The sequence below is a fragment of the Schistocerca cancellata genome, chromosome 2, assembly GCF_023864275.1.
Source record: "Schistocerca cancellata isolate TAMUIC-IGC-003103 chromosome 2, iqSchCanc2.1, whole genome shotgun sequence".
NCBI classification, from domain to species: Eukaryota; Metazoa; Arthropoda; class Insecta; order Orthoptera; family Acrididae; genus Schistocerca; species Schistocerca cancellata.
The window spans coordinates 74,538,878-74,610,966 of record NC_064627.1 but is presented as its reverse complement, the minus strand read 5'-3'; the positions used below and the strand labels follow the sequence as shown (position 1 = coordinate 74,610,966).

General features: G+C 40.1%; 1 protein-coding gene across 1 annotated transcript; it reads right to left on the bottom strand.

Annotated features, from left to right (window-relative positions):
• Window positions 1-27,053: 27,053 nt before the first annotated feature.
• Window positions 27,054-69,553, bottom strand: LOC126161344 (thiamin pyrophosphokinase 1). Its single transcript, XM_049917109.1, has 4 exons — window positions 69,089-69,553; window positions 67,731-67,966; window positions 60,321-60,588; window positions 27,054-27,395 (listed from the first exon to the last, which is right to left on the bottom strand). Exons 1-4 carry the CDS (start codon window positions 69,237-69,239, stop codon window positions 27,268-27,270), a joined length of 783 nt encoding a protein of 260 aa, XP_049773066.1. The 5' UTR covers window positions 69,240-69,553; the 3' UTR covers window positions 27,054-27,267.
• Between the last annotated feature and the right edge of the window lie 2,536 nt (window positions 69,554-72,089).

The window sequence follows — 72,089 nt, the reverse complement described above, 5'->3', positions numbered from 1 at the left end:
CACGAACAACACATCAAATTACTACAAAAGTTGACAAAATTTACCAGTTATGTCCTTGATACTCATGACAAAGCACATCTTGTATCCTCTTCTGTAAATTCATAGCCAACTTACTTTTTTCCATCAAGTAGTTCATTGTTTGGTCTTATTTTCCATTTCTACATTGTATAAACCTTTCTCTTTCCCTGTTGTTAGCTCTACAAAAAATAATGCTTTGGGATGTGGCATTCCCTTGATTCTGTATCGGACAGCATACTTGGGAAAAAAAAGTTTTACTTGTCCCTTTCTTACGATTTGAGCTCGTATGATGGTCATTAATTAGTACTAGATCTCCAATATTAAATTCCAGTATTTGTGCCAGTGTTGTTGTTGTGGTCTTCAGTCCTGTGACTGGTTTGATGCAGCTCTCCATGCTACTCTATCCTGTGCAAGCTTCTTCAGCTCCCAGTACCTACTGCAACCTACATCCTTCTAAATCTGTTTAGTGTATTCATCTCTTGGTCTCCCTCTACGATTTTCACCCGCCACGCTGCCCTCCAATACTAATTTGGTGATCCCTTGATACCTCAGAATATGCCCTACCAACCGATCCTGTCTGTTAGTCAAGTTGTGCCACACATTTCTCTTCTCTCCAATTATATTCAGTACCTCCTCATTAGTTATATGATCTACCCATCTGATCTTCAGAATTCTTCTGTAGCACCACATTTCGAAAGCTTCTATTTTCTTCTTGTCAAAACTATTTATCGTCCATGTTTCACATCCATACATGGCTATACTCCATACAAATACTTTCAGAAACAACTCCAGACAATTAAATCTATACTCGATGTCAGCAAATTTCTCTTCTTCAGAAACGCTTTCCTTGCCATTGACATTCTACATTTTATATCCTCTCTACTTCGACCATCATCTGTTATTTTACTCCCCAAATAGCAAAACTCCTTTACTTCTTTAAGTGTCTCATTTCCTAATTTAATTCCTGCAGCATCACCCGATTTAATTCAACTACATTCCATTATCCTCGTTTTGCTTTTGTTGATGTTTATCTTATATTCTCCTTTCAAGACACTATCCATTCCATTCAACTGCTCTTCCAAGTCCTTTGCTGTCTCTGACAGAATTACAATGTCATCGGCAAACCTCAAAGCTTTTATTTCTGCTCCATGGATTATAACTGCCATCTGGTTTCTGTACAAATTGTAAATAGCCTTTTGCTCCCTGTATTTTACCCCTGCCACCTTCAGAATTTGAAAGAGAGTATTCCAGTCAACATTGTCAAAAGCTTTCTCTAAGTCTACAAATGCTAGAAATGTAGGTTTGCCTTTCCTTAATCTAGCTTCTAAGATAAGTTGTAGGGTCAGTATTGCCTCACGTGTTCCAATATTTCTATGGAATCCAAACTGATCTTCCCCGAGGTTGGCTTCTACCAGTTTTTCCATTTGTCTGTAAAGAATTCGCGTTAGTATTTTGCATCTGTGACTTATTAAACTGATAGTTGGGTAATTTTCACATCTGTCAGCACCTGCTTTCTTTGGGATTGGAATTATTATATTCTTCTCGAAGTCAGAGGGTATTTCGCCTGTCTCACCAGACGGTAGAGTTTTGTCAGGACTGGCTCTCCCAAGGCCGTCAGTAGTTCTCATGGAATGTTGTCTACTCCCGGGGCCTTGTTTCGACTCAGGTCTATCAGTGCTCTGTAAAACTCTTCACGCAGTATCATATCTCCCATTTCATCTTCATCTACATCCTCTTCCATTTCCATAATATTGTCCTCAAGAACATCGCCCTTGTATAGACCCTCTATATATTCCTTCCACCTTTCTGCTTTCCCTTCTTTGCTTAGAACTGGGTTTCCATCTGAGCTCTTGATATTCATACAAGTGGTTCTCTTTTCTCCAAAGGTCTCCTTAATTTTCCTGTAGGCAGTATATGTCTTACCCCTAGTGAGATATTCATCTAAATCCTTACATTTGTCCTCTAGCCATCCTTGCTTAGCCATTTTGCACTTCCTGTCAATCACATTTTTGAGACGTTTGTATTCCTTTTTGCCTGCTTCATTTACTGCATTTTTATATTTTCTCCTTTCATCAATTAAATTCAATATATCTTCTGTTACCCAAGGATTTCTACTAGCCCCCGTGTTTTTACCTACTTGATCCTCTGCTGCCTTCACTACTTCATCTCTCAAAGCTACCCATTCTTCTTCTACTGTATTTGTTTCCTCCATTCCTGTCAATTGTTCCCTTATACTCTCCCTGAAACTCTGTATAACCTCTGGTTTAGTCAGCTTATCCAGGTCCCATCTCCTTAAATTCCCACCTTTTTGCAGTTTCTTCAGTTTTAATCCACAGTTCATAACCAATAGATTGTGGTAACCTCTGGTTTAGTCAGCTTATCCAGGTCCCATCTCCTTAAATTCCCACCTTTTTGCAGTTTCTTCAGTTTTAATCTACAGTTCATAACCAATAGATTGTGGTCAGAGTCCACATCTGCCCCTGGAAATGTCTTACAATTTAAAACCTGGTTCCTAAATATCTGTCTTACCATTATATAATCTATCTGAAACCTCTCAGTATCTCCAGGCTTCCTCCATGTATACAACCTTCTTTTATGATTCTTGAACCAAGTGTTAGCTATGATTAAGTTGTGCTCTGTGCAAAATTCTACCAGGCAGCTTCCTCTTTCATTTCTTAGCCCCAATCCATATTCACCTACTATGTTTCCTTCTCTCCCTTTTCCTGCTACCGAATTCCAGTCACCCATGACTATTAAATTTTCATCTCCCTTCACCATCTGAATAATTTCTTTTATTTTATCATACATTTCTTCAATTTATTCGTCACCTTCAGAGCTAGTTGGCATATAAACTTGTACTACTGTAGTAGGCGTGGGCTTCGTGTCTATCTTGGTCACTATTTAATGCATTCACTATGCTGTTTGTAGTAGGTTACCTGCACTCCTACTTTTTTATTCATTATTAAACCGACTCCTGCATTACCCCTATTTGATTTTGTATTTATAACCCTGTATTCGCCTGACCAAAAGTCTCGTTCCTCCTGCCAGCGAACTTCACTAATTCCTACTATATCTAACTTTAACCTATCCATTTCCCTTTTTAAATTTTCTAACCTACCTACTCGATTAAGGGATCTGACATTCCACGCTCCGATCCGTAGAATGCCAGTTATCTTTCTCCTGATAACAACGTCCTCTTGAGTAGTCCCCGCCCGGAGATCCGAATGGTGACTATTTTACCTCCAGAATATTTTACCCAAGAGAATGCCATCATCATTTAACCATACAGTAAATGGCTGCATGCCCTCGGGGAAAAATTACAGCTGTAGTTTCCCCTTGCTTTCAGCCATTTGCAGTACCAGCACAGCAAGGCCGTTTTGGTTAGTGTTACAAGTCCAGATCAGTCAATCATCCAGACTGTTGCCCCTCTTCAGGAACCACACGTTTGTCTGGCCTCTCAACAGATACCCCTCTGTTGTGATTGCACCTACGGTACGGCTATTTGTATCACTGAGGCACGGTTGCCTCCCCACCAACGGCAAGGTCCATGGTTCTGGGGGGTTTGTGCCAGTATGTTAAATCATTTCACTCATGAATCCATACTGTCTATTATGTTTTTCTGCACTTGTTGATGTACCCCTTCTATCACTGTAATTTCAGCCTGACGCCAACTAAACAATTTTAATAAAGGTTCTACTATAAAAAGTTTATCCATTATTTCCATAGGTGACAATCCTATTGTGAAATGTGGTAATTCATTAATTATCCCTTGGAATTCGGAAGTTAATTGTGGCCAACCTGTATTTCTCGTCCTACACGGCCTAGCAATTTCTTTCAATTATGCATTCTCAAGGGTTACTTTGTGGGTGGTATTTTCAGATTTCCCATGCTAAAAACTGTTTAAAGGCTTTACTCACGAACTGTGTGCCATTGTTTGTCAACAATCTACATGGCTTTCCTATATCCGAGAATTATTCCCGTAGACATCTAATCAGCATCCTGTGTTGGCATGCTTAATTGTATAGAATGTAACATATTTAGACCAACATTCAGCTAGTATAAATATTTAAGTTAGCCCCCTCTACTCATTGGTAACTGGCCAAAGAAATCAGCAGCCATGAAGTCATGCAATCCTTTAGGTAGCATCAGGTATAACTTACACATTATCGCTTGTTTGTAGTCTTTCATCTTTTGGCAAGTTTCACGTGTACGTCGTAAAGACAGTACTTTTTTACTTAAGTTCTTAAAGTGTATGTATGTGTTGTGTATTAAACCGGGGACCTCGAAACGACGGAGAGGCTTTGTCCCGCCGTAGCCCTCAGTGGTTCACAATCCCACAACAGGCCACAGCAGTCCACCCACCTCACCGCCACCCCACACTGAACCCACAGTTATTGTGTGATTTGGCCCCCAGTGGACCCCCCCCCTCCCTCCCCGTCCCTGTCCCCCTGGGAACATATCATACCAGATGAGTGTAACCCCAAATGTTTGTGTGGCAGAGTAATTATGGTGTAAGTGTACGTCGAGACAGTGCTTGCGCAGTAATCGCCAACATAGTGTAACTGAGGTGGAATAAGGGGAACCAGCCCACAGTCACTGAGGTTGATGGAAAACTGCCTTAAAAGCCATCCACAGGCTGGCTGGCACACCAGACCTTGACACTAAGCCACCGGGCGGATTTGTGCCGGGGACCAGCATGCCTTCCCGCACGGGAAGCAGAGATTTAGACCGCGGCTAGGTGGGTGGGCAGTTCTTAAAGTTGTAAAATTTTACCATATGTGAACATATTTTATACCTCAAAGTGTCCATACCCTTCATGAATAAATATAATTAATCTCCAAATCCATTTAATTTTTTGCTTCCATAAATTTAATAACTAGGATTATTCATGGGTTGATCCCTAATATAATTCATAAAGAATCTTGCTAGTCTGACAAATGTTTCAATTATTTCGTACTTTTAGGTTCTGGATATTCTTTTATGGCTCTTATCCTGTCTGAATCTGCTTTTATTCCACTTAGGCATACTAAGTGACCAAGAAACTTGAGTTATTCTCTCCCAGAAAATGATTTTGACAGTCTTTATAGTGATTCCTTTAACATAAAACCTTTCTAATGTTCTAACCAGTAAATTACAATATTCTTCCCATGTCTTCGACACTAGGAGTATGTCATCTCCGTAGATTATTAGTTCTTTCAATAAATCTTTAACCCAGCACAGCACCCGAGGCTCTTATGAATACCAATACTGAGATATTTAATCTAAAGGCTAACACTCTGCATTGGTATGACTTAATAAAAACAGTAAATTTCTTTGAAGTCTCGTCAAGTCTGACTTTCCAGTACCCGGATCTGAGATATATCGAGCTAAAATACTTTGCTTGCTCGAACATCGTTAATATTTTGTCTATACTGACTGGTCGATATTTTCCAGGTTCTACATGCTTATTTAAAGAACATGCATCCAACACTATATGTACTCCCCGCCATCACTTTACGCATTACTAATAATGGGTTACTGCATAAACTAGAACTTCTTTCTATTATTGCTCTTCCTAACATTTTAGTTATCTCCCCTTGTAAGGCTGGTCATGTACTTAATGCTACAGGATAGGGTTTACAGAAAAAAATGGCAATTTATCTTTGATCTTAAAACTAGATACATAGTTACCAAGTACTCCAGATTTATCTGAGAAAACTTAACTATACTTCTTCAATATATGGCATACATCATTTTTTCTGTAACTCAGTTAACAGATCAGATTCATAAGCTTTCATCCTAGTTAGCTATTCCAGCATACTTTGTGTATCCAAAGTGTCTTTAAAATCCATCACAGTGCTCTTTGCTACAAGGCAGATGTTATGTCTTGGTATTACCATTAATCTTCCCACTAAATGGTATTAGAAATACTTGGTGCAGGTACGTACATGTTAATATCTGTGCTGAAAAATCCATTATTACTTTAAATCTTATCAGCCAGTTGATACCTAGTAACAACCCAAGTTTATGTTAGGCACTACTAAGCATGTCCGCATAAACATAAAATTGCTTAATGCTATTGGTAACTGCACTTTGTGCTTAATTTGTCTTTGTTTGCTTCCAGTTATTCTTACTACATACACTCCAGCTACCAACAGTATTGGATACACATTCTGATGTTTTAATACTTCAAACAAAGACTCAGACGCAAAAGAATTCTCACGTCCTGAATCTATGTACGCACGCATTTCCTGATCGCCAATTGCTCCTGAAACTATTGGTTTAGTAAACTCAGTACCTGTTTCTTAATCTTCTTCATCGGGTATCCAATTTCAAAGTGGTGTTACGTCACTGAAGGCAATCAATGTGGTTTTTTTTTCCATGTGGTCCTACACTTAGTTACACCCCTCCTGAATCATGATCCCTTCACCATGATTTTGATTGTTTTCCATCACTATTGTTGTTTGGTTTGTTGAAAAAGGCTGCACTATTCTAGCACCTTCCCTTAGGCCACTATTTGCAAATGTATGTGTATCAACACTTCATACACTCTGTCTTTGTTGTTTAGATTTACTATTCTGTTGTTTACCTGACAGTAATTAACCTCTATTTTTCTGGTATTTAGGGTTAAATTTACCTCCTTCCTGGCACATATCCTTGTGACTTGGATTGTTGCACTCATTCATCGTATCTAGATTTTCAACCTTGATATACTATTTCCTTTCTCACATTTCAATCTTACCGATATCTTTACTAGAAGTACTTCGTCTATTGGGTTATCTAAATACTTGGATCTTGTTAGATAGTATTCTATATACTTTTTGAAACCATTCCATGAACTGTTAAAATCATGTGTAATAATTCTAGTGTCAATTTCTCTTGTATTGTTTTAGACCAATATTTAAGATTGAATTTCTCCAGAAAATTGTCCCATGAGGTAAACTGTTCTGAGTGGGCATTTCTCCACCAGCACAGCTTCCCCTAACAAATGGCTCATAATGAAATTATCTTTCTATAGTCTTCCCACTTTTGTGGTAATGACCTGGAAAATACTCGCAGGAAGTACATTGGATGTGCTTCCCCATCTGGTTTAAACTTTGGAAAGTGCTTATAAAAGTTTGTTCCACTTCCTAATTGTAATTCCTCTAATACGGTGTTGCACCAAAATGTTTACCTTTAACTTGACTTTTTGCTAATTCCCCCCCACTTCATCCCATAGTCTTTTAAACTCATCCGTGTTATTAGTGACTTCCTCCCTGGAGCCTGCCGGGGTGGCCGAGCGGTTCTAGGCGCTACAGTCTGGAACCGCATGACCGCTATGGTCGCAGGTTCGAATCGTGCCTCGGGCATGGATGTGTGTGATGTCCTTTAGGTTAGTTAAGTTTAAGTAGTTCCAAGTTCTAGGGGGACTGATGACCTTAGAAGTTAAGTCCCATAGTGCTCAGAGCCATTTGAACTGTTTTTTTCCTCCCTGGAAAGCTGCCCATTTCATAAAGTGCATGAAGTCTCCTGACATTTTGGATCTAACTATGCTTGCGTTTTTTCCTCCAAACCTGAATGCATCTCATGCGTATATACGAAATCTCCATTGTCGTTTCTCTGCTCTAAAATTTCTATGTGCGTTTGCGCATCTGACATCTGATCTTCCATATTAACCTCTGTCGACATTTTCCTTGTTCTCACTGGGATAAACAAACTCACAAATATTACTGAATCCCCACACTACACCAACAAAACCAATTTTGAAGTGAAAGACTGGTGTAGCTCCCTGTAGTCATACTGTTTGCTGGCAATTATGTAGTCATCGACTGTTGGTTTAGACTGTCTGCTGGCCTCACGGTGGTGTAGACTGTGTTTGGGTGATGGATGAATTGTCAACGGCTGTGTGCTGGCTGCATTCTGGTTCATGGCAAGTCTTCTATGGCTGCAGCTTCGCGCTTCGTCGGTTTGCATGGATGATCTTAGCCCAGGCACGTTGACATTGTTGTATATGGTCCCCGTTGCCCTTGACAAGACGTCTTGTCTTTGTTGATTTATCATGGAATTTTTTCCTTTCAATCTGTTGTTTTTCTATCTGCCACTTTCCACTTATAACCATATGATCGCAATGTTCTGTGTTTATTAATGGTTGGTGACTGCTGTATTTAGCTTGTGTGGCAATGTTTTGATTATAGACCTATTATTCCATACAGCTACACCTAATTCCTTAATACTCCCTTATTAGATTGGTGTAGAGATTCAACCTTTAAGCTCTTGATTTATCTCAGGGTACAGCTACACAGCACCCTGTTCTTCTTCAGCATCACACTTCTTTCTTCCATGCAGATTTCTATAAGTAAATGGCTATAAAACAAAATATTGCTTCTCTACTTAAATAAAGTACACATTGGTTTCAGTTAACTCAGTATATTGTCTCAAACTTTCATAAACAGTTACACATTACATGGGTAGTTACTACTCCCAGAACCAACAATGCTGTCTCAAAAACACCTCATTAACATGTAAGTGAACACCATAAAACAACATTCACTTATATAGATAATATTTGCCTAAATGAGATTTTCACTCTGCAGCGGAGTGTGCATCGATATGAAACTTCCTGGCAGATTAAAACTGTGTGCCCGACCGAGACTCGAACTCGGGACCTTTGCCTTTCGCGGGCAAGTGCTCTACCATCTGAGGTACTGAAGCACGATTCACGCCCGGTCCTCACAGCTTTACTTATGCCAGTACCTCGTCTCCTACCTTCCAGACTTTCCAGAAGCTCTCCAGCGAACCTTGCAGAACTAGCACTCCTGAAAGAAAGGATACTGCGGAGACATGGCTTAGCAACAGCCTGGGGGATGCTTCCAGAATGAGATTTTCACTCTGCAGCAGAGGGAGGCGAAAGGCAAAGGTCCCGAGTTCGAGTCTCGGTCAGGCACACAGTTTTAATCTGCCAGGAAGTTTTAATATTTGCCTTTCTTGGCGCCAGAGGTCTTCTACGGTACGTGAGTTCCACTCCTCCTTGCTCCACAGAGATTACAAATGCTCTCCAGTAGATAGACTCTGCACCTATCGAGTAATACTTTACCACAGTATATAACCTGATGTTTACAAACTAATTGTAATCGTGCACATATTTACTTTGAGCTCTATACTTGACGTATGTGATATGTACCCTTTCGTGAAGGCCTTGGATCTCTACAACGTGCAACACTGATTGACTTTTAATGACTGTGGTGTCATGGTCATGCGGTCACAGAGTTGGACTGCAAAGTGGGAGATCCAGGTTCAAATCTCCCTCAAGCTCCACTTTTTTCCCCACAAAACTGTAAACTGTCCGTCCGGTCACTGACGTGTCTGTTCACTGTATTCAAATTTGTGTCTATTGTTGTGTAATGTCCGTTTGCAATCGCAACATGTAATGAAGCTACCTCCAGTACACCTCTGTACCTTCTATTTGTTTTACACATGCACTACGTGTTATGCCTCGTGTGATTCATTTTGGAAGTTTCGATTCTTGAATTCCTTCATTGTAACATAGTTCACACCCGTTTATTTATTGTTTTCATTTCTGTGAGAGGTCTAAGAAGCACTACGCCTACTTTCACCGTTTATCACTTTTACCTGCGACAGTAGTACATTCTTGCTGTGTGACATATTTTATAACCAATATATAGTATGACAACTGTCAAGACTACAGAAGGAAAACAGTCATATCAATGACCGGATGGACACTTCTTAAATTTGTGAGGGGGAAGGGGGGAGGGGGAAGGGGGAAGGGGGGGGTGTTAGGGAGGTTTGAATATGAAACTTCCACTTTGCAGTCCAACCCAGTGACCACACAACCACAATGCCATGGTACTTTAAAGTTTCTCGATGTTTTACATATTGAGTCTGGACTGTTCACTCTTTCTATTTTGCTTCTTTTTTTCACAGTTCAGTACACCAACTTGTTTTCATGCTTTGTGCTCTGCCAAATCTTATGGTTTTCTCTTTCCTTTTTTGTTCTTTGTGGTTGGCTAGATTTCCCTGTCAGGATGTTGGACAGGTTACAGAATTAATTGAATTGTAAACACAATACATTTGACATGTGATGCAACAGTGTTCAACTTATGCAGTTACTCAAGTGCTATGATGAAAATGGTGAAATGTTCCATGACAACAAAACAGTTAATAGATGTTACAGTAACACACACACACACACACACACACACACACACGGAATATCTTCATATGGCTACCCTTGTTTTAGTATACTGTCAGCAGCCTGTTGTTTGCTCCTGTACTGCACAAGAATATTTGTGTGGTTAGTGCCACTTTATTTGCTGTATGGACAACTTCCATACTATTTAAAAATATATTAACCCTTAGTTGCTAACATGTGTCTCTTAGCAGGGTATAAAATTTCTCACTGTTTAATTGGCACATGTACATTATTAATTTGATCTGAGCTATGCTTCATTTGCGATTTGAACTTGTTACTGTGTGGACATTGCTGGTTCATCTCTGTGATAATACTGTTTTGCTTGTGCACACATCAACCACATTCTCACAGGCCGATATTATTGTAAAGGGAAGATTTTTCCCTCCTCCTGATAGACTGACATTACTTTAAAAGAGTAGGTTTTTATGTCATACTCCTTACTTTTCAAATGTGTCATTATTTATAGGAGGATACTAGTGGAGGGATACCTCATGTCACAGAGAAGCAAAAGAATAGTGCAAGTGGCTTTAGATCAGTTTGATGACAGTGATGACTATTCCTCTGATTCTTATGTTCTTGGAGAACATCACATATCAGATTTAGACCATTACAGTGATCCTGAAATAGTTGTGAATGATATTCTCAACATATCCGAGAATGACTCGGTCCAGAATAGGGGAAATGACGACACCAAAATCAACACAGCTTATCACAGCAAGATGAACTGTTTCACTTGGGAGTCCCGGAGTGCCCAGTTCTGATACTGAGACACCACACAAAAATACTGGGTGGTTGTAATTAAATTTTTGAAACAGAATAAGAGGAATACTATTAACCGTATGGGTGCCCAACTTTATAGGAATGATGTTCAGACTGTGCACTGGAGGATTTGCATTGTTAGTAGTGTTAGTGTCATGACTTGCCATTAGGCACCAGTATTGGAATGGTGACCTAAGGTTAAAATACAAGCATCAGTGTGCATAACAGTTGCAGACAGTCAACATGGGTGTGCCCAAGATGAGCAGTGCCTTACTCCTAAAGATGTTTTACAAGAACAACAGGAACAGTGTTGCTGCTCTTCACGAGTGTTGACACATTGCTTGTGACGTCGCTCAGTTACATTTAGGGAAAACGTAATCACTGGCCAATCATTCCAAACTGCATGGCCACCGAGATCACCAGATTTGATCAGTTGTGGTTTCTGGCTGTGGCATTACCTGAAGGACAGAGTTTATCAACTGGACACTAACACACATTGTAGGTTGAAGAAGAGCATAACGAGGGAGGTAGCCAATATCCCACCAGAGATGTTTCAGGTAGCAGTAGAGAAATTGCTAGTGCAGGGGGGCTGCCATGAATGCAGATGGTCATCACATTAGCAACATTAGTAACCTGGAATGTAAACCTGGTATGCAGTTAACAAATGTTATGCTGTCATGTGGAAATTAAAATGTGTTTCTTTGAATGGTTTAGCCACTATTTCTCTTCAGCATGTCCTTACAAATATTTCCACCAAGTTTCATTGTCCTACGATCACTCATTTTTCATGGGGGCCTTTTCCAGTAGTGAAAGTTTAATTATAACCACTCTGTCTACCAAACCTACTAACCATCAGCAACACCTCCACTTTGACGGCTGCCACCCATTGCATATCAAGAAGTCCCTGCCATACAGCCTAGCCACCTGTGGTGGTTGCATCTGCCTTCACTGACCATAATTATCCTCCCAACCTTGTATAAAAACAAATCTCCCATGCCTTATCTTTCCAGTCTCCCACCACCTCCCACAGTCCAGCCACAGAGAAGCATTCCCTTCGTAACTCGGTACCACCCAGGGTTCATACCCCTGTAATAGACCTAGATGCATGACCTGTCCCATACGTCCTACCACCACCTGCTCCAGTCCGGCCACTAACATCACCTATCCCATCAAAGGCAGAGCTAACTGTGAAACGAGTCATATGGTCTACAAGCTATGCTGCAACCACTGTGCTGCCTTCTATATGGGCATGACAACCAACAAGCTATATATCCACATGAAAGGCCACTGAAACTGTGGACAAGAAACAAGTGGACCTCCCTGTTGCTGAACACACTGTCAAATATGATAGCCTTCATTTTAATGACTGCTTTACGGCCTGTGCCATCTGGATTCTTCCTACCAACACCAGCTTTTCTGAATTGCACAGGTAGGAACTTTTCCTGTAATACATCCTACGTGTCTGTAATCCTCCTGGCCTCAACTTTTGTTAGTCCCTGTCCTCACCCATCCAGCCCCTTCCCTGTTCCCATTCCAGTACTAAACGGCCATCATTCCACCATCACAACCAGTCTTTATTTCTCTTCTTCCGCTACTTCGCCACCCCCCGCCCCCCCAGCAGCACTTTACTGTCTGCCACCCCCACCATACTTTCCCTCCCCCTCCCTGTCTCTCTCCCTGCTCCACCCCTAGCCTCCTCCTTACCCCCACCCAGTCACCACTCCCATCATGCACTAGTGCTGCTGCTTGTAGTGTGGTTTCAGTTTCCTGAGACTGCAGTCTGTGTGTGTGTGTGTGTGTGTGTGTGTGTGTGTGTGTGTGTGTGTGTGTGTGTGTGTGGGGGGGGGGGGGGGGTGCTATCTTTTACATCTGATGAAAAGTTGGTCCGATAGCTAATAATATAACAGCCTTCTTTCATTGTGCCCGTCTGCCACTCTATGCCTTCACTCAGTACCTCTTCCTTGTGGTAAGTAGCAGTCTATCCACTTCAATTGTTGCTGCAGCTTTTTAAAAAAGTATCTGTGGCTGGTTGCAATCTCACTCCACAATATTTAATGGAATAGCAGCCACAGAGTGTAACACGAGATCCTGCATTGTTTACACTAAACTTGGGAACCAAGCACAGCCGTCTTGCGGCATATGCAGGGGGCACAGCCGATAAATGTGCTGTGTGCTTGCTCCCAAGTGTCGTATGCGAGACCCCTGTACATTAAGTAAAGTATGTATAATGGCTGGTTATGTATAAGAGGGCCTGATGGCCCTAATTTTGCCAGGTTAAATCAAGAATTGAAGAATAATGGAATTGGTAAGTCATTTTTGATATATGTTTTACCATTTTATGAATGTTAAAAGGCAATATTCCAAGTTTATGACAACAGAAACTGACAGGAAATTACTGTTTTGCCTTAATAAATAACTTTAACAAAGTACACTATTTCTGGTGAAACTATGAAAATATTTATTTCTATAGCATACAAAACTGCCATTTGTATTCTGCCTGCATCACCATGTACACTTTTACTTTAGAGTATTTTCATCATTCCTGCCTTTATATTGCAGGATTCATTTTCTACTGTTTACAACAACTCAGACTGTTACTGACACTTTAATCACTTGTTAGCAGGTTATTTTACTCAACTGCCCTTCCTTCTGTCAACTGTTCTATTTGTCCAAGTTCTGGTTTACTCCATTTTTTATCCCCACCATCAAGTCTAAAGAAGTTTCATTTTCACTTTTACCATTCATGTAGATCTTTTCTACATACTTTTTGTGAGTGAATATCCCCTTTTTGAAAAGTTATTGTCTGACGACTTATTTATTGCAGCTTGTCATGCTAATCGGTCCTGTGCAAGGCTCTTCATCTTTGTGTAACAACTACAGTCTACAGACACTTAAATCAGCTTACACACTTCTCTCTGTCACCAGATTATTATTATTTTTTTTTTTAATGCCTCGGGATCTCTTATCAACCTACCCTCCCTCTTTTAGGCAATTTGTGATGAAGTTCTTTTCTCTGCAGTTTGTTGCAGTATCTCTTCATAAGCTATTCAATCTACCCATCTAATCTTCAGCATTTTTCTACAACACCACATTTCTAAAGCATCTGCAGTAGTTGGTCAAAAATATGGAAACATTGTGAGAAATTCATGCTTGAACATAAATGCAGATCCTAGCCAAACCTGCAGGTTGCCCTATTGTATTTACCCAGATGACATTCATGGTCAGTGTCCTCATAGTGTTGCAAGATTATTCTGCATAGTTGTGAGCGCATTACATCTGAAATACACAAATTCAAATGTGGGAAAATTGTTGGTGCCCATATGGTGGGTCCTTTTGTAACCACAGGAGCCGAAGTGTTTAGCGTTTCAAGAGGCACCTTATCGAAGATTTATACTGCATACAGGAAAAGTAGAAAAACATTGTCCACTGAGTCTTAATGCAGATGACAGTGTTTGTGAGTGATAGCAATGGGCGGTTATTGAAGAGGATTGTGACAATGAATAAGAGGATAACAAACGCAAAAGCCACTGCAGAACTGTATGTTGCACTCGTGAACTGTCAGCACCAAAACAAAATGAATGGTCTAACATTTTTGACACCAAATTAAAGCGTGAAGTAGACGTACAAACTTCCCACTTCTTTTATATGAGGTGACTTACTTGAGATTCACAGCTGATCATCTTGGCTGGCTGGCTGGAAAACTCGCTTGACTTCTCTGTAGAATGATGCTAGGCAATTACGAAATAATAAGATACACAAACTTTACTTTTCGTCAACCAATGCTATATTTGAACTTCATACAGAATAAAATTCTCACTTTCTTTATACATATACTCTTCCAGTAAGTAACTCTCTCCGTCCATCATAAAAGAATTTAATTACATTTATAAAAGAGTTGGCTTAATTATCATGACTACTTCACATGAATCATAAAATAGGTCTTGTCTCTAACAAGGCTGGATTAAGAGTCCACAAGATTACTTTTTCTACTTTTCTTCTTTCACATAACAATAGGCACAGAGCTGCATAAAAACTCCATGGCCCTTCCTCTAAAACATCTATGGATTGCCCGACAAGTACTTGTTGGTGCCGTGCCTTCTTCCCATAGCAAAAGTTATGGTTCTGTGTTCTACATTATTTGGATCCCATTCTCCTTGGAACAATTCTGCAGGAACACCATGATCAAATGCATATGTTGACAATTTAAATGGTTTGCCCATAACTGGATGACGTAATATGGGTAATTCAACAAGCGCTCTTAATGTTTTCAAACACTATTTGCTCCTTGATCCCATGACCACAGTACTCCCTTTTTTAACAAACATAAAATTCTTGGGTCATTTAGCTCTTGCCCTCGTACATACGGTCTATAGTATCCGGCCATACCTATAAATCCTTTTAATTGTCTTACATCCCTGGGGTGCAGACATTCTTTGGGAGCTTTGATGCGTTCCGGGTCTGATCTAATTCCCTGCCCCCATAATATGACCTACGAACTTAAGTTCTTGGCACGCAAAAAACGATTTAGACAGCTTCACCGTAGTACCTTTCTCAAATTTTTTCAGAGTCTTGCACAAGGTTAGACAATTTTCCTCCCAAGTAGCTCATATTAGGACATTGTCTACGTATATTGTCAAATCCTCCAATAAAACTCTTCCTAGTGCTTCATCTAATGCATGTATAAATGCAGACATAGAGATATTAAGCTTTTTTATGTCCATCCTTTTAGCAGGAGGTCTCTGGGACAACGGCCATTTACTATCTTGACAAAAAATAAAAACACCTACAGCCGTCCTTATGATTTTATTTTATTTTGTCGCTACCAGTTTCAACGCTTCATTGCGTCATTTTCAGGCTGTTTTTGATGCAGTACAGGCTGATATTATCTCCATGCATAATCCATTGGCAGTTGATGGTTGGAGTGCTGACTCATTATCTCCTTATCAAGTAATGCTGGCAACTGATGGGTTATGCACCGAGATCATATCAACCTGTACTGCATCAAAAACAGCCTGAAGATGACTCAATGAAGCGTTGAAACTGGTAGCAACAAAATAAAATAAAATGATAAGGATGGCTGTAGATGTTTTTGTTTTTTGTCATGACAGAGATATTAAGTCCGAATGGCAATACATTCAAACTATATGATTTCCCATCAAACAAAAGTGCCGTATACTTTTTGGATTCTGGATGTAATTTTATTTGCCAATATCCCGCAGTCAAATCCTTTGTGCTAGCCTTTTCAAATTTGGATAACAATTCACCAGTATTAATCGGTCAGTCTTTCTCTATATGTTGGTTTAATGTATCAGTGTCTAAAACTAATCGTACCCCGCCTATAGATTTCTTTACGACGACCAGAGGATTATTCATTATGCTGGAACTTTGTTCTATAATATTATCATGAATCATTTTGTTGATTTCATCCTTAACTGCTTCCTTCAAACTCACTGGTTTTAGATACGATTTACAAAAGAATGGTGTGTCATCCTCGATTTTGAACTTTTAGATATATGTTAGCCGGACAGTCTGAAAACACTACTTCATACTCCATTAAAATTTTATATAAATCTTGCCTTTGTTGATTGGTTAATCTTAGGGGTTCATTAATTTTGTCTTGTATATCGGTTCTGTGTGTTCCTTGATCTTTGGTGACAATTGTGCTGTAGCTGTTTATCGCAGACACTGACACTCAGTTGTTTGTTTTCCAATGTAACTATCTGTCACAAATGATGTCCAACATCTACTGTCCCCTTTACCAAAGCAAAGAAGATTTTGTCAAAGATTAAGATGTCTTTAAAATCTAGTAACCAATCTAAAACCAAACAATACAACCTTAATATTCTCAACTATTAATAGTGTTTGACGAAATAATGTATTTCCAATACTACATTTCACTTAAGTTTCATATTTCACAAGTTTACTTTTTGTTCTTGGTATACCGACTATGTTTATTCTGTATTGAGTTAAAGAATGTTATGAATATAATAGAGGGAAACATTCCACGTGGGAAAAATATATCTAAAAACAAAGATGATGTGACTTACCAAACAAAAATGCTGGCAGGTCGATAGACACACAAACAAACACAAACATACACACAAAATTCAACCATTGGTTGCGAAAGCTTGAATTTTGTGTGTATGTTTGTGTGTCTATCAACCTGCCAGCATTTTTGTTTGGTAAGTCACATCATCTTTGTTTTTAGATATATGAGTTTAAGAATGTGTTCGAGATGAGTGATACCTCACTCCCTGAATCTAAAAATCTGTTAACCTCTGAATTTTCCACTGTCCCTGCTATTATAGGTCATGGGTTATTAGTGGCTAAGCTTGGTTCTTCAAGCAGCAACCATTCCTTTGTCGATATTTTGTGTGTAAAATTAACATACTTATATGGAACAAGGCCTCCTAATGTATTTCCACGACCTGGGCCCCAGCCCTGGATCCAGATTGAACAATGTTTTCCTCATTACTACTAACTACGAGTTGGTTAACGTAATGAGGTACTACAGTCCCATTTTATGTTTTTAGGTTACTCGGTACAAATTCTTGAGAAGTTACTAGATTTAAATTTGAATGTGGATGTTTCCCTTGATAATGATTGTTAAAATTTTTCTTATTGTAGTGGTATACTTTTGCTAAGTTTGTCTCATGCTCATTAAAGTTATTCCCACTATTTCTTTTATAGCTTGAACTTTCGCCTTGGTGTAAAGTTTCATTGTGGTCCTTATTTATCGCATCGAGTGTGTTAACAAAAGACAACTCATCTATCATTTTTCCAACCACTACATAAGATATGTTTTCTCACATACTTGGGCAATCATCTAATTAAAATACGTACCAACCCCTCCTCTTCCATTGGCTTATCTAAATACATTGCCCGTGTTAAATGCCAATCAAAATATTTCCTCATGGTAGCCCAAGTATTATTGTAATATTTTGGGTCCCATAGAGCTGATATTAACTTTTCTTGGGCACTGGCAGACCAATATTTTTCTTTCAATTTCTTTTGAAAGTCCTCCCAAGAGGAAAAATTCTCAATATTTACCATTCCCCAATCTGAGGCTTCCCCTAGAAGGTACGCCGCAGCAAGTTCAATTTTCTTAGAATCTTCCCAATTTTTTGGTAATGCCTGTTTAAATCTTTTAAAGAAATTGGTCGGATGTACATCTCCGTCTGGCTTAAATTTAGGGATTGTCTATATAACCCTGAATTAGCTCCCCATCGTAAATCAGTCACAGATTCACTAGTTAATACCACATTAGGTGAAGTTACTCTTCTTTCTACTTTGTCTTGAATAAGCTTAAATTCTCTCCACAGGTCTTCTATACCTTTCCTGGTATCATTAAGTATAGAAGAAGGAATAGGTCATACGTTCCCGCATGTCATTCTCTCGTTAACTTTTCGATCTATAATTTCTTCAAATTGTTCCTCCAAATTACTTACAGGTGTACTGACACCTGTAATTTGCGATTGAATAATTGGTATTAATTCATTATTCTTATCTACACTCTTTCAAAGTATTCAGTCCCTGCTTTACAGCATTAAACTTAACATTGCACACATTTTCAAAAGATCCTAACTTTTCATTAATTTTGGATTCCACCTTATTACATCTGTACTCAATGTTAAATTCTAACCTTTTTGATAAATTTTGGAAACTGACTGACTGTTTCTGACTAAGGTTAGTAAACATTTGATTTATATGAATGGTTGAGGAATTGGTCAATTCATTCTTTAAATCTGCTTTTTAAATTCTCTACTCTACTATTTAAGGCATCAAATTCAATCTTAAGAGCACCCGTGCCTCGCTTAGATTACTAAATTCTTTGCTTTCAGAGTTGACTTTAGTATTTACTAAACCTACATTTGTCGCTTGATTATTTAGAGTTTCACTCTGGGAATTTAGGGTTTCCCTCTGAGCATTCATTCAAAACTTCACTCGGGGTATTTAACTGAGAATTTACCAAACTTAGAGTCACACACTGAATTTTGATGAAATTTACCAACCCAGACCAGTCAAGTGTTTCTTTGATAACTCTCATAGCCATAGCTGGTTCTTAAGTGTCTTCAATTTGTTGTATATTGTCCATGCTTTTATATGCGTTAGCCCTAGTAAACATTTGAAACAAACTTTAAATACTATAATTACACAATGAAACTTCACTAAACAGTATGTATAACTTCTACTAAAGTAATGAAATTTTGTTTCACACTCACCCAGCGTAGAAGTCTCATTGCGTAGGTGAGCGGATATTGAGGCAGGTCAGCACTGGTGAACAGCAACTGTGGACGGCGGCATCGGATGTAGGTTGGTTTCTGTATCTGTGTCCCCGCAATTTGTGCGAGATCTGTATACTCTCCGCACTGGATCTTCTTGGCTGAAGTGTTCTATACGTATTTCTTCTTAGACAAATGCGTCAAAATCTTCTTTGACGTTTTATAGTTGTGAATTTTCCATGTCTTCACCATTTTTCATTCAAATTTTGCTTCACTGGGTACTTGAACATATTCCAATGTCTCAGTAAATACCTTATTGTGTTATGTTTGGTTGTTAGGGCAACACATAACTTCTTCTCTAGTTTTTGACTTAAAATTCCCGTTTTCTCATGTCCTTTTACACAGGTCGCTACGTTCTAACATTTATTTAAAGTGTGAAGTAGATGTACAAACTTCTCACTTACTTGAGATTCGCAACCGATCTTCTTTGCTGGCTAACTGGCTGCTGGAAAAATTCTCCATAGAATGAGGCTAGGTACAGGAATATTTAAGCCTCTCTCTCTACTTGTGAAATACACAAACTTTAATTTTAGTCAACCTGTGGTATATTTAAACTACATACAGAATGAAATTCTCACTTTCCACATACATATAAAACCTCCAGTAAGTCACTCGCTCCGTCCAACGTCAGAAACAAATTTACTTACATTTATAAAAGAGCTGGCTCCATAACCATGACCACTTCTCATGAATCAAACTATATCTTGCCTCTAACAAGGCTGGATTAAGAGTCCATAAGAGTACTTTTTTCAATTGTTCATGTTTCACATAACAATAGTGACACAATATGCACAGAGTTTCATATATGCTCTGTCGTTCTTCCTTACACACGCATTAACACATCTGTGGATTGTCCAACAGGTACTTGTTGGTGCCGTTCGACTGCCGCATCTACCTTCTTCCCACAACTGATTTTAAACCTGCACACACACACAGACATGTGAGGCGCAGTAGGTAGGATTTTTACCATCCCACACTTGTATCTACAATATCGTGTGTTCGAGACGGTAGAAGGCTGCGTAGTTCTAGAATTTACAGAGAAATTCTAGAATAACTACAACGGAGCTCCATGAACAGGGAATTGCAGGGTGAACTGCGATTTCAGAAGTACTCATTAGTGATGGAAATGCCTGTAATATGAATAATTGGTGCCAGTGCTATGAAACCTGTACTATGGAGCAATAGAAGAAAGTCATTTGGTCAGATGAGTATTGTTTCACATGTTTGTAACTACTGACTGAGTTTACGTCCCAAGAGTGAAACATGATGGGGCTTTGGTGATGGTTTGGGCAGCCATATTGTGGTATTCCATGGGTTTCATGGTCCACCATGCCCATACTATCTCTGACACCAACAGTCTTCAAGCGGAACTGGAACACCTGCAAAAAGTATTTTTGAAGAATGGCTTTTTACCTACGCAAGTGAACAGAGTGATGAAGACCTACAAACGACAGAACAAGGAAGAGGAAGAGGCCTTCAGGTCGACTGTTTATCTACCATTTATTGGGAATATTTCTTCACAGATAGGCAGAATATTGAGAAAGTATCAAGTGAGAGTCATCTCTTGCCCTCCTTCCAAAATTTCATCACTGGTGGGATCCGTTAAAGACGACCTGGGCCTGCATAAACCAAGTGTTTACAAAATTCCGTGTGAATGCGGCAAATCATATATAGGGCAAACAACACGAACTGTGTAGGAACGCATTGTGGAACACCAACGGCATACTCGCCTTCTCCAACCCACCAAGTCCGCAATCGCCGAACATTGTATTTCCACAGACCATTCCATGAATTACAATGACAAAAATTTTGGCCCATACATCAAACTTTTGGAGCTCGATTATCAATGAATCTGTGGTAATAAGATTGTCTGACAACGAGACTCTCATCAATCGAGATAGCGGTTATCAGCTAAACTCTCCTTGGAATCCTTCGTAGTCAATGTAGTTATCTGCATAAAGATGGAAATCAACCTGACACGACAGACGTAATGAAAAATAATGCTAGAAATATTTCAGGTTTTGGACAAAGTCCTTCTGAAGAAGTAGAAGCAACACACACATTAACGCAAGCACAACTCTTATGCAAACGCACACATTCATCTCCATGCTGTAAGGCAACAGTGTCCATCCGTATGAGTTTTTTTACTTGTTCAGAGTAGCTTTGTCCAAAAGTTGAAATATTTCTAGCATTCTTTTTCCATTTTTCCTGCGTGTGACTTAACACCTATTCTAAGTGGTGAGTTGCAATCTGTCCTTTCCATATTGTTATTATTCTCTTCCAGATGTTTCTTACTATTACCAGTCTGCAGATTGTATCCTCTCTAATTTGGCCATAAGCCATTTTCTTGCCCAAACAGCAAATTTCATACATTTTTAGTTCCTAATTTCCCAATCAAATCACCAAATCACTGAAGTGCATGGCACAAGATATTTCACATTATACAACTTATTAGGGCTTCTTCGCAATCCATTTGTGTATGGAATGCAGGAAAAATGATTGCTTAAATGCCTCTGTGCGAGTTGTAATCAAGTTTAATCTTACATTTGCAGCTCTGTGAGAACTATATGTAGTAACTATTAGTATATCCCTAGATTCCTCACCTAATGCTGGTTCTTTAAACTTAAGTAGTCTGTCTCAGGATATTTGGTGCTTATGTTCAAGTGTCTTGCCATTTCAGATACTTCAACATTTCCATGAAGCTAGCCCGTGGGCAAAACTAAACTGTGGTCATTTTTGTTGCCCTTTGTATATGTTTACTATTCCCAATAGTCATATTTTATATTGGTTCCAAACAGTTGAGCAATTTGTAGGATGGGTCTCATGAGTGTTTTGGAAGCAATCTTCTTTATAGACTGATCGCATATCACACAAATTGCTATACTCAGGCACTTGCACAAGTTGATTTCAGTTGCGACTCATTGATATTGTAGACCCAGGATACTATGTTTTCCATTTTGTGAAGTACACAATTTTACATTTCTAAGCATTTAGAGTTGCCAGTCTTTACACAGTTTTGACATATTCAAGATCTGACCAAGTATTTGTGCAGCTTCTTTCAGACAGTATTCCAATACAGATAACTGCATCATCTGTACAAAGTCTGAGATTACTATTAATAGTATCTGCCATGTTAATAGCATAATACTATTGACCTGGCTGGTTTCATAGACAGCGTTAAGTACCTATAGCCAGATGACTACTGGCTTAAGAGTATTTTACTTACTGGCCACAAATAAAATTGAGAGAACAATGTTATGTAAGTGAATATCACTTATATAACTTACATGATGTAAGCAGCAACACCAGGAAAGTTGTCTGGGTTGTGAATGTTTTGTGTTTCATGTTGAATCATGGGTGTATGTGTCTGCGAGTTATTCAATATGTATCACAGGCTGGCTGAAGCGGAAGGGGAAAAAAAACACCCACCATGCATGATCTATACGTTTATTTCATGCTGCAGTACTTTTTTTGTGAAGCTTAACGCTCACTGTGATGCAGTGTTGAGACTGGAAAGTCACACCAATATTCAAGAAAGGTAATAGGAGTAATACACTAAATTACAGGCCCATATGGTTAACGTTGATATGCAGCAGGATTCTGGAACATATATTGTGTTCAAACATTATGAATTACCTCGAAGAAAACTGTCTATTGACACATACTCAACATGGGTTTAGAAAACATCATTCCTGTGAAACACAACTAGCTCTTTATTCACATGAAGTGTCTAGTGCTACTGGAAAGGGATTTCAGATCGCTTCTGTACTTCTGAATTTCCAGAAGGCTTTTGATGCTGTACCACACAAGCAGCTTATAGTGAAATTGCGTGCTTATGGAATATCGTCTCAGTTGTGTGACTGGATTTGTCATTTCCTGTCAGAAAGGTCACAGTTCGTAGTAATTGATGGAAAGTTGTCTAGTAAAACAGAAGCAATTTCTGGCATTCCCAAGGTAATGATATTTTATGTTATCTATAAAAACAATTTGGGAGACTATCTGAGCAGACATCTTAGGTTGTTTGCAGATGATGCTGTCGTTTAATGACTAAAGTCATCAGAAGATCAAAACAAATTGCAAAACTATTTAGAAAAGATATGTGAATGGTGTGAAAATTGGCAGTTTACCCTAAATAATGAAAAGTATGAGATCATTCACATGAGTGCTAAAAGGAACTCAAACTTTGGTTATACGATAAATCATTCTAATCTAAAAGCCTTAAATTCAACTAAATACCTAGGTATTATAATTATAATTATGAACAACTTAAACTGGAAGGAACACATTGAAGATGATGTGGGGAAGGTTAACCAAAGACTGTTTTATCGGCAGGACACTTAAATTTAACAGATCTACTAAGGAGACTGCCTACACTACACCTGTCCGTCCTCTTTTAAAATACTGCTTCGTGGTGTGGGATCCTGATAAAATAAGGGAAATCAGAGCTCGCACAGAAAGAAATAGGTGTTTGTTCTTTCCGGGCGCTATACGAGATTGGAATAAGAGAGAATTGTGAAGGTGGTTCGATGAACCCTCTGCCAGGCACTTAAATGTGATTTGCAGAGTATCCATGTAGATGTAGACTCATTGCCACAATTCTTTGTTGTGGATTCTTTACAGCACACTGATACACCAAGCAAAGAATTGAGTTCATATCCAGCAGTTACCTGAAGACAGGTGAAATCCGAAAGCCGCTGCTACTGAAAGAATGTGCTGTATGTAAATGAAGCAAAGTTGCTGAAGTACTTTTCAGAATACTTCTTACTTTAAGCATAAAAAATAAAAAAAAGAGACATACTTTGAATTCAAATGCTTCCTCACTATGCAGTTTTTCTCAAACATTTCATTACTTCAAATTGTAAGTCTGTCACCAGAGCATGATGAGGAAGTGGTTACCTTTTCATTATTGCTCATATTTATTATGGTACTTCAAAGTGGAATAAGTTACTCTCCACTGTCCAAAGAATCTGCACTGAATTAGGTGTGCAAATTGTGACTGGTTATTGAGGGAAGCAGAAATTGGCACTCAAAACTGTTGTCATATTTTGAAATGCATCCCTCATCCTTCTATAAAAGTATTTTGAAATACTGTGTATTCACGTTCAAGACGATTGCGCCCTTGTCTTTATGATCTTTAAAATGCCTTAAGTCTCTTTCTTGCCAGTGGAAATTCACTTACTAATAATCTGTGTAATTTGAAAGTGTCCACACAAATAATATCTTTCACCCCACCATGCCAAAAATGTAGAATAAAAACATGTAGTATAAAAACATGTTAAAGAAAATTTTTAAAAAAGTGTGTGTATTCAGTCAAGATTATAATTATGTACTGAGAGGAGAAAAACATTATAAATGACAAAATTAGTGGCAACAAAACAATGTTGAAACTCTGCCAAATACAGAATGTAGCACAAATCAAACACTAAAACAGAGTTCAGTAGTCCTGCTGTAAAATAATCAATTTACATGGCTACGGAATATGCAATTGTTATTAATACAAACCAGGTAGAAGTACAGCGTAAAGAGTACAGACAAACACTTATCAAACAAAGTAGCCATTGGCTGACCAAAAGGTGAAAAGCAAGAAAATTAAGCCAGATAGTACATTATGACCATTCATCAGCACTGAAAGTGGGTGTACTTAGTTCAAGTGACATGCCACAAATGATATTTCAGTAGATGCCACAGCCACACACAAATAATTTGGTTGATTACACGCAGCGTATGGATGAAGCTGCAGATTTAAATAAGTAAGAAAAACAGGCAGCTTTGGGCATCCTGACAACCGGCACCACTCCCAATAGCGAGGCTCATTGGCAGTTTGCTTGATGCCACTGGAAACCAAAGAAAAGTCATTCAACCAAATCATTCACATGGGTTTTTCCACTACTCTGATCTTCATAAGTAGTATTCCATCACCCACCAAATCTGACACACCTTCGACCAAACAGATAAGTCATTGGGGCATTTCCATCTCATGACTGCCAGCTAATTTAAATGGAAACTTCTCTTGAAGGAACTGTCATGTTTATTATGATAATAGAAATTATCATAATGGGAAAAAAATAACAAAAAATGAGAAATGGCAACAACTCACCCCAGCTAAAGGTGCCTTGGCAGCAGATTAACACTGTCCAAGTCCCATGATAACTCTCCTAGCTGTCTTGTCAAGATGGGGCTGTTTATAACATTGGAACAGCTGTGAACCTTAGTAGTCCAAATGAGTAGCAATCATGCCCAAGTCACAGAGTATATCAGTCTCTGACTCAACTTTGGCTATCACTACCTAATCCTCTTTAGGCCAAAACTGTTGTGAAAAGCCACCTCTTCAGTGCTAAAAGGCACATGAAGCACCTCAAAAACTCTAGCCATTGTTTTCTCAGAAACAGTTGAGTATTTGCAGATAAGCTGATACTTGTGTTCACTTATTTTGACCTCTCTTCCACTGAGTGAAGTTTCATACCTGTGTAAGCACTGCATCCAAAATGCATTTGAACCTGGTTATAGTATACTAGCCTCTGCCTCCCTATGTAATATGTCTCTCTCTCTCTCTCTCTCTCTCTCTCTCTCTCTCTCTCTCTCTCTCTCTCTCTCTCTACACTGGCCGTTGCCACACTGACAATTTCTGGGTATCTCAAGATGTCCCCTACCAACTCCTCTCTTTTGTTCAAGTTGCACACAAAGCTCTTTTCTCCAAAATTATTCAGTTCAGTACCTCTTTGTCAGTAATGTACAACCAACCTACCTAATTGTCCACATTCTTTCTGCAGCACCCCATTTTAAAATATTCTGTTCTCTCCTTGTCAGTTTATCAGCCATGTTTCACTGCCAGCACATTTTATCTTTCTATTTTCAGTGTATCATCCTACTTACAGTCTGTTCTAGTATTGGCACTGATATGTCAACTGTCTCCTCTGCATTTACAACTTCTCCAGTTTTCTAGTTCTCGTTGTTGCTAGCACCTCATTGTTAATTATTCTCTTGTACTGTCCTATACATGCTTCATTGCTGGTGTCCATCCAATTAGTGCTAAGTAGCCCCTTCCTAGCTGTTCATTTCTTCGGTTATGATAGCTATATCTGCCACATTTTAAGTGTGTGGGTGTATCTGCTACTGTTTAGTAAGAAGTAATTTTGTTTCAAAGGAAAGTTGAAAAATAAATAAATAAAACCTAATAAGTTATGAAGCAGAATTGTTGAGGACATGGGTGGACAAAAAAATGAAGGAGCAGGCATCAAAGAGAGATCTTTATCCACTCTCGTCCTCACCACAGGTAGGATGATCTCACTGTGGGGTTGAAGGAACCTGCCCTTCCTTTTAACATACACCACTTCTCCTTCCATGAGGAAGGAACTATTTGTTCCAGAATCTCACAAGTGTATCATTGTTACTGTTATAAATATGTCAGTGCTACAACACATTTTTCTTTCTGGAGGTAAGTACTGGTCAGCAAAGAAGAAATTTTCTTTGTTTATATTTGAGTTTTTCCAATATATATATATATATATATATATATATATATATATATTACATTTTACAATATATCAATTAACATCAGCAAGTTTTGCAGTTCTTACTTACAAAAGATACCATCTCCTCAAACACACTCTACTATGGAACACACAAATTGTTTCTCATTAAAATGATAGTACAGTCTCCCATAACACCACTGACTTTATAATGCGGAACGACTGCAGATGATATGCTACACTAAACACCAGTTTCTACAGGCTGCTAGTTATCACGATGAAATCATACTCAAATGCCTACTCCATATAAGACAGATAATCAGAGATGGGAAAGGAAATGCAATGAAATCTCCAACGTAACAAATCAATAACATTTTTGTTTATTTTATAATTCAACATCTGAAGTATAAACATCCTTATATTAACATTCCCAAATTATAGAAGAGCCACAAACTATATATGGCTTACAACTACTGCACTTCCCAAGTACAAAACATACTATGTCATTTGAAAAGAAAACCTTTACCTTTATCATTTCAGTTTAAAGAGTGCAAAAAGCCCAGTGACAGCGTCAACTGACATCTTCTTCTTGCAAACCCATTGTCCACAAGAGGAAAGAATCAGTTTTAATAGTAACAACTTCTTCACAGTATTTGTTTGATGTGCTTACACAACCTCCAAATTCCATGGGGGTATCATCTGCAACAGATATCACTGATGTAAAATGTGCAAGCAAGGTAAAGCAAATTCAAAATACTGACTACCACAAGTAGGTTAGACAACTAAATGCAACAATCTAGCACTTTTGAGATTTATCACAAAAACGTGGATGATGATCTGTAAGATGAGAGGTAAAAAGAAATTCACTATTTTCTTTTTTCTGAAACTTCTTCAAGTTGTCTCAACATAATGGAACTCCTAGATGGAAACTGGAAATACTCAGAACATTGTCAATTATCTTTCCCACATGCAGAAACAGTGCACACTTTTACAATTTTGAATACAGTTACAAACTAGAAACAGTGTATTCCACAATAGTACTAAAATAATAGCTGTATTATATGAGAAATTCTACTACTATACAGAAAACGTTTTTACAATAAATTACAAAATGACACCATACTCCAATAAGATGTGCATGTAATTCTACCATTCATCACAGCAAAAGCTCTGCAATGCCAAAACAGGCAACTCCATCTCAACGATTACTGTGCAATTTACACTTAAGGCCTGGTAGATAGTTCATCGAACCACCTTCAAGCTTATTTTCTCTACTGTTCCCCTCTTTAACAGCAAGTGGGAAAAATTAACACTTAAATCTTTCTGTGCAAGCTCCAATTTATCTTGCTTCGTTATGATGATCAATCCTCCCCACATAGGTGGAGGTCAAAATATTTTCGCACTCCGAGGAGAAAGCTTATGACTGAAATTTCGTAAGATCTTACCGCAATGAAAAATGCCTTTGCTCTAATGACTGCAGTACCAATTCATGTATCATATCCGAGGCACTCTCTCCCCTATTTTGCGATAGTACAAAATGAGCTGCCCTTCTTTGAACTTTTTTGATGTGCTCTGTCGATCCTACCTGACGTGGATCCCAAACCACGCAGCACGACTCCAGAAAGAGGAAGTAAAAGCATAGTATACGCGGTCTCTTTAGTAGACCTGTTGTATTTTCTAGTGTTCTGCTATAAATCACAGACATTTGTTTGCTTCACCCACAGCATTATTTATGTAGTCATACCAACTTTTGTTATTTGCAATTTAAACCCTAAGTGTTTCATTGAATTACAGCTTTTAGATTTGTGCGATTTATTGCGTTACGGAAATTTAGCCAATTCATTTTGGTACTCATGTGGACAACATGTTTTTCATTATTTCGAGTCAACTGCCACTTTTTGCACAATACAGATATCTTGTTTTAATCATCTTGCAACTTTATCATCTGATGACTATAAGATGGTAAATAATAGCACCATCTGCAAATAATCTAAGAGTGCTACTCAGATTGTCTCCTAAATTGTTTATGTAGATCAGGAACACCAGAGCCTGTAACACTTCCTTAGGGAACACCAGATCTTACGTCTGTTTTACTCTATGACTTTCCATCAATTACTAAGAACTGTGACCTTTCTGACAAGAAATCATGAATCCAGCCACATAATTGGGACAATACTCGCTGCATTTTTACCAGATGTCATTTGTGAGGTACAGTGTCAAAAGCCTTCGGGAAATCTGAAAGTATGGAATCAAATTGACATCTCCAGTCAATAGCACTCATTACTTTGTGACAATAAAGGGCTAGTTGTGCACCACAATAATATTTTCTGAATACATGTTGGCTGTTTATCAATAAATCTTTCTCTTAGAGATGTTTAAGGACAGTATATATTCCAAAATCCTATTGTAAATCAATAATAGACATGGGCCTGTAATTCTGTGAATTACTAGTATTTTCCTTTCTTGGGTACAGCTGTGATGTGAACAACTTGCCATGCTTTAGGTATGGATATTCCAATGAGTGATTGCATATGATTGCTAAATAAGGAGCTGTTGTATCGGAGTACTCAGAGGAACCTGAGTGGTATACAATTATGACCAGAGGCCTTGCCTTTATTAAGTGATTTAAGCTGCTTTGCTACACCAAAGATATCTACTTCTAACTTACTCATATTGGCAGTTGTTTTTGGTTTTAATTCTGGAATACTTACTTCATCGTCTTTGGTGAAGGAAATTCGGAAAACCATATTTTGCGACTCTTAGTGACACTGTCATTGGTAACATCACCACTGTTATTGCACAGTGAAGATACTGTGTCTTTCTGCTGGTGTACTTTACACACGACCAGAATCCTTTGGATTTTTTTGGCAGAAAGTTTCATTGTGGAAAGTATTGAAAGTATCTTGCATTGAAGTTTATGCAACATTTCAAGATTCTGTAAAACTTCACCAATCTTGAGGATTTTGCTTTCTTTTAAATTTGGCATGCTTTATTTGTTGCCTCTGCAATAGTGTTCTGATCTGTTTAGTGTATCATGGGCAATCAGTACCATTCCTTTTTAATTTACTTGGTATATGTCTCAACAGCCGTCAATGCTATTTCTTTGAAATTAAACCATGTCCAGTCTCCACTTACATACTGAGATTGGAAGATCTCAGGCAAATTTTTATCTGTTTTGTTAAATGTATTTTCATTAATTTTTAGTGGGTTTGGACATTACAGTATTCAGTCTTCTGCAACAATGTATTCATCATGATGCTCCCTATTTGCTCAGGATTATTTGTTGCTAAGAAGTTAAGTACATTTTCGCAATTATTTACACTTCAAGTGGCCTCCTGAGCTAACTGTTCAAAATAATTTTCTTACAATGCATTCAGGACAATTTTTGAAGACTTTTTTTGCCTGCCTCTGTCTTTAAACACGTATTTTCTTCAACATATCAAGAGTAAATTGAAGTTGCCACCAACTATAACTGTATGAGTGAGCTACCTATTTGAAATGAGTTGTCTTTGAACTGCTCAGCGACTGTAGAGTCGGAGGTGGTCAGTGAAAGGAGCCAATTATTAATTTATTCCAGCTTTCAAGTATAGCTTATACCCACACTGACTCACAGGAACTATCTACTTCAATTTCACTACAAGGTAAACTACTACTAACAGCAATAAACACTCCACTACCAACTGTATTTCATATATCCTTTCTGAACATGGTTAGGATTTTTGTAAAAATAACAGCTAGACTTATCTCCAGTTTCAGCCAGATTTCCAAACCTATAATTTGAGATTCTCTGCTTTCTATTAGCGCTTGGAGCTCTGGTTCTTTTCAAACATATAATGAAAACATTTGTAATGCATCAGATTATTTGTTTTAGTAACAAAAATAAATTTAAAATTTTCGTTTCAGAATTAAAACAGCACTGTTGGAGTACAATACTTTTCGGACACTGCGAGTGTCCAAGACACGTTATTCTGCAATTGTTACACACAAATATTGTGTACGAGCAGCGTGCAACTTTGCATGTGAGTGTGCAAGTATCTTAAATGAAATTTCCGACTGTGACAATCTTTAGAACAATGATAGGACAGCATACTCAAGTCAGTATGTCATCACATCAAGATGGGTAAATGATTCCAGCACATGGCTTTGCCCTTGTGATAATTTCTGATGTGTCTTCAAAATTTAGTCACAAAGATGACCAACTGATCATATGTTTGAAGTGCTGAAGCCTGATCATTTGTTCAGTGTTATTGTACGTAGATAAGCTAGAGTTCATTTTAAATCATTGTGGAAAGGCCTGCGTGGCAGCGCAAATTTTAATTGCTGGCAGTGCAAGAGCAATTACTTATTTTTCTTTGTGTCACCTATTTTAAATTACAAAGGGCACAGATAGATTTCTGGTGTTCTAGAAATGGCAAATGTGCGCGAAGTTTCTCTTTGCAGTGAGTACTCTATTTGTGACGAGAATTATCTATTCATGATCAGGATTATATTTAACATGATTAACAAAAGTATCATTAGAGGGATGTAAGGGAAGACAAATCAAATGGCTCTGAGCACCATGCGACTTAACCTCTGAGGGCATCAGTCACTTAGTACTAATTAAACCTAACTAACCTAAGGACATCACACACATCCATGCCCGAGGCAGGATTCGAACCCGCGACCGTCGTGGTTGCTCGGCTCCGGACTGTAGCGCCTAGAACCGCATGGCCACTCTGGCCGGCAAGGGAAGACTCCACCCAATACTGCTGTCTTTTGTGTGTGTTGTCATTCGAAACAACAGGTGCCACACTCAACCGTAATTATCATTCCCACGATAGTGGGAACTGCTGATCTTTTGATCAGCAGGTCAATGCACCTCTCAATTATATCTGATGATTCTTTGCAGTTCAGATCTGTTTATTTCTGGCTAACCAATCCTACTCCCCAGGCCATTCCTAATTATTATGATAACTCTCTAATACTTACTGTTTGTAAGGACAAGAGCAGAAGAGCAGAGCTATCCTCGAGTGCCAGTTTGACGAGACAGTAAAATATCAGGGTTTGTGGCTTCGCGGCATCTTACAAATATAAGATGGCTGTTGGCATGCTGTCCACCCTGGTTAATGTATGGAGTGGCATCTATATACTCGAGTAACTGGCCACTGACATCCAACCAATACTATTCTGATAAATTTACATTTAGGCTTTCTTGATATAATAGCATTCTTTCAGTTACAGTGATAGTCATTTGGTAGTAGTTAATACATTTTGCAATCCACCACCATACTTGCTAAGTTACATGTAATACAGATGGGATCAGACAAATTCTTTATAGAGTTCAGTACATGACCTGTCTGCATTACAGACTTTTCTACAAACACTTAATCATTTTAAAGGTGTTAACAGGTATTACTTTGAGGTTTCTTCAAGAACAGTAGCCATGTAAGCCTATTCTCAAACATATAACCTGGGCACTTCACCAACTGATAAAATGAAGAATGCTATGCTCAGAACCCACATTCTCATTCACTGAAACTGCAACAGACATTTTAAAAATATAATTTATCGCCTTTTTTACCAAATTCTCCAGTCTGAAGTACCAATTGTAATAGGCTAATTTGGATGCAAGGCAAGACAAGGAGCAGTAAATCAAAGTCTTACACAATGATACCATCATAGCACACGTCACAATCCTAATTATATTTTATCTAGCAATGCTGATGACAGTGACAGTTAAAATACTCCATTGTGGGCGTGGGGGGGGGGGGGGGAGGTGCATAATTATAATGCATGGTCACCATGAGTAAACTATGACACATTATGCTCCCTTAATTTTTGGAAAAGCTTTACTCTACAATACCCTTCTTAATAGGACCAACTTTCCATGACTAAAAATTGTAGTATTTTTGCACTGGTGGGTACTTGGTGCATGTTCCTAACATATTTTATGCATGTCAGGAAATGGTACTGCATAAACACATTTTCACACGCTACATAGCAATTATTTCAGTCTTTTTTTTTTTTAAGCTGCAATTTGTCTCTTAATATACACATGCTAATCTTTTATTTAGGGTACAAGAGACATCAAAAATGAGTAATAAATCTTCACTGGTATAAAAAAGTAGTAAGACTATAGTATTTTAACATCAATGAAACTTTTTTGTAAATTGGCGCAATCTGAAGAAAAAACAACCAGAGTTGTGGCAATACTACTCATGAAAAATGCATCATGTAATGCTCCTTGGCACCTTGTCATCCATAAAAATTCCATTGTTCCACAGAAATGAAGCCCATGAATGGCTGCAAACGGTCTCCAAGCAGCCGGACATAACCGTTTCAAGTCAATGACTGGCTCAGTTGGACCAGAGGACCCAAACCAATCAATGTAAACACTGCCCACACATTTATGGAGTCATCGCCAGTTTGCACACTGATGAGCAGACAACTTGAGCTCATCGCTTCGTAGAGTGTGCACCACACTCTAACCCTACCATCAGCTTTTACCAACTGAAATCAGGACTCTTCTCACCAGGCTAATATTCCAGGTCCAACTGATATGGTCATATGCCCAGGAGAGGCGATACAGATGTCAGTTTTTAGCAAAGGCATTTGTGTCCATCGCCTGCTACCATAGTCCTTAAAACCAAATTTTGCTGCACTGTCCTAACGGACACATTTGTTGTACGTCTCACTTTGATTTTTGTAGTTATTTTATGCAGCATTGCTTGTCTGTTAACACTGACAACTCAATGCAAATACAACTGCTCTCTGTCATTACAGTGACGGTCACTGACCACTGCACTGTCTTTTTTGTAATGGTTTTAGGGTGCAAAACTGCTACTGTCAGAAGTGCCCATTCTGTGGCTAGGGAAGGGTAAAAAACCAAATGTTAAATCAGCAGTCATTTCCACGAATACCAACATGCCATGGGATCCAGAGGAATGCCACAGAGATGCCCCCCAAGTGGAGCAAGTAGAGGCTGTCCTGAATCTGGTGGGCCATAGGGTGGCCGGGATAAAGAGCTTTAAGGTTGAGAAGAGAGCTGAGCCATCAGTGAAAATACATGTGGCATCCTCCATTTGTGTGCACAGCGCAGCAAATGCCTGACGATAAACTATAGGGGAGTTGGGTGTGGTGGGGTACTATCCTTGGGAAGCTGACAAATGTCACTGAGAATGCATGTCTACAGATGAAGCCAAGGTGGCGCCGTACCCCAATTTGTCAAGGAATTTTAGGAAAGTGGGAGGAAAGAGAATGTAGCAGTTGACGGAAGCGCACTCCCGGTGGTAGTAGAGAGGAAGGGAGGGCTGCATACCCCAAATCCAAGGAGGCATTGGGGGGGGGGGGGGGGACACATGGGTCGGATGGGCAGGCATGGAAGACAGATGACTAGCATAACGACTAAGTAGGACAGCTCTCCGATTGGACAGTGGAGGTTCAGCAGTCTCAGCATAAAGGCTCTCCATAGGGTTGGTGTCTAAAGCTCCAGACACTAAATGCAATCCACAGTGGTGGACTGAGTTGAGATGCTGAAGAATAGACGGCCGTGCAGAGGAGTAAACTACGCTTCCGTAGTCCAATTTCGAGCACACTAAGGTGCGATATTGGCGGAGGAGGACCACTCTGTCTGCTCCCCAGGAGGTACCACTCAGAACACTGAGGGTGTTGAGGGATCGCGAGCCGGAAGATATCAAACGTGGGAAGACCAGCACAGTTTTCTATCAAAAAAAATTTTGTGACGTCTGAAGGGGAGGTCGACAGAGCCTAGGTGTAGGGACAGTGGAGAAAACTGTACGATGCCAAAAATTTACACAGAGGGTCTTCCTGAGAGAAAAGCAGAAGCCAGTTTCGAAGCTCCACAAGTGGAGGCGATCAAGACATCCTTTAATACGTCGTCCAAGAAGGCTGGTCCGTTGAGAGCAGTCATAGACTGCAAAATCATTGACAAAGAGGGAGCCCGAGACATCAGGAAGGAGACTATGTACAACTGGATTTATGGCGATGGCAAACAGTACAATACTCAGCACCAGCGCAGAGTCCTGGGGCACCCCATCTTCTTGGGAGAAAGTACAGGAGAGAGTAGTGTTCACACGCACCTTAAATGTGTGCTATGTCATAAATTCATGAAGAAAAAGGGGTAGCCAACCCCTAAAGACCCAAGACGACAATGTGCGAAGGATGCCTGTCCTGCAACAGGTATCATATGCTCTCTCCAGATCAAAAAATATTGCTACCGTTTGGCGTTTCCTGAGAAAATTGTCCACGATATAAGTGGAGAGATCAACAAGATGGTCAAACTGCAGAATGTTGCTTTTGCAAACTGCATTGGGCAGGTGTTGAAAGGTTTCGGGACTTCAGCTACCAGCCTAAACGGGAACAGGAATTACGATGGCTTCCGCCATCTTCTGGGAAAGGTACTGTCGGTCCAGATTCGATTATAAAGACGGAGGAGGTAACGCAGACTACATGATGATAAATTTAGCAACATTTGGACATGGATGCCACCTGGTCCTGGGGCGGAAGAGCGAGAGGAAGAGTGTATATGTTGGAGTTCCTGCACAGAGAAAACAGTATTATAGATTTCGCAATTTTGAGGGGAGCAAGCAGGACATTGCACTTCCGCTGCACATTTCTTCAGGAGAAAGGCTGGCGGGTAACTTGAAGATTTCGAAACCTCAGCAAAATGTTGACCCAATGAGTTATAAATGGCGACTGGGTTGGTTGGTTGGTTGGGTTGGGGAAGGAGACCAGACAGCGTGGTCATCGGTCTCATCGGATTAGGGAAGGAAGTCGGCCGTGCCCTTTCAGAGGAACCATCCCGGCATTTGCCTGGAGTGATTTAGGGAAATCACGGAAAACCTCAATCAGGATGGCCGGACACGGGATTGAACCGTCGTCCTTCCGAATGCGAGTCCAGTGTCTAACCACTGCGCCACCTCGCTCGGTGGCGACTGGGTCCATTAAGGTATCATGCATGATGGTGAGCCCAGATATCGGGGAGAAACTAGACATGCCGGAACACCGTCGAATTTGACTGAACTACAGGTGAGGGAGTGAAAGTGTTAAAGGAGCTGACAAACAAGTCCCAGCTTGCCTTCTTGCAATCGCAGAAGGTGCTACAACATTGCGCACGTAACTGCTTATGCCGGATACAATTGACCAATGTAGGATGGTGGTGGAAAACGCAAAGAGCACATCTCCACTTCGATATTGTTACAGCATGTCTCACTCCACCAAGGAACTGGGGGGGGGGGGGGGGCGGCACTGGGGGAAAGGGGAGGCATGAAGTATTGAACATTCTGCGACTGTAAGAATAACTTTCGTAAGACGAGTGGCCCGATTGTCGATGCTAGGAAATTGACGTCATCAAATATCACTACAGAGGAGAAAAGTGTTCCATTGGCTCGGGAAAACTTTCTAGCGACTTGCGCGCAAAGATGGCAGTTGTGGCTGTAATCGAAGGACACATAGGAAATCGTCACTCAAATGTGTATCAGCAAGAGCGAACCATTCAAAGTGCTGAGCTAGATGAACAGTTCCGACCGAAAGGTCGAAATGAGAGAAAGACAAAAATGTAGGTTCCCAGCATTGAGGCAAACAATAGCCGCTTGGTGCAAAAGCTCAATCAATAGGGAGCCTCATGGACAAGGACGTGGAGATCCCCAAATCAGGTGATGGGAATTGAAGTCCCCAACTAGCAAATAGGGGGCAGGAGCAGACCAAGGAGATTGAGGAGATCAGCTGTTGCCATTAGTGTGGACGATGGATTGTATACAGTACAAAGAGAGAAGGTGTATCCAGAAAGGGAAAGATGTACAGCGACAGCTTGGAAGGAACTGTTTAAGGGGATTGGGTGCTAATGGACAGTATCAGAGAGGAATCATAAGTGGCCAGAGTTCCATCAACAGAGGGGAGATCAAATCAAACCGATTGGAAATGAGGGAAGACAAAGCGATCATGGGGATGTAGCTTTGTTTCCTGAAGACAGAAGACAACCGGGAGTAGGATTCATCCTGATTGGAGTGAATTCCATGCATATTCCAATGGATAACTGACATAGGGCAGATAGAAAAGGGAAAAAATCTCACCACAGTTGCTGTCACCCCAATGACCACTGACACATGGTGGCAGATGGTGTGGAACGGCATTCTGTCAAAGGGTTGCTCAGGGGCAGCTCCTGCCGCCAGCAATTGGCTGGTTGATCGGCCACCAGCAGTGCGTCTCTGTGACACTGAAGACGGTCAAGAGCTTCTACCGCTGAGTGGCGCTGTAGATGAGACACACTGTGGCGGAAAAGGAGAGGAACTATGTTTCTTTTGAGCCTTCTTGGAAGCAGGACATTGAGAGGAGGGATGAATTGATGGTTGGGAGGTGGGGGGGGGGGGGGGGGGGCGGCACATATATTAAAAAATATATATATATATATATATATATATATATATATATATATATATATATATAGGTTTTTTTTTTTGGAAGTCCGGGCATCCGATTTCAAGGCCCGTGATGAAGGGTGAGCCTTAGAGTGAGCAGGTGATTGGGGGGGGGGGGGGCTGAACGGGCGATCTTTGAGCTGGTCGATGTGACTACCACGGCGTAAAGGTGATATCGCAAGTCTGTGTGGCTATCTTCTTAGTAGGTCGAGGAGATGCAGGGACGGTGCTAAATTTAACCACTGGGCTTTCTATTGGCTAATAACTTATGAGCAGCAAATGTATACACTTTTACCTTCACTCGGATTTCCTGAATAATTCTTTCATCTTTGAAAACAGGGCAATCGCTAGAGGATCGGGGACGGGGAGGGATGTGGGAAAGGAAAGTATGCAGCTTGAAAAGGAAACAGTTGCACTAGCTCGGGGTCCCATGCTCACCATGTGCATATTCACAAAAGAGATGTGGAACCCCAGGGGGCACTGAATTGTCTGTGATGAGACGTAACGCTTTAAATGCACACTCTTGACACTGTGGATTGCAAAATATCAAATTCTCTAACGATTTTAGGATTGGAATGTCCCGTGTGAGTAGCTACAATTACTAATCCATGTTTGAAGTCTGTTAATTCCCATCATGCAACCATGATCACATCAGAAACCATGTCACATGAATAACCAAAGTACAAATGAAAGCTGCGCCAATGTACTGCCCTTTTATAACTTGTGTATGCAATACTACTGCCATCCGTATACGTGCATACAATTATTCCACGACTTGTCACCTCAGTGTATTCTTTATTCCATTCCTAATAATATTTTTTCCTTCATTTTGTCTTTTTTCCGATTGAGGCCTTTACAACATACTTTCCTGTTTAATGTGAGTTTCATGAAGTATGATTTTTCATGACATTTTCTCAGTTACTGATGACAATACTATAATAATCCCACTTGGAGATAAATTGCATGAACAGAGATTCAAAGAAACCACATGGAAACACAGAGATTAACAACTCTGAATGTATTGCCACACCTCCTCTGAAAGCCCCTTGGTTCCCCTTTTCAGTAAGCATTTTGTTTTATCTGAAAAAATATTTTAAAAGTTATTAGTAATTACAGTTTACTATATCTAGAATGTTGTCTGGTCTAACCAACGCTTATTTATAGGTTTCTGTTATTTAGTTCTGAAGTCCTAATACTACCGATTACAAAAATACCCACTTTACGGCAGTTTAGTTTGCTAATTATTCAACACACCAACAAGCCAAATGTGGGGGGAAGGGGAAATCCCTACTGGAGTACATCTAGTATTAACATCTGATAAACAATTAAGATCTATTTGTCTACATGAAAGTCAGGCCTTGTCTAGCATCAACCGTATAATATGAGGGAGAGTCAAATGAAAATCTTAAATATTTTTAAAAAATATTATTTATTGTGCAGAAGTGGTACAAAACTATCACTTTTCAACATACTCTCCCCCACACTCAATGCAAGTTCTCCAGCGCTTACGAAGTGCATAAATTCCTTTAGAAAAAACTTCTTTTGGTAGTCCGCGCAACCACTCATGCACCGTGTGGTGTACCTCTTCATCAGGACAGAACTTCTTTCCTCCCATTGCATTTCTGAGTGGTCCAAACATATGGAAATCACTTGGGGGCAAGGTCTGGTGAGTATGGTGCATGAGGAAGACACTCAAAATGCAAGTACGTGGTTGTTGCAACTGTTGTACAGGCAGTGTAAGGCCTTGCATTGTCATGTTGCAAAAGGACACCTCCTGACAGCAATCCATGTCGCTTTGATTTGATTGCAGGCCGCAGATGATTTTTTAGGAGATCTGTGTATGATGCACTGGTCCCTCTAGGCATGTAATTCTCCAAAATGATGCTTTTTTAATCCCAAAAGAGAGTCATCATAACCTTCCCTGCTGATGGTTCTGCTCAAAACTTCTTTGGTTTTGGTGATGAGGAATGGCACCATTCCTTGCTCGCTCTCTTTGTTTCTGGTTGGTGGAAGTGAACCCAGGTTTCGTCCCCAGTAACGATTCTTGAAAGGAAGCCATCACCTTCTCCTTCAAAGTGCCGAAGAAGTTCTTCACAAGCATCAACACGTCGTTCTCTATTTCAGGGGTCAGCTGCCGTGGCACCCATCTTGCAGACACTTTGTGAAACTGGAGCACATTATGCACAATGTGGTGTGCTGAACCATGACTAATCTGTAAGCATGCTACAATGTCATTCAGTGTCACTCGGTGGGTTTCCTTCACTATGGCTTCAACTGCTGCAATGTTCTGTGGATTTACAACCCGTTGTGCCTGACCTGGATGAGGAGCATCTTCCACTGAAGTCACACCATTTGCGAACTTCCTACACCATGCGTAAACTTGCTGCTGTGACAAACATGCATCACCGTACTGAACCTTCATTCGTCTATGAATTTCCATAGGTTTCACACCTTCACTATGCAAAAACTGACTAACAGAATGCTGTTCTTCCCTGGTGCAAGTCACAAGTGGGGCGGCCATTTTTATACTGATACTGCGATGGTATGTGCGCATCTGCACTATGCTGCCACGTACAGGCCATTGTGCACGCCGTTTGTAGCACGCTTACAAACTTACAGGATAACGGCGAGAAATTTAGATTTGTTATTACAAATTTAAGGTTTTCATTTGGCTTGCCCTCTTACCTTACAGTCACTGCGACGAGAAATTTTATTTTTATTTGCATGTCAAGTTCTGTAGGACCAAACTGAGGAGCAAATCTTCAAGGCCATGGAACGTGTCGGTACGTGAAATTACAACATGAAAGTAATAACAGATAAAAATAAATGTTTATCAACCCAAAAAAGTCAGTCCATAAGTTTAAGTAAATGTACAATTAATTTGTGCTGTAACCAGTTTCTAGTTAATCTTCATAAAGTTATGCCTATATGAACTGTGTCAACAAATCTGCACTTGCTATTTGCACTGTTAACACCTCTGCTTTAAATATTTGTGTTACTTGCCCCCAAGAGCTATTAATATTTGACAATCTTTTTTTTTAACTGTGGTTTATGGAGGTCTTCTATAGAAACACAGAATGCTGAGTGTGTTATGGAACAGTTCACTAAGCCACTATTGAAGTTCATTAACTGTAACTGCTAGCATGTTTAGTGTAAAACATGTATCAAGTTAAAAGGAGCTATTCATTGCAACGTGTTTTGGATGTAATAAATGTGAAGAGATTTCATGATAGCTCAAAGGTACTGAGTCAATCACTGATCAAATCCCAACAGTTAGAGTTAGAGAGAATTTCAATGCTAGCAAGGGAATGTGGTTATCACACCACTAGATGATGATTTGGGTTGAGGGGGCACTCGACGACATGGCCATCAGCGCCCTGACAAAAAGTCAGCATGCAAATTTCACTGGTGGGGACGAAGGCTGTCCCCACATGCGGAGCAGTTTATAACATATTAAAGTCTGCCACCCTTCCCCACCAGTTTAGGGATGAGGCCTGACCGTTCACAAAATTTCACTACTCTTGTAATCCTCTGTGAGGATGGTGGGCACATCTCCAGCGAGACCGAGGGCTGCCCTAAAATCAGTATACAGGACACATGTAGCAACAATATGCTGAACCGAAAGTGGCACGTCACAAACTTCACAGAATGGTGGATCCTCCCGCCGGAGGAGGAAGCTATGTGTGAAAGGGCTATGCCCAATGTGCAATCTGGTAAGCAAAACAACCTTCCAGCGGCGAGGCTAAAATTAAGTATGCCAAGCCTTTGTGGTCTATTTGAGCAACCACAGTTTGTTGTCTATCACCTGCAACCATTCAGTCTCTCACTGACACACAATGCATCTGTCAGAAAATGAGATAATGGCATGCAACAAGATGGGACATTGATGGACAGCACCATTCCAAAATGCTCCCTTGCCAGCTTTATCAGTCATGTCGTTACCCTATATCCCAATGTGGCCAGGGACCCAGCAAAACATTAGCTCCTTGCCATGGTGTTGGAGCCACTGTAAGGAGTCATGGATGAGCTGAATCAGCAGGTCTACTGTATACATCTGGTGAAGTGCCTGCAGCGTACTAAGAGAGTTGGAACACACAAGAAAACTCGTACAGTGATGTTTGTGAACCCTCTCCAGTGCCATCAGAATGCCATATAACTCCACATCATAATTTGTAAGTTGTTCTGGAAGACGCACTTTAAAAACCCTATCAGGAAAACCACAGAACAACTGAGAGCATTCCCCTGCTGGGATCCATCTTTATAAATAACAATGAAACTATGGTACATACTTAAAATAGAGAAAAACAAAGTTGTAAAAACCAAATCTGGAGCACAGCTTTTCGTGTACTGTTTCAAGCTTAAAATCACTTTGGGCCTCTGAAGACACCAAGGCGGCAGTGCGTTCCATTCCTGGGTGTGTATTTTCATGCCCGAGTGAGCCAGATCCTTGAGACAGTCTGTAGCACATATACCAAATGGCTGGGTCGCTTGGGGCCCGATTCCTGAACAGTCATTCGAAGGTGGGTTGGATCACTGAACTAAATGCCAATGACCGAGGTGACGCTGAGATTTTCAGCGTCTGATGAGCCAAAATGATACGTCGCTGAATCCAGAGCAGTAGTTCACCAGCCTCTGCACGCAGACTCTGACTGGGCTGGTCCAAAAGGCTACATTTGATATCTGAATGCCCTTATGGTGGACAGCACCTAACATCTGGAGGTACAAAGGACGGGCTTATCTGTAGACCATGCTGCCATAGTCTAAGCGTGATCGAATAAATGCCCTATAAAACTACAGGAGGCGGGACCTGTCAGCTCCCCGTGTTTTTCTGCCAAGGCATTTCAAAATGTTCAACAACCAGAAGCCCTTTGTTCGTAGGTCTTTCAGGTGTGGTAGCCATGTTAATTTCAAGTCAAATAATACACCCAAAAAGTGCACATTGTCTTGAAAACGTAAAATACGGTTGCCCATTGTAAGCTCTAGGTGGTTAAAACTCTGACAAGCACGATTAAAATTGACACACATGGTCTTCCCAGGTGAGAACCGAAAACTGGTTGACTGGGTCCAAGTTTCCAGCCTCCTAATGGTCAGCTGTAGCTGCCTCGTCGTCATCAGAGGAAGAGGAGAAGATTGCACAGTCATCCACAAACAAAGAGCATTTGACAGGGCTCCTACCTACGGAGGAAATGCCAGTGATAGCAATGGCAAACAATGTGGCACTGCCCTGGGGCACACCATTCTCCTGAACATAGCAATCAGACATGGCATCACCAATGCAATAATGAAAACGCCGGTCCTCGAGGCGTCCACATAGTTCCCATTTATGAAGTTGGCAAAGGATGTTGTACCTCCAAGTCGTGTCATATGCTTTTTCGAGGTCAAAAAACATACATACTAAATGGTTTTGGCGTAAGGAGGACTCCTGCATCGCCATGTCATTTGACACTTTTCAGAGACCCAGCAATACCTTCCAATGTCTTGTGAATGTAAAAAAAGGGATATCTTCTCAAAGCTTCCCCCGTTTTGCTCGATTACAATGAAAGTGTTATATTACTCTGACTTCTTTTCGGGAGGACTCACCAACTGAGCTCTCTTTGAGGAGTGGGTTTAGGTGCTGCCTGATGGTACACTCATCCCGTCAAGAGTAGTAGTTTCACGAGACCGTTCCATAGTGATCCCATGAGACACTAGGGAAACAACCGTCGACCCAGGCAGAGCCCTGCATGCCTGAGCAAGCCTTGTACAACTGGGGGGCGGCAGGTGCCCCAGAGGTTGCCCGCTAAAGACTGTTTTACCTAAACAGCCATTCACCACCTCAACACATAGCACACCTTGAGGTTGTGGTTTTTTTTTTTTATAGAGGTGTGTACCTTCCTCACAGTCCAAGCGGTGAAGCCAAGACCCCCATTCTCTGAAACACACAAGATTCCACAGCTGTGCCGCATAGTGGTCGCTGAAGTATGACCAGAGCTTACAGTGACGGGACTGGTGGCACTTACCAGTCCCCAGCTCAGGAAACCCGGGGTCGCCAAGCCTGTACTTAGCAAACAAATGATGAGTCCCTGAGGCGCACACCACTAGAAGCTTTTGTAACTGCATTTTTATGAGAGTATTAAAAGTTTCCTCTTTATTTTACTATTACGGCTCAATGATACTTCCACACTACTGTGTCTACGGTGTGGTGAGACCAAATTGTAAACAAATACAAAAAGCCAAAAGAGCATATAATTACAACACTCCTTCAGGCCAGTTTGAAATAAATCTGAGAAAGAAGCCTCCAACAGAATACTCATTCATTTATCACAATATAACTTAGTAAACGATTCCAAGATTGTGTCCTGTAAAGGATTACCTACAGGGAAACTGTTACAGTTATCTAACAGTCCATAAATGTATCCCTAAGTTATTACAAAGAACACAGGGTTCACAATGACAAATTAGCATAAGAATCTAACTAAACTCACAATCAGAATAAGTATATATAACAGCTAAGTTTTCCAGACTGTGCAGTACTGAGCATCTTTTATCCTAAACCGAAACAAAAAACACTCACTCAAGGAGTTTGAAGGAATGTTCAGAATCTGTAACATCTGTACATGCTACAGAGACCACAGCAGATATCTCTCATACGACAGCTGAGCTAGAGTTGGTACACAGCCAATAGTTTGAATTCTGATCTCAGAAAGTATCATGTCATACTATTTCAAACAAGCAAAAATCTGTTGGGGCTTTAAACAAACAACTGCCTCATACAAAATGAAACACCTCATGTAGCATTCATTCACTGTAGTGCAGCAGAACAATGATCATCAACAGAACAATCTCTGACAAACTAATTAAGAAACACATCAAACTTTCAAGGCTCTTCTTGTACTGACTATATAGACAGTGTCATATGGTGTGGACTATACAAACCATGGCTGCTTTATTTTGTTCGCAATCATTCCCTTTTGTCTTACGAAATTACTTTCAGATACAATATGGCTATTGTAAGTAATGTATTTAATGAGAAAAAGCAACTGGGGGAAAAAAATAAAGACTTAATTGTGAGATGCAGATAATTTCACATTTCTTTAAGGTCTTTTCAGTCACCTGAATTCTTTTACTCTTTAATGACATTTTAGTCATATATTCAGTAGATAATCAAAATGTAGTTCTTATGACACTATACGTCTCTGAACTGACATATTACTTTACATAAAAAAGAAGCAATTTCAGAGATTTTTCAGCATTTTCTAATTCCCTCCCTTTACACAAACAAACTTGTGACCATTCTTTGTATATATTTACTATTCCTTGTTTGTTCTGTATGGTAAGGGTTTATACACTACCAATATTATAAGGCAAGATGTGCAACTGTTTTGTATGGAGCCCACTTTGTCAAGTGACCGCAATTTCTCAGTACCCTGCACAGAATCAAAGACTGCAACTTGTTTTACCTATGACCGAGCTTATGTCATTGTTCAATATCATATCCCCACAAATTACTACACCCAAATATTTGTACGAGTTGCTGATTACAATTGTGATTCTCTGATATTGTAGCTGTATTCTATTATGTTTCCGCATTTTGTGAAATGCACCATTTATATTTATCAACATATAAAGCAAGTTGCTCATCTTTGTACCACTTTGAAATCTTATCAAGATTTGACTGAATATGTATACAGCTTGCTTCAGACATTACTTCATAATAACTGCAGCATCAAGCCTGATGTTGCCATTACTACTGTCTGCCAGCTCCTTAATATGATGTGTCATCAAAAAGTAAAGGGAATTTTTGCCCTTCTTAAAGTTTATTTATTCATCATCAACTTTGCCCCCTTCAAAGTATTCCCCCTCAGATGTAATACTCTTGTGCCAAGGTAGTCCCACTTAGATGTAATGAACTTTTATCAGCACTTTTTCCAATCTTGCAAGCACTTCTGGAACTCACTTTTTGTTATGGTGGTCAGCTTCTTCAGCTGTTCTGTTTTTGTCTTATCAGTGGTGGCAAAATTGATGTTCTCTCACGGTTCTCTTCAGCCTCGGGAACAGAAAGAAGTCACACGGGGGCCATGTCTGCTGAATACAGTGGCCGAAGCAACAAAGGTTTTGCTTCTTGCAAAAAATCATGAACAAGCACTGAGGTGCAAACAGGAGCATTATGTGATGCATTTTTCATGAGTGGTTTTGTCACAATTCTGGTTGTTTTCTTTGGATTGCTTCACAAAAACAGCACATAACTTCTAGGTAGCATTCCTTACTGTCTGTACAACCATTAGGCAGGAACTCGTTTGTTTGTTTGTTTTGTTTGAGGGTGCAAAATGAACTAAGGTCATATGCACCCATGTCAAAACTAAAACATGAAGACAAAGAGAGGTATTAAAGTGATCACACATTAACCCCAATTGATGGATGAGAAGACAGCTAAAAACAGGGACGTGGATAAAGGTCTATAAAATAGACCATAGAGAAATGGAGGTCCTGAACTAAAAAATAAGTGTCCTTTGCCACATTGCTATGACAGATAAAAAGTAAAAGGCAGTCGATAGCCTGCATGTCGACTGCTAAAATGGCCTATAATCAGACGCCAAACACACACAAGAACATAAGTAGTTAAGAAAAAGAGCATTCCATCAGGAAATGGCAGACTGTCAAAGATTGGGTGCAATGAGAACAAGTTGGTGGGGGAGCATCACAGTGGTTCCTTTAAGAGTGAGCAAGGGACAGCATTCCTGGACCTGTACCACTAAAGACTGGACGGTGTACGGCACTACAGCACACAGGCTTTAAAGGGCACAAAGAGCCTGAGCAAGTAATGCAATTTAAAAGACTGTGTTGCCAGATGTACTGTGTGGTCTGATACAGGGTGAAGAGCTCTGCTGTAAATACTGAGCATAGTTCCAGGAGCTGATACTGAAACATGTCTGTGCCAGTGGCGAAGGCACAGCCAACACCACGGTCAGTCGGAGAGCCATCAGTGTACACAAAGGTACTATCACAAAGATCCATGTGAAGGTTGTGGAACTGAAGGCGATAGAGCGAGGCTGGAGTAGGTGTCCTTAGGAAGCAAATGAAGGCCAAGGTGAACATGGGCCACTGCATGAAGCGGGGGAAAAGTTGCAGGTAGTGTGAAATTAAGCTGTCAGAGCAAGAGCCAAAAGTGAATTCCAGAAGGTAATACAAAAGAGATGGGCCCCATACTGGCAATCAAAGGTGTCATCGAAGAAGGAGGCACAGGATGGGTGGCCATGCATGGCAGGTGAATGGCAAGCTTATCTGCCGAGGAGAAAGTCACGGCAGTAGGACGGCAGTAGTTCGGCAGCTTCTGCATAGACTCTCAACTAGACTAGTATAAAAGGTGCCAGGGGCCAAATAGATGCCACAATGGTGGACAGTACTGAAACACAGTAAGAGGAATGGATATGTAGATGCATATACGAAACAGCCATAGTCTGGTTTCGAACAGAGAAGGGACATTCACAAATGGATGAGGAAAGTTTGATCTGCTCCCCAAGAAGTACCACTGAGGACATGTAGGATACTGAAGGACCACAAATAGTGGGCTGCCATGTAAGACACATGGGAGGACCAAGGAAGTTTCCTATCGAGCATGAGCCCAGGAATTTTGTAGTTTCAACGAAGAGAAGAGCAACAGGCCCAATATGGAAAGATTTTCGAAGAAACCAACTGCGCTGCCAGAAATTCATACAAACAGTTTTGTTAGTGGAAAAGTGACAGTCATTGTCGATGCTCCACGAGTGAAGACAATTGAGACGTCACTGAAGATGCTGCTCAAGGAGACAGGTCTGTGGAGAAATGCAATAGGTGGCAAAATTGTCAACGCAAAGGGAGCCGGTGATGTTCAGCAGGAGACAGGCCATTATAGGGTTAATAGTGATAGCAGAGGATGACACTCGGGACGGAACCCTGAGGCACACAATTTTCCTGGATAAAGGTGTCCGACAAGGCAGAACCCACACGAACCTCAAAAACTCAAGTCTTAAAAATTCCTGAAGGAAATGGGTCAAGCCGCCAAGGAAGTTGCAAATGTAGAGAGTACCGAGAATACAAGTCCTCCAGCAGGTGTCACAGGCTTTCTCCAAATCAAAAAACAGGGTCAGTGTGGGATTTCTGCAGAAAAACACTCATGACATAGGTGGACAAAGTGATAAGATGGTCAACTGCAGAACGGCGCACTTGAAATCCACACTGTGCAGTGGTTAGTAAATTGAGAGACTTGAGCCACCATACCAGCCGGGCATGAATCGTATGTTCCATCACCTTGAAAAAACACCCGGTAAGAGAAATGGGGAAGTAGCTAGAAGGAAGGAGTTTGTCCTTACCAGGCTTAGTTAGGGGTATGGCAGAAGCTTCACGCCAGTGTCTGAGAAACGTGTCTTCTGACCAGATGTGGTTGTAAATAAGAAGCAGAAAGTGCTTGCCCACAAGAGAAAGCTGCTACAACATCTGAATGTTGAACATCGTCTGGCCCTTGGGCAGAGTATCGGGATAAACTGAGAGCATGATCTAGCTCCCTCATAGTAAAGGCGGTATTGTGACACTCATTATTCTGAGAAGAGAAGGGTGTCGCTCTAGCCTCTTCCGCTCATTTCTGATGGAGGAAGGCAGTGGTAGGAGTTCAAAATCTCTGCAAAATGGAGTCCCAAGGAGTGGGAGATAGCAATAGGGCCCACTATGATATCATCTGCTACTGTCAGGCCAGAAATTGGGGAATGGATCTTGGTTCCAGAGAGCCGTTGCAGGTTGGCCCACATGACTAAAGAGGGAGTGGAGCTGTTAAAAGAATTAGTGAATGAAATCCAGGTAGCTTTTTAGCTATCCTGAAGAATGCAATGACACAGTGCACGCAACTGATTAAAGTGAATGCAGTTTACCATCATAGGATGATGGTTAAAAATGTGGAGAATACATACCTGCGGGTGGATTGCATCACGGCATGCCTCAGTCCACCGAGGGACTGGAATACAGCGTGGTAAAGAGGAAGTGCAACGAATGGAACGTTGTACAGTGGTAAGGATAACGTTTGTAAGATATTCTATCTGGTCAACACAACTGGGGAAATTTTGTTCACTGAAGATCACCACGGAGGAGTAAAGCTTCCAGTCGACCTTAGGAGCCATTTGGATGCGCACATACGTTGGGCAGGAGTCAGCAAACTGATAAGACACAAGAAATGGTTGCTCGAGTATGTGTCGGAGAGGACGGACCACTCAAGATGATGGGCAAGCTGGGCCATGCAGAAGGATAGGTCCAAATGCGAATAGACGTGTGTGGAGTCTGAAAGGAATGTGGGTGCTCCTAGGTTAAGGCAGAGGAGATCAAGTTGATTGAGTAGGTCAGCCAAGAGGGCACCTCTCTGATAGGTTCTGGGACAACCTCATAGGGGGATGGTGAACATTAAAGTCATCAAGCAACAGAAAGGGGTGAAGTAGTTGCCAATAAGGCAGGAACTTGTAAAGCACTATCCTACTGTAATCAAGGAAACAGTGAGAAGAACCTTCAAATATGATTGAACTTTTTGAATTTTTTCAGTTTTGGCTCTATGGGCAGTTTCCACAGAGACTGGTCCTTTGTTTCATCACCATAACTGTCATGTTACTTCTTAAGTTATTTCTTTTATTGGCGACATCCACGACAGCATACATCATCCTCCTTGTCAAGCAGCTAAATCACAAATTTCATTAGGTACTGAACATGACTGCACTTTTTTTTTTTTTTAAGGTCGGTGGACTGGGAGCAAGAATGGACCAAACAACATGGTTACCAGTCCCTCGATCCACGAGTGGTGTATCCAAAGGTAGAGACATCGACCAAGAACATTTTCTTATATAGTTAGGCGATTCATAAAAGTAAATGAGAGACGGCTAAAAACATAATGGACATCTTTTGTACAGTCTATAATAAAGCAAGATGAAAGAGTTAGGGAAGTCAGCAGGTGCATGTCCCCGGAGCTCTGCACGTGACAGGAAATGTCCCACCCACAGCTGTTAAACCCCTGATCCATTACAGTCAGGAGCACCCACTATTCAGCAAAGTGCCACGTTCACCGATTAGAAAATTGGGCGTGACAGAAAGGACGCAACCCAAATAGAAAAGCAATTACAACGATTGAGTAGAAGTGGGCTCAAAGAGAAGCCTTGTCAAAGACCCCCAGACCTGGCATACAGCGCAAGACGCACCATGCCCAACTACCCTGCCCCTGGGCTGGAGATAGATTAAAACCTTATATCTGAGAATAAAAACCACTTTCTCGGAGAAAACTGAGAACCGGTTTAACTACCAGTGAACTGTCTGCCATTATTAAAGGCAATGAGTCTAAGTCCATATTTAGCACAGAGGGTCAAAAGGAGGGGGCATTCCACAAGCACATGAGCTACTGTTTGTACGCTCCACATCCACAAAGTGGAGGGGACACTCTACAAAAAAGAGAACTATGGGTTAATCTGGTATGACCAATGCAGAGGCAACATAGGAATGTTTATTACTTCTTGGAGAAGCAGAAGGAAGAGCACCACACTGCAGCAGTCTCCTTGTGTGTGCAGACTATCAGATGGGGCAGCAGCCCATCAGATGCTGCTCCATTTCTGAGCGAGAAGGGATCTCAAGTGCACCTGCAAATATGCACACCATTGCCAAAGTGAACAGGGAGTGTGTAAGTGCTCCTCTAGCCAAACAGTCTGCCAGTTCATGCCTTAAAATACTCACATAACTCAGGACCCAGAAAAAGACAACTGAGCATGTCAACTAACCCACAACAACCTGTCGAATAAAAACTGGCAAATAAAAATTGGTAGAGGGCCTCGATAGCTCCAGTCATGGAGAGTAAGTAAAATGTGATGACACCATGTCGTGTCTTACGCCTTATGTACGGGGGGAAAAAAAAAATTGGCAATAATGTATAGCCATTTAGAAAAAGCCTGTCCCAGTGCTGCTTCTAACCTAAGCAGATGGTTGGTTGTAAGTCATTCCTCTCAAAACCACACTGACAGGTGGGGGGGACAAAGGGCCTGCGATTCGAGAACTCCGTGTAATCTAAGGGCAACCACCATTTTAAGCACCTTACGAGTATGTTTGTCAGGCTAATTGTACAGCAACTGTCTAGACACATTAGGTTCCTGCCTGGCTCGGACTGGAACAACTATGCTATCTCACCATAGTGAGGTAAAGACACTTTGCAGCACTGTTTAAGATCCTGAGGAGATGCCTTTTGGGAACATTCAGGTACTGGATAATCTGACTGAATTAAATCACGGCCTGGGGCTGTGTTGTGGGCCAAGGCAGGAGCCTGAAGTAGCTTCCAGTCAGTGCAGTGTTCATTACAGGATTTAGCTAGGTGGGGAGTGAAACATAAGGGGATGACTACAACTTGTCACTTTGTAGCAGAAAGGCAGCCAAATAGGAAGGGGATGCTAATGCTGTCACAAAATAGGTCACAAGGTGTTCTGTTCTGCAAGAACCAATGAATCTGTACTAATGCCAGGCAGTACGACCAGGCCTGGAACAGCTGTTTAAATTTAGTGCCCTGTAAGATCATAGAGCTTTGCTCCCACCTGAGATTAAGAGTCATACATCCCCAGAAAAAGAGACAGCACTCTACACCCACATCCATACTCCGCAAGCCACCTGACGGTGTGTGGCAGAGGGTACTTTGAGTACCTCTATCAGTTCTCCCTTCTATTCCAGTCTAGTATTGTTCATGGAAAGAAAGATTGTTGGTATGCCTCTGTGTGGGCTCTAATCTCTCCGATTTTATCCTCATGGTCTCTTTGCGAGATATATGTAGGAGGGAGCAATATACTGCTTGCCTCCTCAGTTCTCGAAACTTCAACAAAAGCCCATACCGAGCTACTGAGCATCCCTCTTGCAGAGTCTACCACTGGAGTTTATACATCACCTATGTAATGCTTTCGTGATTACTAAATGATCCTGTAACGAAGCGCGCTCCTCTCCGTTGGATCCTCTCTATCTCTTCTATCAACCCTATCTGGTACGGATCCCACACTGGTGAGCAATATTCAAGTAGCAGGCGAAAAAGTGTACTGTAACCTACTTCCTTTGTTTTCAGATTGCATTTCCTTAGGATTCTTCCAATGGTATGGCATCTGCTTTACTGACGATTAATTTTATATTGTCATTCCATTTTAAATCATTCCTAATACCTACTCCTAGGTAATTTATGGAATTAACTGCTTTCAGTTGCTGACCTCTTATATTGTAGCTAAATGATAAAGGATATTTCTTTCTATGTATTCACAGCACATTATACTTGTCTACATTGAGATTCAATTGTCACTCCCTGCACCATGTGTCAATTTGTTGCAGATCCTCCTGTATTTCAAAACAATTTTCCATTGTTACAATCTCTCGATATACTACAGCATCATCCGCAAAAAGCCTCAGTTAACTTCCGATGTTATCCACAAAGTCATTTATGTATATTATGAATAGCAACGGTCCTACGACACTCCCCTGTGGCACACCTGAAGTCACTCTTACTTCGGAAAATTTCTCTTCATTGAGAATGACTCAGCACCCCTCCTCATTGTGTTTCATTAAATAGCAAGCCTTAGCTTGAAGTTGCTTAAAAGCAATAAGGTTGGTCTATAAAGGATGTTGTCCAACCAACTGTAGGCTCCTCTGCAATCCTGAACAGGTGCACTGTAGTTCCCAAGCTCCTGGGCAAGTTGTTGGATTAATATGGTGAATTCAATATAAGTAAGTGGCCTGCCCGGTGGTAGGTAGACACTGAAAATGGTAATCACTGAAATGATGATGAAAACAAGACCCTAAGATGTTGACAGGCATTGATATACATCAACAGGGACAGATGAAAATGTGTGCCCCAACCGGGACTCGAACCTGGGATCTCCTGCTTACATGGCAGAAGCTCTATCCATCTGAGCCACCGAGGGCACAGAGGATAGTGCGACTGCAGGGATTTACCCCTTGCATGCTCTCCGTGAGACCAACATTCCCAACTTAATGTCCACACACAACATTCTTAGTGCCCCTGCACTCGGGGCAGAAAATCTTACTGAGTCCCGTAAGAGTTCGGGCAATGTGTGTGTGTGCATCCAGCACAGAAGAAGAGGGTCAATGGCTGGTTAGCCTTAACTATATGAAGATAGTATCTGTTCTTTCGGACATGTCTGAAAGAACAGATACCATCTTCTGATAGGTAATCACTGAGGTTGTTTGCACCCACACGACTATTACTTCCAACGGGGTATGAAGGGGAATCCATTCACCGTCATCTGTACCGAACTAAGTGAAGATCCCCTCCAGAGGACCTCTTGGGAACAGCGAGGTTCTAACAGAATGCACGACAACCACAGAGCATTGGAAAATGGTCATCAGCAAAGTGAGTTTCTTGGAAAGAATGCAAACTGTAGAAGAGGGGGAAAGAAGGGGGTTTTAGTTCCAGTAAGTGACAGTAGTACCCATTACAATTCCACTGAATGATCATGCGACTGGTGGCCGGGTTAAATGTGGAAGCGTAAGGAGTGCTGGTCACGCTGCTGGATCACTACCTGTCACCAATGTGGATGGAACCACATCCACAAGGATCGGCTCAGAATCCGACTGTGTGGGAGGACCTGGCGCCTTCAGTGGCACTGGAGACGGCCTGATTTTTCTTCTTCATCACTGGTGGGCAAGGTTAAGTCAAGGGACTATCTGCACTGAACACTGGGACAGATTATTAGACAGCTGGGACTCACAGGCAGTGGCTCCTTCAGTCTTTCTTTGGCACTGGTTCTCCGGTTCAGGGCTTGCCAAGGAGAAGGATCCTTAGTGGGAGCCGTGTCACTTGTAGACGTTGAAGAAGAGCTCTTCTCCGGTTGGGTATGGGAAGTGGTTCCCAAGGAAGTACTGAGAGAACCATGGGAGAGGTGAGCGATGGGAGACCTGGTCTGGGAAGGTTTGCGGGAAAGAGGGGGGGGGGAGTGTGCCAGCATTATTGATTATCATGTCCTCAGGATGTAGGCATTAATATTTTTTTTGTGCCTCAGTAAATGACAGACTGTCAATAAATTCATATTCCTGGATCTTCTGTTGTTCTTGGAAACTGGGCAAAGGGGCAACTGCGAAGGGTCATTTTCTGCACAGCTGACACACAAAAGTAGATGTTCACAAGAGCTACATTCATGGAATGATTATTTGCACCTCTTAGGTAGTGGGGCACATGGTTTCCACATCACAACTGTACAGCATGACCTTGACCTCCTCCGGAGGAAATTCCCTTCATAGGCTAAGAAAGAGGTGCCTGTACCTGTATGTTTATCCTTAGGCCCTTTTTGTATACATCTGATGAAACGTACACATCACTGGTGGAGATTAGCCCAGAGTTCCCCCATCTGTTTGGAGTGTAAGATCTCTGTGAAAGATGATTCCTTGGATTACGTTCAAAGTTTAGTTGGGGCAATGATCACAGGTACATCACATGGATGATCGCATACCAGAAGAGATGTAGATTTGGCAGCAGATGAAGTTTCAGTTAATGACTAACCATCTGGAATTTTCACCAGACACTCAACATCTGCCAATTTGCCTTCAATGTTTTCAACAAAAAATAAAACAATAATCCCCATCAGTACAAGCACAGACAAAGTACTGGGTGAAGTATTTTACTCCCAGACATCCAGCTTGCCATCTTTCCCACACTGCAGTGAGCGAAGGAAACATTTATGGTCATATCTAGCTTAATATTTCCCATCTTAAGAGACTGCTGGCTGTCATGCATCTGCCAGCAGATGAAAGTTTCACTTGCTTCATGTGTGAATCTTCCGCCACGGTACCACCCACCCCTAATGGTGGTTCTTCCGACGGGCGCCAGCCTGTCACAACAATAGTTTACCTGGCCAGTGAAATGTTGTCCACCATCTCCGTGCCCCAGCACATACTCTTTGGCTTGTGGGAAGGATTCTAGCTCAGGCACCAACAGTGCAATCCCTGCATGGTCAGGGGGTTACCACTTGACATACCCTCCACCTGATAACTGACAGCACTTTTGCTGCTTACTACCAGATTTTAATTGAGGACAGCAGGAAGGAGGTGCAGATTGGGGAGAGAGAATCTAAGTTTCTTTAGTGCTTTTGTAATCATTTCTCCATCAAATAGTTTTCTGCCTCTGTCAGCTGATTTATCATTGGTAAACATGTACTCCATGAAACATACCCATTTTTCAAAGCATCACTGTTAGAAAAACTCACTTTTGGTTCATTTTTTAAGCCATACTGAATTTTACTACGAGCTGTCTGCAACAATTATTGTAAGTAATAGTTTCGAATCTAAACAATATCCATTTAGTGTATAAAACTGCATGTGAAATACAATAAAAAAGTAAATTAGTTGGTTGGCTGGCTGACAGGGATATGGGGTGGGTTAACGATCAAACGAGGTCAGTTGCACAATCCACGAGTGGTGTATCTGGAAACAGAGATGTTCACCGAGATCATTTCCTGATCTAGTCAGGAGATTCATAACGGTAAATGTGAAAAGGCTAAAACATATTGGGCATATTTTGTACCGTTAATAATAAAAGCAAGATGAAGGAGATAGTGAGGTCAGTAGGTGAGCATCCCGGAGCTTTTCACAGAACAGGAAACTTCCTAGCCACAACTGTCCCACACCTGATACGTTACAGTCAAGAGCACACACTATTCAACAAAGTGCCACATCCACAGATTACAAAATTGGGTGTGGCAGAAAGAAGACAAATGAAATAGAAAAACAAAGAGTACAAGAGAAATGAAAGACTAGCCTTGTGAAGGCAGTACGAGACGCCCCATCCCAACCACTCTGTCCCAGCACCAGAGCTACAGCAAAACCTTGTAACAGAATAAAAACAACTTGCATAGAGAAAACCAAAAACCAGTTCAACCATCCACAAATTGCCTGGCAGTCTTAGAGGCAATGAGTCCTGAAGTCCACACTTCACGCTTAGTGCAGAAGGAAAAACAGGGAGAGGGGGGGGGGGGGGGGGCATTCCACCAACATATGAGCTACTGTTTGTAAGACTCTACAACCACAATGTGGAAGTAACTTATGAGCACCGTGCTGCAGTAGCCTCCTTGATTGTGCAGATTTAATTAGATGGGGCAGTAGCCCACCAGATGCTGTTCCATTTCCAGGTGAGAAGAGGTCTCACATGCACCCACAAATCTGCACCTGGGGTCGGCAAAGCAAATGGGGAGAAAGTAAGTGCTCCTCTAGTCAAACAGTCCACTAGTTTGTTCCCTGGGATATTCACATGTTGTGGGAACCAGTGAAAGACAACTGAACAGGCAGCAAAACGAAGTCAAAAATACAAAAATGAAACAGAAAAAAATGAACGTTATATGCTGATGTCCTGTCTTCTTATCCAATCGAGACTTCATGGCATAGCCACAAAAAAGTCATTTGTCTCACCCAGGTAGGCTCTCACTTTACACTTCAACAATGTGTTAAACTGTCTGGTTCAATGTCGTACAATCTGAGCTGAATGCATTCACTCCATATCCTGTTCAAATGCAACTTATATTCTTCAACTTGGGCTGTGAGAGTACAAAACCAATGGGTATCTGTTGAGAGTCAACAGGATATTTACTTCAGGTGGAGCATTCATATTGCAGGTTTCATACCATTTACTGATTGTTGAAGTTGCTATCAGAAGCCGGGGGAGGGGGGGGGGGGGGGGGGGTAATCGCAAGGGTGCATTTCTGGAACAAAATTTGTTTGCTGTCAAACCTGGGTACCTTCATGGATGGGAAGTGTACGATCCCTCATTTTTTCAGAAATATTCATTCAATATAACTTCTTGCCTTCTTAACAGAGGATGGCTAAGGGGCAGTGTGTTAGCCAGTATAGTGGAGTACTTCTTATGCACCCAGAAATGATTCTCTTGGTTGCACTAAGCCGAAAATTATTTAATTGAAGGGTGTTGAACTATAGACTTCTAGTATACTGCAACAGCTTCACAGGTCTGAGTTTGCAGCTCTCTGGCATACAGCTGTGCTAGCTTACTTTGTCTGTGATGCATGAACTAGAACAATGTAGGTATATTTTGCTTCACATGGTAAGAGAGTCACAAAACAAATTTCAGTGATAAGGTTGTGTGAAAGGAAATCATTATCTCCTAAAGTACCACATCCAGAAAACTTTCTAGCTTTAGACAAGAATTTGAGATCTCTCTTTCTCGGAAGAACTGTGTTTGATGGTTAGTAAACAATTTCTGCAATATATGTAAAATGTCTGTATGGACTGCAACCTTCAGAATTATAAAAACCCATCTTTTTCTAGGAAGCACAGTGATCCCAACTAACTCTGAGAAAACAAATGTTGAACATGCTAAGCAGGTAGTTTTCCAAGAAGTCGTTTTGACATGAATGGTTCTAAAAGACAATGGTAACATTAAGGTACTAGCAGAATTAAAGCTGTGAGGACAGGTCATGAGTCATGCTTAGATAGCTTAGACAGTAGAGCACATGCCCACGAAAGGTAAAGGTCCCGAGTTCGAGTCTTGGTCCGGCACAGTTTTAATCTGCCAGGAAATTTCAAATCAGCAACACTCCGCTGCAGAGCGAAAATTTCATTCTGGAATGGTGCCATTCACAAGAAAGCTTTGTATTTTATTTCTTCAGGATCTACAAAAAATACATGGAGCATGTGTTCAAATGGTACACACTTCATGATATCAGCAATGCATGACATGGACCAAGCAGTCACAATGGTGACAGGGTACAGTACCTTTCACATGACAACACAAAATTGGAATCTCTACAGAATCAATTTCTGCCATATCTAAGACTCCATTACATCTGTGTCTGAAAAGCAATTCCTCAGTAATGAAACATATGAAGCCTTATGACTGACTACCATCTTTACAGTGAGTGCACAAAATATTTGCTAAATATTAGATTTCACTTTGTCTTAAGTTGCAATTTGAACAGCAATTGTATACAAATGTCCTTTAATGCACTGTGATTAACAGCTGGTGGTGACATGCTGAGTTACAGGGCAATGACCTTCAGTATGAACAGAATATTAAAATAAAAACTGGTTTATCATCAGTACCTTCATGTACCAACAAAGACAAAACAGCAAATTCAGTATCAAAAAATTCACATAAACTACCACCAGTTCACAGTGAAGGGGTAAACAAAGAGAGAGTACAGTTGCCTGTTCACATTGTCAACATACTAGCTGTTACATGCTAAATGCAATTTAAGTCTGTGTATATAATAGTTATTGTCTTATGCTCCTATAATTTAATATAATATTCTTAAAAAAATAAAATTTAAATTTTCCAACATAAATCACTTTTTAATAATAATTAAAAACCAATAAATCCTAAATTTGAAAATTTTAAACTAAGCACACTAATAAAGTATTTTATATTTACTTCCAGATACATATACGTATCAAAACGAAAATCTCCATTGATCGTGTTGTAGCCATGGCTACCTGTACGAGCTAATTTTTGCTTGTTGACAGTACTCTGAGGACCAGTTATTGTGGAGTGAGTTAGTTGCAGTTCAGCTCTTGGCCAACACTGAGTGACCCGAGTTTAGGTAGGACACTCATCGGCACTACTCAGTTGCCCTATTAATGCTTTTACAGCATGTTCATGGTGTGATTGGTTGTTGCTTACATTTCAATGTGGAAGCGATCATTAGCAAATTGTGTCACATATGCTGAATGTTATCAAAAGTATTAATGTTTACCGAGTGTCAGAGGTTGCCCTAAAATTCCAGACGAAATTAAATTTTGAGATCTGGGGGTATTCATCACAAGGCAGAGAGAGAGAGAGAGAGAGAGAGAGAGAGAGAGAGAGAGAGAGAGAGAGAGAGAGAGAGAGAGAGAGTGTTTTAATCTTTGCATGTTGACAAAATGCTGGAGACCAGTTATTGTCATGGCGCAAGGTAGATGCAGTTGGGCTTTCAGCCACAATGGAGTGCGCCGAGCTTGGCTATTGCGTTTGTCAGCACTGCTTGATAGCAGTCTTAATGCTTTTACAGCAAGTCCATGCCACGATTGGTCGTTGCTTAAGTTTCAATGTGCAAGTGACCAGTAGCAAGTTGTGTCATGTAGATTGAAATGTTGAATGTTATCGAAAGAGTTACTGCTTACCGAGTGTCTGAATAAATTATAATTTGTGACCCTTTAACAATGTATGTTCTCACTTAAAACATTATTCATAGTATCCCTGGAGGAATTATTTAATGAGATTAGCTGTATGGGAAGTTTGTTGGGAAAGTAATGAGAGACTTTAACCTAATATAGCAGGCCTGGAGGAAGACCAACAGGACAGTTAAAATGTCAAATTTGAATGAAATATTAGTAAAGAAGGGAGAAACATTATTGAGGGGGAGGGGGGGGGGGGGGAAGGAGTTGGTTTAACAAAAATTGTTCCACTAGATGGGGCTGGAAGTATCATAACATAAATGGGTTCAGCTACAAATGACAAATGCATTGCAATATGACAGCTGTGATGAGTGTTGCGTACTACATCAACCGTACTATGCAAAGTAAATGACCATTCAAAGTCTGGCACAGTTGTAGCACAGTTAGGTAAGCCCATGCACCACAGCAAGGTTGTACATCAGATGGGAAAAAATCTGTTTCTATTTGCCCTCAGGCAGAAAACCACATAAAAGGGAATAATTAAATCTGCTTTTAATTGTCGTGAGACTTATACACAATATGTTCAACATGCTGTTCACTGTTTTTAGTCACAAGTTGAACTTACAAAACAGCATGTTTCGCAACAGATCAGTGTCTCTCATGGATAACATTCAGTATGCACAGTGCAACGTGAAATTTCAATTCAGTTATATTTGTAATCAGAGCATTGAACATAGCATCTTTCAGGTAACCCCCAGTCAGAAGCCTCACAGATTATCAGGTGATCTTGACAACCAGGATCTCCTAAATGTGTCTGTAGCAATTGCTTTACTGGCTACGCAATGTGTTTGGGGGGGAGAGTGTGAAGAGTTGGAATGACATTTGTGAAAAAAAAAAAAAAGGCCCAATGATGCTATCAACTCCCATCACACAAATTACCTTTAAAGAATGATGCAGCACCAGCTGATGTGTGACCGGACCTTCATTTGCCCATATTCTGCAATTCTGCGTACTGACCTGTCCTCAGAGATGAAAATGGGCTTCATATGTCCACAGAATGTTCCATGGCCAGTCAATGCCCACTTCCATGATGCAAGCAAGAAATTCTGGAGCAAACCTTTGTCTAACTGGAACTCCCGAATATGGGTAATTTTGTATGGGCAGCAATGCAGGATGTTTCACAAAATTTTATGCACAATGCTTAAAGGCATATCCAATGTTCAGGCAATTTCCCGTGCAGTGCATGTATGCCCATCACCCCCTGATCCCTACCCACCATCTACTGATGTCTGGACTACTTTCCAGACTGCTTTCAAAGCCTTCCTGACAGCATGCTATGTGATTTGACAGGGCACGATTCTGATCAACTTACATAAGAACCCTTCTTTCCACACTATCAGAAATGGTCGTCCAGGAGACAAAGACTACAGAAGTCTTCAGTTTTCTTTTCCCAGAAATGCAGCTGTGATGTATGCAGTCAGGCTTAGAACCTAGCCTGTGTAGCTAATGTTTGGTCTGGAACATGCTTGTTCTACAGACATTTTTTTTCCGGAGTCTTGTACCTATCCTATTTAGCAGAAGGCTCTCGAAAAGCTCCTAAAGTTTAACACCACCCAAGAAGTGCTATTTGATTGTAACTTTCTATTTTATCAGAAGGTTTGTTCAGTTTCAAGAAAGCAATAGCTTAGTAATTTTGAAAGTGTTAGGTAGGCTTCCTGATTTTAGGATTGATCTATAAAGTTTGATAAGCCACATTTTAGTGCTCTTCCCTCAACGAATCAGAAACTGAGTGTTATCTAATTGAAACCAGGTGACTGGCCTGTCTTTAAATTACATTGGGAGGGGGAGGAAAAAAAAAAAAAAAAAAAAAAAAAAAAAAAAAAAAAAAACCAACCAAAAGTGCAGGAATAAGGTTTTATCATATACAAGACAACACTTGGCCTACTCTCTCAACCAAGACATAAGAAGTCAACAATTAAACAATGAAAAATATAACTTTACAGTACACATCTAAATATAAAGCAAAGCTAATCTGAAACTAGTTTCAAAGTTAACAAGTTGATAAAAAATATTAAATCCTAAAAATCATAGCATTACTTACTTAGGTTCCATTTCAGTCCCGTAGTAGTGACTGAATTGGCCTTTCCACCAATAGGAATTAAGCCACACCACACTTTTTCTGCAACGAGATCAGGCGGGAGAGCAATTTCATGGGAACCTGGCCTCAGCAACCATGTCAGGGAGTCTGACGACAAAAGGTAGACAGGCATAGCACCGTCCACATGTGTCATCTTGAATAGAGTATTTATGTTGGCAAATATATGGTCCATTCTTCCTGCAGATTGAACCACAGCTACAAGGGCATCCACCTATCACAATAACTGAATGACATATCTCAACAAAGGAGTCATGAATTAGAGGTTAAATTTAGAGACTAATTATTGCAGATCAAGAGTTAAATGTTGATATGTAGTACAGCTTCAAGAAATATAATGTTAGTAACATTAGCACTTGCCCACAATGTACGCATGCATGTGCAAATACATTCATACGAAAATCTAGATCTTTAAGCAACATCTCTGATAGAGAAAGTAATAGTCTCAGTCTGAAAAATCTCATTTTTTTTTCAAGTCTAACACTTATAAGCCACATTTGCTATCCTTTCAAAATACAGAATATCAGACTTTTAGTGTCTCTCACCAATTACAATGTTGGGTTAGTCTTTATGGATGTACTGATGGATCTTCGGGTCGTGGTGTTTGCCCTAGAAGCTCATGCACAGAGAAGTGTATGTTAGGGCAGCAAAATGTCATTGACCACGCTATATCGCCCACAGGCAGGTGCTTGATAAGCAATCATAAGACACATGTAAACAGGAACGAAGGTTTATTATAGCCCCAGTAGAGAGATTTAATAACAAAGGAAAAACTCTTCTGAATAAGAAATAATACAACTTGTAGACACCAACACGCACATGCCTGGAACACACAGTGAGACATGAAGACTATGCCACCAACAATCCCTAACGACAAAGGTTGAGCGTTCGGCATAGCTGACTGACAGGTACGTCTCTGGATAGTCATAGGTTCCGCTGTGGTGTCTTCCAAGCGGCCTCTCACTAATTGGCTACTAAGTGCCAGCACATGGATTGGCCCAGAGCTTCGGTGAAGAGAACTGCCAACATGTTGGCTTGCACTGCCCTATGTAGCTGGGGCACAGTGGAATTTGTGCCGACCCATTTACGCACCCATGACATGGCAAAGGAAATAGGTCCCTGGCACAGAGGACCTCTGGTGGTGCTTGTCCTGCCATCTGGCGTCGTCACTGCAATCAACGCAGTCTTGATTGGCAATGCCTTGTATGCACGCAGTTCCACGATGCTTCAGTGTCTGAGGGGTTGCCGATCCCTTTAGGCGAACATCAGGTACATGGCAGACCATCTCATGGCAGCAGAGCACCAAGGATAATTGTACACAAGGTTTGAGTAATTTTGGAACTGGAAAATTTCCTGTGGGTCTTTAGAGACAGCTTTTTGCCAGAATGGCACCTCCATCAGATTTGGCATACCTTTAGATCTGCACAAAGAAAGAAGTGGATCAGAAGTCTGGTTGTCTTACATGATAGGGGTACAGTACACTACTATCTGACTCATGAATACCTGGCTGACTTAATATCATAACATTTCTCTCTGACAAAATAATGATTAAATTACTGTACAGAGTTACAATTATAAACTACATATTGTATTGTTAATATTGAATAAATTACCAGAATCACTCAACAAATGAGGCTTTGAAACCCCCCTTCAAACACTCTTAAACAACAATGAACAAATGGCTACTTGCTCTGTTGACATCCTGTGTTCTTTGTTTCTTTGATTGTGTATCAAATGTTCAAAGAGTGCTCGCTCCTCAATTATTGTTTTGTATGGTACTTTACATTTTAATTGAAAAGTCCAAAATGGGTGATAAATGAAAAAAACTTGTAGTGCCTATGATCAGAAACTAAGTGCTGTAATGAGACTGGATTCTAGGGTAGCTTTGGAGATAGGGGTAGGAAAAGTACTGTTGTAGACTGGAAGACAAATCAAGCAGATATCAAAACATCGTGCGCTTCCCAAGCTAATGGGAGTGCAATAAAACCAAGAAAGACAATGTTGAAAGGTCAGCATGGAGATGCTGAAGAAGCTTCATGTTTGTGGCATGAACATTTAAGATGAAATGGTTTGGCCATTACCAGGCTGATATTGCAGGAAAAACATTGCTATTTCAGTGTCTGGCAAATAGACGGAAAACATTCAGAAATTTAAAGAGACGGATGGTTTGATTGGTGGAAGAAACTATTTGGTACTCATCAGATCACCATTAGCCAGTTTACCTGGCGACAAAGATGCTGTGTCACTGTTTAAAGACTATACTTTGAAGTTAATTGACGAGCAGGGAATTTCTGGTGAACAGTTTTACAATTGTGACAAGGGAGGTTTAAATTACAAGATTATCCCTATGAAAACATTTGCTTCAAGAAAGGAAGTTGCAGCACCTGGATACAAGAAAAGTGAGGAATGAGTCACAATATTGGCTTGCAGTAATGAAACTGGCAACCACATATTTAAGATTACATCAATAGGGAAATCATGAAACCTACGCTTTAAAGAACCTGCAAAATCAGGATCACTGCCTCTACATTACACTCTTCAACAGAGAGCATCCATGAATTCAGAAATATTTAAAACCTTGCTCCAAAATGAATTCATAACAGCTGTATAGAAATATTTGACAGATGACCATTTACTGAGGAATGATCTGCCACTTCTCAATAATGAGGCTTTATATCCTGCCAGTGATGAACTCACAGCTGAAGACATCAAGGCATTATTTTTAACATGTAATGTGATGACTGTCAGCTGATAGACCAGGGCATCCTTGAAATGCCAAAGAAGAAGTATCATCACTGCCTTCTGAGTCCATTGATATCAGTGACTGATGATAAGATTGCAACCATTCTGAAGAGGGTTGACTTCCTAGTTGTCATAATATAGTAGGCCAAAGCACGGAAGAGAAGCTGAACACTTGTAAGATGTTAGAAAATTCTTTTAGACCAAGAAGCAGGGCATTTTAACTTTGAATCCATGTGTGAAACTGAAGTTAAAGATGAAAATGATACTGTTTCATTGCTCAAAAAATTGATCGGGCTGTGAGGGTGTCTAATCAGAGGACGTCACAGAATGGATGACAAATAATGAAGTTGATGAACTTTGAACGATATTGTGGAATGATGATGCAGGGGGAAGTAACAAGAGGAGGAGGCCAACTTAAATGATAGCAGAAATCTCACCCCACACTCAGAAGGGTTCCAGATGGTTCAGGTTATGCTGCAGTACATTAGTGAGCTTGAGGAACCAACACCAGCTGAAAACCATAAGAGGCAGGCTGACAGACAAAATGCAATGTTTGCATAAGCAGAGATATACTACAGCACAGAAGAGGGTTAAGGGCAGGTAGAAAGGAAATTTTTTTTTCACACTTTTGAATTTTTATCACATTATAAAATTTGCAAATAAAATGATTTTTTATGTCACTTATAAACTCACATGGGAAGTATTTTATTTTTTAAAATATAATCTACACCAGTTGAAAAATGTTGAAATTTTCACATTCATTACTTCAAGATCTAAGAAGGTCAGTAATTTTTTATATTTAAGGCTGTGGATTGCTATGTTCTAAAGGTCATGTCCAGAAAAGGATGGGCACCAGGTTGAGGAAGTTTAAACAAAGTTTGAGAGACAATAAACTTTCTGTTGGTAAAACCATAAGAGGCAGGCTGACAGACAAAATGATTGATGAACTACAGCAATATTATGTGATGGACATTATAAATAATACTGAGGCTCTGTTGAAAATGAAGCAGACAGCATGGGCTACCTTCTTTCACAGACTGTCGACTGATTAAATACCAGTACACCACCTTTGCCATCCTGGACCTGATTCATGGTGCAATTACTGCAATGCCCAGTATTCAAACAGTTCATACAGCCATAAACATTCCGTCCCAGCAGCAGTCACAGATATCATAAAACCTATTTACAGAGACCTGGCAAATCCTCCAATTACTGAAGAAGTGCCTGCATAGACAGACTCAAAATCCCAATGAGTCTTTCATAATCTTATATGGACTCACTTACCCAAAAATGTTTTTGTTGGAATGAAGACACTAAAGTGGGGGGGGGGGGGGGAGTGATGCTGTTATTGCTTTTAATGATGGCAACTTTGGTAGGGCGAAAGTGCTACCACACATGAGAACTAATCCTTGAGCAAACTGCATCAGAAAACGTGAACGAATGCACAAGGTTCGCATTGATAAAGCAAGAGTGCACAGCACTGTTGGCCACTAAAGAGTCCAGAAAAGAAGGAAAAACCTTAGAAAAAATCAAAATAATGATATACAGTATAGTAGGTAAAGAGTGCTTCTGAGAGAAAAAAAAAAGAAAAAAAAAAGCATATATTAAGTGAGTTACAGTCTTATGAAACTTTAGAAGCCGTTTCTGAAAATTTACATTTTCTGTTGCATTTTCCCCTAAATCTCAGAAACCACTTTGAGTAGAGTATTCAAATTTTCAGGGAGTAATAACATACATATCCAGAATCTACTCAACTAAAAGAAGAACACAATGTTATCTGTAATTACAATTATTTACGGTAACATACAAAAAGTACACAAAATTTTAACCATGCAATTAAAAAAATTATTTCCGAAAGCAGTGGCTGAAATGCAATTATTGTAGTTCAGTAGACTCAGAACATACAGTTTAATGTCTTTTAGAATTTTCATGTCAATGGCTACAGTGGTTCCTGAAATACATGGAAGCCAAGTCACTAAATTTAACATTGGCAGGATAGGGCATTCCAACTCCCCTTGAAGGACAGAAACGGTCATCTATCAAAGTTTTTTTTATTTTTTTTTTATTTATTTTATTTTTTTTTTAAACCTCAAACCTTTAAATTTCAACTTGTGTGTTAGGTCTGGCTTTTAATGTGTGTAACTGTACATTCATACCTTACAATGGAGACAGAACTACGTTTCCCAGATTAATTTTTGAAGTGTGCAGTATGTACAGAAACACTTAACTAGCACATATTATTTGGAAAGTCAAAAAATGTTAATAAAATTGGAGTTTTGTTTAAAAGAACGGTAGTTTTTAATGGTACACCTGGGGTCAAAAGAGAGACTATCTGAATTTTTTTGTCATCTGGCTTGACCTGCCACATCAGGATGGATAGTCTACAATCTACTGTAGATCATCAAAGTTTGTACAAGAAGATACTTTGCTTTTCACTCATTCACTAGAGGACATTCCCTTTTCATTAAGAACAATGCTGATCTTAGGCAATAAAGCATTTATGAAACGCTGCACCATTGTGAGAAATTTTTTGTTGATGAAGCCTGACAAACATGACAGATGGAAGTGGAGAAACATCAGTATCAAAGTACAATATGAATACAGACTCCAAAATCATCTTTGTCATAATTATTTCCACCTCTCTCTGAAATAGTATCATGCATTAATATGTCAACAGACACACAAGATACAACCTCTATAAAGGTTAGGCTCTTGCTCCGGCTCTGCTCAGATCACACTGAACACAAAAAAATGACTTCTTACAACTCTACAACCTTAAAAGGGTAGGCCACAATGTTAGGATTTACTTCAAACCTTTTACATATTTAGTAGGCCATTAAAACAACATAATGTGCAAGTAGTAAGGTGCACTAATATGGCAATTCCGAGAAAATCTCAAGTTTAGTTTTTCGCATCTACCATGCAACTCATTTATCTGTGCATAGGTGCTGGATGTTAGCGTTTGTGGTGGTCAAGTGGTTAGTATTTGAGCTTTGTCAGATGAACGTGGATGAGGTGATGGTTTGACTCCCACTCAAACATTCATTTTTGTAGAACAAGTGTAACTTCTATGATACTAAAAAAAATGTGCACCTACACTATTCATTCTTGCATTAGCAATGTGTTACTGCTAGGCAGATTAACTGCCAAATGGGGCCTGCCTCTGTGTCTGCATCTCAAAGTGTTGAGGTGCAGAGTAGTTCTGGGTACCTTACCAGATTGCATGTACAAGGGATTTTGCAAAGCACGATAGGCATACATTTTCAGGAAAACTGTGCTGCTTCATTTACTTGCCGATAGTTATAAATATGTTTGTTCTAATAATTAAATTTAATTAAAGCAATAAGTAGTCAAATAACATGAAATTCACTAAAACTTCATGCAAACACCTTCTTTTTTTTAATATATTACCTTTCAAAAATAAATTCAACAAAATGACCAGTGTTGAAAAAATATAAATTAGAATTATGTTTGAGTTAGAGTCAAATCATTGCCTCATATACGTTTGTCTTCCAAAGCTCCAACACTATCCACCTGACTGCCGCAAACGCTAACGTCCAGCACCTACACACACACATACATCAGTTACATAACAGACGTTAACCTTCTCTTAAATGTGGACAAAGTTCGAAGCAAATCTGTGATCCCAACATTGTGGCCTCCTCCCCCCCCCCCCCCCCCCCCCCTGTAAGATTTAGCTGCCCAACCAAATAAAAGATTTCACAAGCTTTTAGCATAATATACTCGCATACATATCTGATTTATGGTGCATTTAAGCAAGCAATCTAGATTTAATTCCCATAGTTGAGAAAATAGTAAATCAGAACTACTGTCTCGTCATTGTAAGAAGATCCCTGACAACTGGCCGTGCATTTGCCAGCTTTCACTGTGAAGCTGAAACGGTTGCAGGTGAAAATAATAGCAGTCTATAGAGCTGTGACAATGTACATATGTTACCATAGAGACCTTTACAAAATTGCATTACATGATGATTGCGGTAGGTGCACAAAGCTGTTGTGCTCAGCTTACAGGATCTGTCAGAGATCAGCTTATATTGCCTTCCCATGGCTGAATCCCAAGCTGTACTTAGCTGCAAACAGTCGTCTTTATTTAGCGTGATGTTACAAATTTTTGTCTATCGCTTCTTTAGTTCCTCTATCTCAGAAACTATTAGTCCATATAATAACAGATGTCTCTTCAAATGGAATATAATGTCTATTTTCTAGAGTATGTTCTGCTACCACTGTTTTCTAAGTCCCGAAGCTGAAAGCATCTCATGTTCCACACAGTGCCATTCAATGGTACGCACAGTTGGTCCTATATAAAACTGTCTACATCCAAATGGTATTTTATATACTCCTGGCGATCATGGGTGTGGCTGAGTGCACAAGAGAATTTTGTAAATATAAATTAGTATAAGAAGTGAAGCATGTAGTCAATAAAGATCTAAAATATCATACCTGCAATGGCCCAACAGTTTCAATAAGTTCAAGTGTGAAACTTTAAAGCAAAAAACAAATCAGATTCATCCTAAATAATTTTTCACACCTATTACTTGCCTTCATTAATTACGATAGACTAAAAGTTGCAACAAAAACTGAATAAGACATTTACCTTAATTTTCACCTTGCCAAGATGCTCAACAGCAAACAAAGCAGCTTTTGTAAAATCAGTTTTATTCTGATCCGGAGTGACAACAACAGGAACCCCTCTCTTCTTGTAATAGTCAAGAACACATTCTTCCACAGAATCTAAATCTCCTATTATGAAATCGGGCAACGAACAGCTTTCTTCTTCACTGAACTTAAACCAACGGTTGGTTCCTCCATCAACCGTAATCCTCAAAGATGCTGGGGTAATGTGAAAATCAAAAGTTTAGAAACATGCATCTTGAAAAGAAATCCATTTATCTTATGTACTAAGTATGTTTTGAGGAAATTTACAGTAGTAACAAATATACTACCAGAAGAGTGATTAGACTGTGATTATCAAAGATAATAAAAAAAAAAGTTTTATTTTTCAACATTATGCTTACTAACTTACAGTTTTCCAAGTGATAAAGACAGCGATTTCATCACAGAAATAGCATTAAGCCATATGTACCATACAATTAAGGTACTGCACATCTCTGCAGTCCTTTTTTTCCATAAGAACTAAAAATTATTAAGGTAACCTAATTAGTGATTGTTATTAGTTTCCATTACAGACAAACATTAAAAGTGAGGGCCAAGGGGTGATATTACAACCTTCCCTGCCTCCTGCTTCACCCTGAAATATTTGTTGTTTCGAATATGCATGTAGCCTGAGGTCTATGTAGTGTAGTAGTGTAACAATCTAGTTGTAATTGCATAAACTAGAACAATGTACAGAAGCAGGCAAGGGAGTACAATGTACCACTTCTCAAAAGTAAATGCAATAAGCAGTGTGTTAGCAAATACAACCTTACAGAAAATATTATCACTTTCAGTATTATCAGGAAATTTGAAGAAACTAACAGTGCAGTCACTAAGAATAGCAGTGTGTATAAGAAAGCTATAAGATGTTTACATAGAAGTTTTCTAGATCCAAATTCCTGGGGGAAAAAAAAGTGAAAAGAACACTACATAAGGTTATACAAACAGTGGAAGGGCTACATTGAAGGGCCAGTTGGAGGAAACTGAAAAGCTGATGCTTTACTTTCAACCTTATCTCAGAATTACAGCACTTCGTTCTCTTATCAATAAATAAAAGAGTATGACCTGCTGGCATACCTAACTTTTTTGTATGATACATGTTCCATTTTCTATGCCTTCAAAGATGTCAATTATTTTGTCTTAACTAGTAACATTTTATGGTGCTTCACATTATTTCCAGAGTGATCCACATTTGTGGCCTTGAAATATCTTACTGTAATAATTTGTTTAAATAAAATAGTATGACCTAAACTGATATGTCAGCATTGTCTAAATATCATTTAAAATATTTTTGCTTACCGTTCTGCCACAGAGAAAGCATAGCTGCACGACTGTGGATTATAGGCTGATTTAAAATCATAACAACATAGCTAAATTTACTTCCGTCTGGGGTCAATATTTTCAATGTATCCCATCGATGCACACTGTGTTCCAAGTCAGTCACATTCATGTTACACTGTTGTTTGAGCTGCTACTTGATTCACACATTGTATATTTTACGATCAAATCGAAAAAGGAAAACTTGGCTTTTCTGGGTCATCTACTATCTCAGAATAATTTCTTTACAGCAGCTGCGTTTTGTTGTCATGAAACACTGATGCGCCATATAACACGAATACTCATCACAGCTTCAGATTAAGTTGACAACGAAGAAAACATACTTTTTAAGAACTAAACGCTAGAAACCATACGCCGGCTACTTAAGTCACATTGAGCTACCACGCTCTTGAAAGACCGCATTTATGGTCAATGGTTTGTGTACGCAGGGCTGTCAATGGAGCGCCGATGAAAATCCTTACTGCTCTCCAGGCAGATACAAATTTCTTTCAGAAATAGTCTTCGTAACCATCTCTCAGTATGTCCAATAAATGGAACTTTTATAATGTCTCTTGCAATTTGCACTTGGGTGGCTATTCTACAGCAAGGCTGAGGAAGACATTAAAACAGTCAAAAATTTTAGACTGTGCAGGGCTGTACAATCTCCGGTTAGCAACCGCTTAAGCGCTATTCTCGGAATAGCGCGGGGACGCATTGGACGAACAGGGATAATAAACTCCTAACCAGAGAATAAAATCTGGATAAAGACCAGTTCACACTGGCCGTCACGTCACGTCATGTCCCGTTCCGTCAAACTATTCCGCAATGCCTTTCAAATCGCGGCATCCATATTATTGGCAGTCTCTCCACATCACGGCATCGTCTGGTTTTCTCTGGAGGAAAGTTCTTACGGTTGACATCGTCGATCCGTTGCTGATTATGTGACCCACAAGCTCATTTCCTCCCAATACACGGCCATGCACAGATATCCATATTTCGTTTCTTCGTGGCTTTTCTGGTTGATATCAGTTGTTTGTAGTTCGTTAGCTGCTATCAATTGTTTCGTTTTGTAATATATTTTGTTAAAATTTGTAACACATGACGACGGATTAACTGAAGAAGTGAGACAGCAGTCTGAATGGTACGACATGAGTGTACTGAATTACTTGCCCTCTTCTAGATTTATAAAGTGGATTTTTATAGATAACAGTTTCATGAAAAAAAGTACTGTTGATAGAATCAGATTGATTAATAGGTGGAATTTGTCACGTTGTCAAACATTTGTAGTGTTAGATAAAGAAACAGAAGAATGTTGAAGATTAGATGGACAGACCACAACTAATGAGGAGATATTGAATAGAAGTGGGAAGAAGAGAGACTTGTGGCACAACTTGACTAGAAGAAGGAATCGGTTGGTAGCACATGTTCTAAGTCATCAAGGGATTACCAGTTTAGTATTGGAGGGCAGCATAAAGGGTAAAAATCGTATAAAGAGAACAAGAGATGAAAACACTAAGCAGATTCAGGGGGATACAGGTTGCAATAGGTACTGGAAGATGAAAAAGCTTGCACAGGATAGAGTAGCATGGAGAGCTCCATCAAACCAGTCTCTGGACTGAAGACCACAACAACAACAACAACAGATAAAGAAATGCACTGAAACTTCAGACAGTGCAAGTAGTTTATTTAAAAAAAATGTTCAAATGTGTGTGAACGTAACTGCTAAGGTCATCAGCCCGTAAGCTTACACACTACTTAACCTAAATTATCCCCATGCCCGAGGGAGCACTCGAACCTCCGCCAGGACCAGCCGCACAGTCCATGACTGCAACGCCTGAGACCGCTCGTCTAATCCCGCGCGGGTCGTTTATTTCAAAATGTATATGTGGTAGACCTATTAATTATTAAGTAGCTCTCTGAATTGTGTGTGAAACAATTTTGCAATCATCAGTGGTGAAAATTTATGTGGTTTCACTAGCTAACCCCATTACAAATAACACACATGAACTATCAAAAGCCAAATGCAAGATGTAAAGAAAATCTATGTCTTGAAGGGAAAAATATTGAGGGAGGTATGACTCTTGCACAAACATTAGCACTGGACTATAGAGGCTAGCTTATTCATGAAATGAGATAAACATTCGTTTTATAGATTTGAGCTGCAGTCTCTCAAACAGAATTTGAGTTTTAACATTAATGTAACTTTGCTTGACTTTTATGGTGACTTTCTTTTTAGTGATTTTTGTAAAGCCTCAGAGTAATAATGGCTCTCGTAATTAAAATAGTCAAAACATTATTTTGTAACGTGTGGTCGCCAGACAAGGAAGCATCAGTCTTTGATATTTAAAAGACACAGGTTGCTGGTCTGAAAGGACATATAATGAAGACCACTATTAAAATGTTAGTTAACAGCCATTATCTTTTGTCACTTATCTTCATGTTGATTGCTGTGTAATATTACTACAAAAATACAAATTGTTTTTGACAGAAGCAGTTAGGTCCGATATACCGTCATTTTAAATAAAACACCATTATTTTTGATAACTTACTTTATCAACTAAATAATTGTACAGGATCTGGTAGATTATGCTAAGATGTTCCTCTCAAAACTCTAACAGACAGAGCAGAAGAATAACAATTGAGTGGCCAGCCAGAGTGGCCGAGCAGTTCTAGGTGCTACAGTCTGGAACCGCGCAACTGCTACAGTTGCAGGTTCGAATCCTGCCTCAGGCATGGATGTGTGTGATGTCCTTAGGTTAGTTAGGTTTCAGTAGTTCTAAGTTCTAGGGGACTGATGACCTCACAATTTAAGCCCCATAGTGCTCAGAGCCATTTGAACCATTTTGAACAATTGAGTGTTTTTGTCTTTTGTTTTAGAAATAAAAATTATCTGAGATATTATCTCTTACACCTATCATATATTCATAAATTAATTTTTTGCTGCTACTCGGTTTATTTATTTTATACAGAATTTTTCTTTTCC

Excerpts from the sequence above, each read along its gene's own strand:
- LOC126161344 (XM_049917109.1), bottom strand. The coding sequence starts at position 69,239 with ATGAATGTGACTGACTTGGAACACAGTGTGCATCGATGGGATACATTG. Across the intron at positions 67,967-69,088 it reads GCTTTCTCTGTGGCAGAACG|CATCTTTGAGGATTACGGTT; the intron begins GTAAGCAAAAAT and ends ACATTACCCCAG. Across the intron at positions 60,589-67,730 it reads TTGGCAAGGTGAAAATTAAG|GTGGATGCCCTTGTAGCTGT; the intron begins GTAAATGTCTTA and ends TTATTGTGATAG.